The 71735-nt window shown below is 44.3% G+C and overlaps 1 protein-coding gene across 1 annotated transcript; it reads left to right on the forward strand.

Moving 5' to 3' along the window:
- Window positions 1-4021: 4021 nt before the first annotated feature.
- Window positions 4022-45342, forward strand: SYT16 (synaptotagmin 16). Its single transcript, XM_075712859.1, has 5 exons — window positions 4022-4577; window positions 26921-27177; window positions 31139-31582; window positions 32655-32844; window positions 45029-45342. Exons 1-5 carry the CDS (start codon window positions 4022-4024, stop codon window positions 45340-45342), a joined length of 1761 nt encoding a protein of 586 aa, XP_075568974.1.
- Window positions 45343-71735: the final 26393 nt, after the last annotated feature.

The raw sequence follows: 71735 nt of genomic DNA on the forward strand, positions 1-71735 counted from the left end.
TTCCCAGGCAGAGGTGAGGCTGCAGATTTCTTCCTCATCTAGTGTTTCAGAAATAAACAGAAATAAACTCACTTGAAAATTGTTCAGTTATTATACGTCGGGACACTGTTTTCAACCTGTGGTCTACAAGCCTGACTACAAGGGAGGAGTTTGGTAGAAAACTTTTGCAAGGGCCACACAAAAAATCACTGAAGAAAAGGAAGTTTGTGCCTACACTCTACAACAGCTTGAATAAGGGAAATCATTGTAAGAAGTGTGCATCTGATGGCAATTTTTTAGGAGCCTGCATATCAAGAGGATTGAAAGACACTGTGTTAATATTACAAACCTCTGCATTGTGGTAGTGTTTGAAATTCTGCTAATAGTCATCTTTTTTTAGCAATACAGTAATTGCACCTCTCAATGGGAACGCTGCTCAGGAATAATGGTCCTATCAAGACAAGGGAATATAGATTGTAGTAAAGGTTATGATGGTTTCTGTGAGAGACTTAACATTGATCCTTTCAGCTATCTGATTTTCCAAGAGGAAATAAAAACCCCCAACTTTAAGTTAAGCAGGCGATTCAGGGTGAAAATTCTTGTGGTTAGTTTTAGAAGATGGAACTTGAAGTGAATTTGCTAAACTGTTTTTTTCTCTCTCTTTTTTTGATGAATGCTTTTAAAAAGAAATGGATTTTTCTTTCCCACACATTTTAAATGCTCTTCTCAGTTTTTTTTTTTTTTTTTTCCTAATGCAAGTCAAAATTGCTAAAGAATTCAAAAGTAAAAATCCGTTATGTTGAAAAGGCCATATTGTGAAATATATCATAAACACCCTGTTAAAGCAGTGCCTGCTAATTAAGGGAGAGAGCTCCTGGGAAACAGCAAGCCTATAACAGAGCTCAGCCCCCTTTGATCCTCTCTTGAGTTTGTAAAAATGTTGCCCGCCTAAACTTGTCTGCAGCTTGTTACACGTTTTATCCATCTGCTGCAAGACCAAAAATAAGCGATTTATAATTCAGTTGAACTCCAGTTGTTCAGCATATCACTGACTGTGGAGTCTTCAGTAAGAGGGATATGACAGGAGGAAAAGCCAAAGGCTAAACGCAATCAAGCACCCTAGAAATTATGTTGCTTTTGCCTGTAGGGATTATGTAGGCACTGGATTGCAAGTTGTACACGTGTGTTGCAGGTGTTAATAAAGCGGTTTAGATTTTTTGGGTGAAATATACTTCAGTGTCTATCCATAGTCTATAAACTGAAATCAAATCATTTGTTGGGGTTCTCCAGCTTTAATCCAGACAAATTTCCAGGTCTTGTGTAGAATTGTGGGCGTATATATACACGTGTGTATGCGTTGTGTTTCCCCCCAGCCTACTTATAGCAAGATGATCGGGGCAACTACTTGGTATATGAAAGATGCAGGTTCAAGTCTTACCTGCCTCTTTGGGTGACTGGGTGACCACATCCAAGCCCTGCAGGTGACTGTAGATCACTGCTTTAATTCCATGACTAAGGTCAAATCTTGCTTTGAAAAACTCCCTCCATCTTTCTAGCTGTGACACCAGCCTCCCTAATGCCGAGTCTCTTGTGCAGCACCGCGATGTTTGCCTGAACCGTGGTGCAGTCAGCCACAGCATCCAGGAGAAGTGGGATGGCTCTGTTGGACCAATTGAGTGTTAGCTCTGAAATCTAATAACAAGAGGAGCTAATTATTCCCTATGCAAATATCACAAGTCTATGTTCTGTTGATTTTTAGAACAGATCAGCACTTCATTTTAGCACCCATATGTTTTATCTGCATTGGTTAGCTATCACTTTCAGATGCCTGCAGCCCTCCAAGGGCTACAGCTGTCATGTATCTTGCTGCTGAGATGGAGGCAGAGCATTATGAAGTCCTCCTTTCATCAGAAATCCAATTCATTTGCTGTTGCCTGTAAATAAATGATAGGTTAAAAATGTATCCAGTATCCAGTACTTACCCACCCAAATTTACCTCCTTCCACACCTGGGAGAATCTCACTGTTAGAAGTACCATCTCCTCCCAGTGACTTCTGTTGTGCTGTGACTTAGTAGTAGCAAATCAGCACTATGCTGAAAGGGTGTTTTTTGGAGCATGCCATCGGTTTAGGTCTGTGAGAAAATAAGTTGCACAAAGCATCTCAGCTTTGACAAGGGCAGAGTTGGAAAAAGGAGAGTCAATGAAGGGAACAGCTCACCTGGGAGGTTATGCCATGACATTGTCTGTTCTTTGCCAAAGATTTAATGCGTGGCAGGGAGCATTACCTGGGTCCCAGCGGCTGAGCCAGAGGCCAGCGGTTGACAGGTACTGGAACAGTGTGTGCCCTGAGCCTGGAGAGTTTGTAACAGCCATCAGCTTTTAAAATGGCTCTAGTAACCTACATTCATTTACTGCCCTTGTTGGACTGTAATTCTTAGTACGTACTGAAGCTGATAATAAACTTGTTGGAAGTGTCTGCACTGTAAGTCAACATCACTGAACAAGGTGTTTCAAAAGGTAAAGACCTCTTAAGTCACTGATCTCACATGTAAAGAAGCTGCTCCCCAAGCAAAGTGGGATCTCCTTGTCCATGCTCCATTTAAAAATCCAAAACATTGGGATTCCCCCTACATTTCTCTGGAGACCATTTCACAAGGTAATACACGTTGCTGCTGAGCTTATTTTCTTGCTGCTTATACTGTATTTACCCTTCTATAGTTTGATGGCTCCTAGACCTATAAATTCAGCAAAACAGTGGTATTAATTTTTGATGCTTCTTTTTCCTTTTTAGTTGTCTTTTAGTGTAAAATCTGGAACTATTTAATTCTTTCGTCCTAAACCCATCATCCTATTTGTATGTTTTCCCTTCTTCTCAGAGTTCCTAAAAGAATATCTGTCTTGTGATAATGTGGGAAGATGTATTTTGGGCAAAAAGGCACCTTAACTTTCTGCAAGTTGTGAAAGCAAAAAAGGCCTATGTTTTTATTTAGGGTTTAGGTGAGTTTTGAGAAAACAAGATAGGAATAGCCTGTCTCCATCCCTAACTTCAGAAAAGTCACATCTCTGAGTTTATCTTGATTCAAAAGGTCAATATTTACAATTCTACAAATACGTGGTTATTCCAGGTGTGGCAGTACTTAAATAACAGTTAAAATATGCCAACTTTTATAATTCTTTATCATGATCGCTCTGTACTGAAGAAGTGCTATAAAGATCTGGGCTGTGTCTACTTTCATAGTGAAGATGTGGCTGAAGCAGTACAACCAGTAGCTTATTCCAGCCACTATGGGCTATAATGGGAATATCTGTATGATACCAATGCTTTTGTTAACTCGCCCCTGTTCCCAGTAATTTCATACCTATAATATTCCACCTCCTGTGTTTTGCTCATTTCTGTGAAGGGCAAAACAACTCTGGGTTGTGTTACCCTGTGGGCAGAGGGGGCTTCTTCAGAGCCTTTCTGGAGCAAAGCATTTGAGATAGTTGTCTGCCATGGGCTGGTTCTGCTCACTTTAGGCCTGTCACTGTAATCAATCAAAACATAATTCTCCCCAGATTTTCCACCTGTCAATTTTCCTATCTGGACATGCTAACGATAAGGGTGTGGTGGAAGTCAGGGCCAGGAGATTATCTGAGATTTTTGACTGCAGGTTGTTTTGTACTTTTTTTTTTACGAGGTCTGTTGACAGCTGTAACCAGAATGTGTGCGCCTCAGAAAAGGTACTTCTGCTCTGATGTTCTATGTTTTTATTTTTATGTAAGGTTTAGCAATTGAATGAAAGCTTTCCAGATTTGTGCAGGAAGATGTGTAATTTGTCCATCATTCCTGGATTTCTAGTGCTATTCTCCATGGGTGGAAGTCCTTTTTCCATTTCTCCTCTCAGTTCTAGACATCTTACGTAGATAGTGTGTCGACAGGTGGTGATGGACAAGCAATTTACAGTAATCTCTTATGGTGCTTCTTCTGTAGCTCCCTGAATTATAAGTGACATGCTGGCAAAGCTGAACAACTGATCACCAGATACTGGCATAGTGTTAAACATGGCTTCTGAGGCTGCTCAGAATTTCCTTCAGCCACTGTCATCTTGGATGTCTCAAATATATGAAGCTATCCAACAAGCAGGAGACTCTATATCTGCTTCACTGCTGAATTTGAGTGGAGTGGGTCGTAAGTCAGAAGAAGAGAGGAACCGGGACTTGGAGAATAATGGAGGAATTCATGAGAATTATTCTGAGGGATCGGATGATGAGCGACACCTGGACCTCTGGGATGAGGAATACTTGTATCCTAAAGATGATGGTCACATTGGGGGTCCTGATCTAGCTTCACAAGCCCTTCCTCATGGCTCTGACATGGGTATGCAGGGGCAAAAATGGCTTAAAAATACCAGCAGCTTACCAGAGCAGTGTGTTGAAAGCACTAGATCTTTGACAGCCAATGGATCCTACTGGATGAATGAAGATCTCCAGCCACTTGACCGGCTTTCTACCATCACTGAGGAAGAAGGTGAGCCCTCTGTGACGATGGGAGGCCTTGAACACAACCTCAGCAGGAGCGGCTCCTTAAAAAGTAATAATGGCAACGCAAGTTTTGCAGGTAAGCAGCTAGCACACACCCTGACAGTATTGTCCAGACATCTCTTTTCTGGTATTGATTTGATTTAGTTGCTAATCTGCTCATTATGTTCTGTGTTGTCTTTGTTTCCCACAGCTAAAATAAAATTCCCCAAATCCCAAAGAAAAATCTAACCTTTCCTCTTCTGATTCTAACCTTCTGATTCTTCTCTTGTTCATGAAACTAATCTCATTGAAATAAATGGAAATCTCCAGGCTGAAATGCTGTGTATTAGAAGGCAATCAGGCCATATTGCTGTAGCAAGGAATATTTTGCTCCCCCCATGTTTTGTTTTTGGTAGCAGGACCCTTCAAAGGGAGTGTTTAGCCTTAAGCCTTTGCTTTGAGAACCATCTGCCTTTGCGTCATTGCTATTAAAGATATATATAATCTCAAACCTTGTTTCTTTGTGCCAGGAATCTCAAGATGTTACTGTGCCATGTGCTGTGAAATGCTGTACTAAAAAGCCAGCCATATCTCATGATTTTATGGATGAAAGGCTCCCAAATCGCTTTCCTCTCCTCCCACCACCCCCACAGGCTTTTCAAATAAGACTGAAGAGGACAGCAGGCAGGAGATTATAGAAAGGAGAACTGAATTTGATATTTTCAGTTTTAAATTGGCCTAACTATGACTTTGGATCATTAAATGACATGAACAGCTTTTCAGGCGATTGTGTTCAGGACTGAATTCAAGCCATGTGACTTGTGCTCACTAAATATCACCGTAACTGTGGCTGGAAGTTACCTGGTTCACAGAGGACTGATAGAGACGTATGTCCCAACCACAAGCAGCAAAGCTGCAGTCCTGCTGACACCATCCTTCGGTCTTGCTGGGTTCAAGCCCCTCTTTGCGAACATCCTAGGAAAGGGCATAAGGGAGGAAGGGTGGGCAGTGGGGGGGTCCACAATACTGAGCCGATGAAGAACTTGAGACTCACTGAGGGTCTTCAGAATTTGGCTTCAAATATCTAAATTTCTTTTTTTTCTAATCAGGCAGTAGATGCTCTTGAAAATGTTTGTTTTATAATGACCAAGAGCTTTTCATCACTCTTGGCTTCTAGGGAAGTCTTACATATTTAGCCATTTCTGTGCAGACTGCGGAAGATCAGCCTGTTTGTTTTCTTATTTAATAGGAATATCAGACTGAGAGGGTATAAACCTTGACGGTGTTCTTTAATGAATGTTAAAATTAGCTCTTTTCTTTATTACTATTCCTCACACTGTTATGGCCAGGGAGTAAATAATTAAAAAGAGCTTTTGGTCTAGCTGTTCTGTCTCCCAAACTGGGACTGCTTGTTTCATATTCCAAATGAACGAATGCCAATTCTCAGATTAAGCACCCCAGGGCTGTATCTCTTGGAGCCCAACCTCTAACCTGTACAGATACCCTACCTTCTGGTACCCCTATACAATGCCTGTGCGATATCCTGCCCACAGGATTTGTTCATAGGCTCCAAGTCAATGCTGCAGGGCTGGATTTGCTGTGTGTGCTTGGGTCATGTGTCCAGCCTGTGCACAGACGCCATGAGGCAGGGCATGTAGTGTCCTTCCAGGGAGTGCCAGGGCATGGATCCTCCTGGACAAGTGGTATCCAGGGCACAACATTGTCTCCTGCAGAGCCTGTACCCCCAAGAGGGGCTGTTAGAGCAATTCATGGCAAATCCTGGGGCTCCTCAGAGTAGGCTGGGGAGCAGCCATGTGCCAAATGCATTATTCCGATGGTGGCCTCCAGATCTTTGTCCTGTCTCTGGACTACACCCTTGCTCACAGTGGATGGGAGAACAGGTGGTGAGGTCTCAGAGAAATGGGGGCCAGGAATGGGCTGCTGTCACTGTCAGAGCAGTTTCTCACCTGCAGTCTTGTCTGCAGGGACATCTGAGAACGAGAGTCCTTAGGAACGTGTGATGGACCAGATGAATTTTCCTGGTGAGATATACAGTCAGAAGCCAGGGTAACCGATCTCTGCAGCTAAAGGGCGGGGGGAGGGGGTCACTCTGAATCTCTCTCCCAGCTGAGAACAGGTACTGATCAAGCTACTGTTGGACTTTTTCTTAATATTTATTGGCTTTCCTTCTCAGTAAGCTGTCTGGAGCCATTGTGGACTGGAAGGCTGGCCTTACAGAGCTGCCCAGCACCTACATTGCTGCTGCCTAGAGCTTTCTACTTCCACACGAAGCATTTTAGAGAGCATTACATAGCTTTTTACACCAGAGGGAATGTCACTGCAAATGCTCTCAAATACTCTTTTATCTTTTTATCTCTGCAATGCACTGTACAAAGGGCCATCCAATGGTCTTAAGACTTTATAGTCACGAATTCGGCTGTTGGAGAGTTGGAGGGCTGGGAGCTGACGCCTTTTTTCTCACAACTGTCTAAGTTGTGTAATAGGAGAGAAAGTGCTGAACTGTGATTTGAAAATGTCTTCCACAAGATCTTTGATGTGGAAGAACTCATTTTGCTCTTCAAAGTGACCCTTCACTTCCAAAACACATGCGTGCTCTTTGTATTTCATTTTTCAACTCTTTATTTCCTCTTTTTTCTTTAGATTCATTCTGTAACATCAAGAGTATGAACTCTTCTGATGGTAACCTAGACATGCAGAGAGGCTGTAATACCCTGGCAACTTAAAATTTCAGTCATGGATTAAAATGATCAAGAGAAGATGTTTGAGGTATCCTTATTTCTGTTAGCTTTGTTACCTAACCCTAAGTGACAATGTAAGTGAGCATATGGACTTGCTGACATTCAGCAAAGGCGTTCAGTAGCATCAATATTAGCTTTGAATATTTTTCTTTCCATTTGGCATTTTTTCCCCATTTCTGCAAAATACATGTTTCCTGTTTATCCTTATATTCTTTTCAGAACATTGCATCTTGACTTTATTTCACTTAATGTACCATATTTCTTTCCACAATAGAATATTTTAAAGCTAAATTGGCACAAAGCAGTAGCAATGCTGAATGCTTTTTGTTGCCATGGAAATATTTCTGGGCACTTACTGAAGACCTGGTTGCCAATAGTAATGTAACAGAGAAAATAGATATGCTTCATTTAGCAGCCACGGGCGATTAAAGAGCCACAGAAACCCGTTACAAGGTCATTCCAATATATAGTTTATTGGGTTTAGGGGGAGAAAAATCCACCAACCCTAGATGAGAATCATTTTGTTTTAAAAAAGATGCAGAACAAAATCCAGTAGTTGTTCCCCACTCTTAAACTTAGAGCACGCTTCTGAGATGAAATAAAATTGCAGTTAAGAACCATCATTACCCCTTCTCCTTTTTATCAAATATGTTTTTGATCACATTTTTGCCTCCTAGGAAATGTTTTCCTATCTCCCAGAGTAGCTTTTCTGAGGCCCCAAAGCAGCATACACATTATTGAAAACCATTTTTAGGCTTAGGGATCTAATAAAGTGTTTCAGCAATGAAATTCTTGGATTCTTAAGTCAAATGTCTGTTAGACACTGTGAGGCATGCTAATCAGCAGGGTGCTGGTTTGGCTGCCACTGAGTCCTGGTCTGTACTTAAATCATGCTAGTAATGTTGTGCCAAGATTTCAAACAAATGCAGGGAAAAGTTTTTCTCTTTGGATGCTTTTGATCCACAGTTTAAAAATGAGGAGATAGTTCAGCAGGAAATATTACAATGCCAGGTGTTTTGTTTAAGAGGTTAATGATGGGAAGGCAGACCCTTCCATGCACACAGGTCCCTGCCACCATTTGCAAATCATGTAGTTGTAAATTTTGCAAATAGAGATGAACTTGCTCTTGCAGCTTCCTTGAGACCCTCATTCATTGTCTAACCTCAGCGTTTCTGATAGAGAAACTGTCTCCCGTCTCAGAACAGCGAAAATGCAGCGTTTGCATCCCCCCGTGGCTAAGATACTGCGGCTCAGCTGACTGGGGGTGGCTGGCGAGAGTGTGGCTGCCAAATCCATCATTGCACATTTGGCTTAAGAATTGAAAAAAAGCAGTGGAGCAATAAGCCACTTCTAAAAGTAGTGCACTGCAAGCAGAGGGGTAGAGCTGGCCAGTCCGTCTGCTTCCCAGCCTGAATCTATAGAGAAAAAAAAAAGTGATAATGAAAAGGGTAAAGAGCAGCAATAATTGTGCAATGAATGCAATGGCTTTAGCCTACCTCTTCCTCAGGGCCCATGTCCTTTGCAAACAAAGTCAAAGTGACCATTAAGTTAGCAGTTTCAGCAGACACTGCTCTGAAGCGGCATGGGGACAGACACACCAGCAGAGTTGAGTCTTCTGAATCAGAGCTGAACTATTTTTGCACCACAAGTTCTGTGATTGAAGAGTCTCCTGAGCTGTCTGACACTGTGTTCATAACACTAGTGTAATTTATAGGTGAGCACTACACTTAAACTGCATGAAGTCTTCGGAGATTTTTTCCCATCAATTAGACAATCTCAGTGCTAGCTAAAGATTGCATTTCAGTTGCACTAAAATAAATTTTTTGACCTTGGAATACTAGGAAGTTTGACGTCCTAATAGGAATCTTGTCTAGATGGCTAGATAGTTATCTTCAATACATGTCTAAGGCAAGGCATGCCTCTGAGGCTCTGGGAGTTTTTAAAACTAGAAAGCAGTATTGCATTTACTTACCTTGGCCTCCAGCTTAACAGGGGTCATTGATTTTTGCCAGTAATTGCTGTAGTAGAGGAAATTATTCTTTCTGCTCTATATGAGCACTCCTGACCTCAGTAAATGACCCTTCATGGCCAGGAATTCCTAAGCAAGAAGAGAGTCCTATAAAACCATATAGCAAAATATACCCGTAACAAAAAGATGTTGCTTATGTGATAAATAAAACTTCTGCTTGAACCTGAGACTAAAATAGATAGATGGCCAATTTCCATGTAAAGATCCTAAGTGTTGATGAATTTTATCATCTGTCTGGCTATGGAGCCAGACAGTGCTCTAGCCAGAATGTAGCCCTATAAAAATCAGTGCCTGTACTCCAAGCAGGACACTTAAAGAGGCTACACTGAATCAATAGCACTAGTAGGACTGAGTGAAGGAAAGCAAAGACAGTGGACAAAAGCACTTCACAGAAAATACTCCTGGCTGCTCGAGTGGGAGAAAGTGCTACCGTGACGGGGGATATGCATCTGGTCTCTGAAGAATGCTGTACGAGTCCACAGCTTTCTGAAATGAAGTGCAGATGTGTTTGCATTGAATGCTTTCTCTCTGGGAAATTCAGAATCACTCAGAAAGTGTTTGTGCACAGACTTTTGTCCTTGTGAAGGTGGTGCCATGTTCCTTTTTAAAGTACTCCTTTGTAGTTCTGTCTTTTCAAAGTTTCAAATTATAAGGGACCTTCATCCATGGTGCTGAAAGTAAATGGTGATGAGCGTACACAATAGCCCTGAAAGGAGGGTGGATTGTGGTATGTCAGCTTTACAGCTGGGGGAATGAAGCCAAAGAGTGGTTCAAAACACAAATTTTCAATGATGCTACCATTGCGGGCTCTGTCTTCGGCCTGTCAACATTGCTGTTCATCCTCAGTTGGTGATTTTAGACATGGTATCTTTGTAAGCCCACAGTAGTTCAGTAGTTTGGGTTTTCACCAAGTTCCTTGTCTGGTGGGCAGAGCTTCCATGTGCCTAGCTCCCTAGGGCGCATGAGGAAGGATGCTCTGTTCAGGACTACTTGTCATCTGCTCTTGCATCTAGAACGTTGCGTAAGCTGCATGGAGAAGGATGTATTTGGGAGGCAGAAATGGATTTTGCCATTCAGTGCAGTTACAGGACAAATTGCGTGTGTGAGCGTGTGTGCTTGTGCGTGTATTTTCTGATCCACTTTTGCTAAGTGGCATCCTCTTCCCACTCCCCATATGGCAGTTGCAACTCTATCTTCCTCTGGGAAGGTTGTTTAGGACTCAAGAGGCTTCATTTACCAATAAACAGCATCTTGGCAGCATCTGGGAAGTGCTGCCATTCTCCTAGAAACCCTGCCTCCTCACCTTCCATCTCCTACTACAGGCGAGGCAGGTGTGAATGATCTCATTGCACGTAATCTTCACCACAACGCAGGCATACTAGCAGCACTCTGCAGAGCTGGAACATAGTATTTCTGTGTGTGATAAAAACCGTAGTACTTCTTGTCATTTTGGGTTTTTTGTTTGTTTGTTTAGCAGTTGCAGTTGTTGCTAGCTTGGCCTGCTTTGTAGATGGCTACTTATGCAAACCCATGATGGCAGGCAAATGCTTGCAGAAGGGAATGAGCATTAGGACTTTTGGAAGCATGGATAATCCATCTCTGTTTCCTCCTAGCCCCTTTGCATTCCTTAACAGCACAAAACCCACTAATGTAAGCTTATATGAGATGGGATCACTGCTAAAAGGTGAGCTGGTGTTGGTCCTCACCTCTTGCCAGATAGGGGTATGGATATGACTTCCTTGTTCCCAGTTCATTTTTGGCTGTTGTAATGGCCCGTTGGGAGCAGCTGTCATTTTGCGTGGCCTCATAGACTCCTGAAACAGTTTTAGTAACCAAGGCAAAAGACTGCAATGAAAGAAAAGAGGGAGATTACAGTCATGGAGGAAAAAATGTGTGTATTTATAGACAGTGAATAGTATTGTTGAGCTGCGTGGGTCTTCCAGGTAACGAGGAAAGTGTGGTTGGGATGTACCTCTGCAGATGCTGTTTGCATGATTCTCATGCAGTTTCCTCAGACTGAGTTAGGGAGGTGTTGTGGTTTATGTTTCCAGCCATCCAATTTTTGCTTCCACCATTGTAAGCACATGGCGCTTTCCTTGGCGGGTTTGTGGGAGTGTGATGTAATCAATCTGCCAGACCTCCCTGTATTTATATTTCAGCCATCATCCTCCATGCCAGAGAGGCTTTAACTGCTTGGCTTGCTTGATTGCAGCACATGTTTCACATTCATGGGTAACCTGTGCAATAGTATCCGTGGTCAAGTCCACCCCTTGATCACAAGCCCATCTATCCTTGTATCTCTTCCTTGGTGGCCTGAGGTGTCATGGGCCCACCGAGCTATAAATAATTCACCCCTATGTTGCCAGTCCAGATCCACCTGAGCCACTTCGGTCTCAGCAGCCTGATCCACCTGCTGGTTGTTTTGATGTTCTTCAGTGGCCCAACTCCTGGGTACATCAGCATCTACGTGACGTACTTTTACAACCAGATTCTCTACTGGGGCAGCAATATCTTGCCATAATGTGGCAGCCCAGATGGGTTTGCCTCTGTGCTGCCAGTTGCTCTGCTTCCACTGCTGTAACCACCCCCACAGGGCATTTGCCACCATCCATGGGAGAGTATAGAGGTAAAGTACTGGCCACTTTTCTCATTCAGCAATATCTAAAGCCAGCCAGATGGCTTTCACCTCTGCAAATTGAACTATCTCCCATTTAATTTGTTCAAAGGCTTGTTGTTGCTCAGGGCCCCACTTGAAATTGTTCTTCTTCCAGGTTGCTTGATAGACAGGACTGCAATTTGGAATACACGTTCTCCAAAAACCCACAATGCATAAGGCGGCTTGTGTTTCCTTTTTGCTAGTTGGTGGAGACATAGCTGTTATTTTGTTGATCCATCCGTTGGGATCTGATGACGTCCATCTTGCCACTTTACTCCTAAAAACTGGATCTCCTGTGCAGGTCCCTTGACCTTACTTTGTTTTATGGCAAAACCAGCTTTCAGCAGGATTTGGACTAATTTCTTCCCTTTCTCAAAAACTTCTTCTGCTGTATTGCCCCATGTTTGGTGCCAAAAAAGACTGTCGTGGTTTAACCGCAGTCAGCAACTAAGCACCACACAGCTGCTTGCTCATGCTCCGCCCCCGCTCCGGGGGGGGATGGGGGAAAGAATTGGGGGGTTGGGGGGGAAGTAAAACCCATGGGCTGAGATAAAGACAGTTTAATAGGACAGCAAAGGAAGAAAATAATAATGATAAAAGAATATACAAAACAATGCAATTGCTTACCACCTGCTGACTGATTCCCGTCCCCAAGCAGCGATTGCTGTCCCCTGGGCAACTCCCCCCAGCTTATATGCTGAGCATGACACCGTATGGTAGGGAATAGCCCTTTGGGCAGTTTGGGTCAGTTGTCCTGTGCCCCCTCCCCGCTTCTTGTGCACCTGGCAGAGCATGGGAAGCTAAAAAGTTCTTGACTAGCATAAGCAGTACTTAGCAACAACTGAACCATCAGTGTGTTATCAACATTATTCTCATACTAAATCCAAAACACAGCAGTATGCCAGCTACTAGGGAGAAAATTAACTCCATTCCAGCTGAAACCAGGACAGGAGGCTTCATCAGTACCTATTTGTAGACCAACGCGAATGACAAGCTGAATCTTAAACCAGTCCATAGCAAAATCTGTAGAAAAAAAAATCTGTAGAAAATCCCTTCTAATGACCATGAAAATAGCCGACATTCTCATGGCTTCATCACCCTACCTAAAAGTTCGCAGATGTTCAAGCAGGTGCTCCCCTGTCTAGGGAGCTCAGTATCCATGTGAGGTGAAGCATCCCTGGAGAGACTCATTGTTCTGGGCATGAGTGCTTGCCCATGCAAGCTGGGCACTTGGAGACATTTCTCTCCCCAGGCTGAGAGAGATTCAAGCCCATACAGTCTGTACATAGCAGCATAATCTGTGTGGGAGTATTTTCCAGCAAATAGTATAAGAGTTGTGGTGCTGGAGGGAAAGCCCTGAATATGGATTAATGAGAGCCCTGAGGTCTTCTGAAGCTCTGTGTCGCAGGGTCAGTTTTGGGGTCTAGACTTATTGCCATAAATAATGTAACTATAAGACCATTAGGCCTGAGGGTGCAGTTTTGCAATTGTCAGTAGCTGATGTAAAACTGCAGCTGAGATATATTGTCCTTCCCCGATCACAGAGCTGTGCTACTTTCCATGTCTGGCCTCACGAGCATGCCACTGTGTGGTGAACTGGACCAGCTCCTTGCTTCAGCTGAGAGTTACCAGCCCTCTACCCCTGTTACTTTTGAGTCAGTTGAGTTGGCCACATGATTGCTAAAACTGAATCAAGGGGAAGAGAGGAAGGGAAGGAGGACAGGATTGCCCTTTTTGGGTGACAGCTTTGGTCTTGAATGCATGTGAGTTGTTGCACCACATCCTCACCCACTGCTGCTACTGAAGTCTGTGATTTTCCCAGGAGTGCCATGGAAACGGTGGTGTTACAGTGGTGGTAAAGTGGGGCTGTGGTGAATCAACCCTCTGGTAGCAAACAGAAAGTTTCAATTAGAAAAATCAGTGGGAAAATAAATATCTGCCTTGTTGCAGTGCGGTTATTATCCGTAGCAATCCCAAACAAATATTTTTGCGAGGGAGTTGATTTCCACCCTGTTAATCAGCAAACAAAGACTTGTGGGTGTGAAGCTAATGGTTACAGTGTTGGGTGCTATGAATGGTATGTAATCAGCGTGCATATGCTGGGTCTAGCAGGTTGTGAGTGTGGTGTAGTGAAACTGCGCTTTAAGGAGGAGCAGGAGTCAATGTCCTGGGTTTCCTGGGCGTTTCCTTGGCCAGTTTGATTTCTGCTAGGTGGAAGGCCATGTTCTGGAAGACGCTAGTGCTAATGCAGAGAAACTTCCTTAAATGTAGTGGAGAGAGCTTGCAAAGTGACTCCCTTGCATTAGAAGGAGAAGTGCATATCCAAGCCAAGCAAACAAGTAGAAGATGAGGTGATTGATGGGGAATCTGAAGGAATTCAACCCATTGCAATATGAAAGCTACCAGGAAAACTGTCATAAAAATAATGCTTTTAAAGTGAAAGTTATTTTTTGTTGGAAGGAAAGGACAGTGTTTTCTAACTCATTGGCCATTGGGATCCAGCAGTTTGTTTAGTTTCTGAGTCCGTGAGCACTTACAGCCCGACACCCCAGAGCATACACAGCTACACCTGTGCCCTGCGGTATCGCCAGCGTAGACACAGCGTCTGCTGACAGAAGGTACTTTTCTGCCTCTGCAGCTGCATGTTTTCTTCAAGCAACCTAACCTGGGCTGGCAAAGGGGTGTAGGCTGACTCATGGATGTAACTGCATCCACACCAGGGGTTTTGCTGGCTTGGCAGTGTCTCCTACAGTGTGTAATCTCTTTTTTTTTTCCACTTCTCCTGGGCCTGTGCTAATAAAATCCAGTAGCCTGACTCATGCTTACTCCACATGTAAAACATAAAGTAGGTGATTGGGAAAATCAGGGATGATTGTGCTTCTGCTTCTTGGCTGCCATTTCCTTTAGCTATGGAAGAGCTTTAGGCAGCAAAGTGAGAGTCAGTTTGAAGCTGAATCCCATGTTCCTATTTTTAAAATCCAAATTTGGGAGTAGGAAAAAAGCGACAGGAAAAGATGTTGATTTTCATGCTGTTTTCTGTGGGCAGTTCTCTATTTCTTTGCACAGCAGTGTGCAGAATTGGAGGTTATTGCTCTGACTGCTCTATTGTTCGGCTATGGAGGTGCTTGATGGTCAGAGCCAAATAATGACTTGTTTCTGATTACTCTCTGACTTTCTTTGTTTGCTTTTTTTTCTTTTTGTTGGAAACGGCCCCTGGTATGAAAGCTGCCAAGTTGTGATTCTCTCGCCTGCATCACATGCAAACACCCAAGTGTGTTCGCCTCAAAGAGCTCCCAGTTGGTTTGGTTGTGGGGTGAGCACAGATGAAGAGATAGAGATTGACGTATTGCAAAAGCAGGACGCTGTCACTTGTCACTCAGCAAAGAGGGGTGGACCTTATGTTTACCACTGGGCACTAAATGGCTCTGTGGTTGGTATACCTACCAGAAAGGGACAAACCCACATGGGCCTGGGTGCAAGGAGAAAGCCCAGGTGAAGGCTGCCTTCTGTTCATTAGTGAATGACCAGGAGGTGTTAGTCAATGGTGCACGGTCACTGTGCAGTCTCTATGTCCATAATGGCATATGTAGAAACATGGGTTTACTGTATCACAGTACATTCTCCGTCAGTTTTAAGCACATTTGAGCTCTAGGTGGATGTTTTGGATTTTGTTTCTGTTTTATAAAAAGAAGGATTTTTGATGATCGGATTGTATCTCCAAATAGTTTGAGCATAAATGAAGGCATGGGGTACTCTTCTCCCTAGTCAAACCCATAAATCAGGTAGTTGCATTACTTTGTACTTTTGTTTGAACTCCCAGTTAAAATGGTTGACAGCAAGAGCAAGAAGATGACTCCAGACTGAAGACACTGCAAATCAGAGGTGTAGTTGCATGGGAACTGGTAGTTGCAACTCCACATGTGTTGCTAAATGTTCCCTTTACAAAATGTTCCTCTTTTTTTCTGAGAAGCTTTAACATATACATTGTTTGCAGCAGGCCTTTCCAGTTTTCCAAAAGAAAAGCCCTTTTCTTTCTGTGTGCAGTTCTGGGTTTTGCTGAGCTAGGAGCTGTGGAAGATCACTGTTTCTCTATGTCATCCTGATAATGAAAATTTTAAAGCCAAACCTATGTGACTGCTTCTGTAACAGCAAACAACAGGGCACAGAGCACTCCTGGGATCCTCCAAGTATATGCATTATGTATAGATGTACTGATATTGGCTTTGATATTGTCTTTGGTTATATGATCAAATACATTTTTTTGCATACTACTTCTTCTTCCTTCAGGGCTTGGTGATGCTCCCATTGAAACTCTCACTGACTTCCATAAAGGAGAATCAAAATCTTTAAGAAGAAAGTGGACACACAAGGGCAGCATTAAGTGTATAGGAAAGCAGAAATTTGGCATTTGTGAACTTTTCATTGTTCAGCCAAAATGACTGTTGTTTGCTGTTTTTTATTTTTTAACATGCAGGCAGACAGGATGCATGCAGTACATCTATATTTTACACCTACACTATGTATTTTATTCGGTAATTTTTTTTCTTGGATAAGCTTTGAGCAAATGATAAGTTATTCTTTATACTTGGTAACACTGCAGAGAATTCTTGAATTATTTATTTCATGCATTTTAGCTTAGCGTATTTGGATGCCTGTAAGCTAACTTTGTAACTGATTGTGTGTTTGAAATTTCTGAGTAAATAGTGGTAGTTTGAAATGCTTTGCCAGAAAAAGAGGTCACCCTCCTTCCTCCCCCACTGTCTCCTCTGGGGGAAAAAAAATAAATCCCACATGCCTCCCTGTGAGTGGTGGGAAGTTGATTTGTAAAACAGATGCTGCATAGAAGTAATTGAGTTGAAGTTGCTAGAAATACGTATATGCTACACAACATCTGCAGATCTCAAGATGTATTCATTATCTTTCCAGAATTTAGATTGTAATTATGGGTCCTTTATTTAAGTTTCCATGGTGATACAGAAAATGTTTCCCCCTTGTCCTTTCCTAATCTGGAATGGTGAACATTTTTCTCTCCCCTGGGTAAAGTTAGTTTTATTAATACAGAAATATTAAGTTGACACGGAGCTGTCTGCTGCTCAGGCAGATACTCAGCAGCAGACTTATCAAGCATTTGCTACAGATTCCCCAGTGCCACCATTTAATTAGCCTGTATGCTTCCAAATGCTAGTAAGAAATAGCATCCTGTGTCATAACAAATGATGCAGTCATGCTTTGGGGATTTGTAAAGCTGAAGTCAAAGTCAAGCAACCAATAATATATCAAAGCGGGCCAAACTCCTCCCCTCCATCCCTTCACCCTTCCCCTTCTGTCCTAGAAAAGGGACTCCGCTCTGTTTTGCAGGGAGTTGCATGCAGGTCACCCAGGGAGTGCCCTTACAGGAGCGGTCCAGGAGTGCTGGATCCACATGGCCTTTGCGAAACTTCTTGTAGTAATCAGAATTGTACACTATGCTAATGTTCATTTATTTAAGTATACAGCGTCGTGCCCAGGGACCCAGGATTTTAATGTTACAGTTGTTTTAGAGAATGGTGAAAGATGTGGCTTAATTGCTAAAGGTGATATTTTACTCAGGATTTTTGGCAAGCTGTTTGAGTGAAAAGCCGACTTTTTTTTAAACTGGAATAATTTTTATTTTTTATCGTAAATACCCAAAAGATACACACATATAAATAGAACCTACAGCATTTGCCGAGCATTTAAATTAATTTTGTAGAGGTCGCATGAGCTGCAGGTAGTGAATTGACAACACAGTTGGCTGAAAAGGAATGTTTAGTTTTATGTGTTTCGATCATTTAAATAGATTGTAGCACATTTAGGCCATAAGATTGTTACAGCTTGAAATGATTTTTATTTAAAAATAAGTTTCTTTGAAGTTTTTTTAATGGCTTACATAAAAAAAATCAATTTTTATGATAGCTGGTCACTGACCATTTGCAAACTAATGTCTAAAACTTTTTTTCATTTTTATCAAAATAGGAATACTTAGCTTTTTCCTCCAGCTGAGAGCAATTTTCTAGAAGGAACAGCAGGCTTATTGTCAAACTGTGGCAGATCAGACCAGAGGGTCAAATTTGCCAGCGTGGTGGCATGGAAGAAGCCAGCTTCTGCTGGGCTGGTGATGGGAGCAGTTTGCTCCAGTACTGCCAGCTTCCTTGCTCTGTCCTCTCTGCCTGAGGAGTCGAGTGCTGTCTTCTGTGCAGCAGCAGGTAAATTTATGGAGCAGTGACAGCAGTTGTTATTAAGTTTATACTGCAGATTTTTAATAGACCTAACGCCGTGTGTAAAAGCAGGATCCGGTTTCCCCACCTGTAGCCATGTGATTACTGTAAGTGAGGTTTGAGGTGAAAAAAGGTGCTTCCCCCCTGCAAACCAGGCAGTGTCACTGAGAAAGCTGCCCTCCACCTGTTTGTCTGCGATGCCCATTTGTTCAGCTGCTTGGGTTTGCCATGGCAATTATCAAAGCGAGTCTTGGCAACCGTATCATATACTTCATGCCAAAGAGCAAGCAGCGGACCAACCACACTTGGCAGCTGCCTTGTTCTCACATGTGTATGCAAACATGCACGCACACAGCGACTGCCTGTTGTCCCCACTGCTCCCTTCTCTGTGCACGTCGGTGGGTCAAAACGTCCTGCTGTTGTGCTTTCTTGATGCTGATGGCAGGGACATCAGCAAAATGCTTCTGCATTTTCATCCTGACAAAGCAAGGCCAAGTATATATAGTATGTATTGAACCCTCCTTCCCCCATCTGGTGGATATTCACGCACTAATGAGGGTGCAGTCATCTCATATTCAAAGCACGTGTTGGTAGCAGGAGGGGAAGGCACTCACAGGGACGTGCTCAAATGCGTATCTTCACTTTTAAAGGTTACAATTTACATTGGTCTCCCGAGTTCCTCTGCTGCTGGCAGATGGAGTCAGCAGTGCCTGTTAGCCATGTGCCGTATTTATGCGTTCATGGTATTACCCAGAGCAGGTTACGTCTGAGTTGCTTTTTCTGCACAAAAGTTTCCTCTCCACCATAGCAGGAGCTGAAGGGGAATGGAAGGATGACCAAGTTTTAAAGTCCTTTGCTTACTACTTTGTCTTTGCACACACTAATGATTTTACAAGTGGTTCTTTATGTGCGTTGTGTCTTACTTTGTGTTCTGCTCTGTTAAATATCTGATTTTTTCTTTTTCTTTAAATAGGGTAGCATGCAGAGTTGGGCAAGGTCTAATAATATGTAAATGTTGCTGATACAATATGACATTCACAGGCTTTCCAGAGGCTGATGAAGCAGGTGATTCTCAAGTTCATTCCCCAGTCCTCCCTAAACCCTTGATCCCCTTTTTCTCCCCAGAAGGTCCATCTGAGAGCTAGAAGTGTGCCATGTCATCTGGCTTCTTGGCCAAGGGCAGCAGACTGTCTAAAGCCCGAGTTGTGTTTTTCTCCCAGTAAACAGTTACGGGGAGGATGAAGAACAGACAGCATCTTCAGGCAGCAATGATGAGGTGATTAAGCAGTTTGAGATCTCTCTGTCATGCTCACAAAGTTTTCATTCAGAAGTATTTGAAAAAGCAACACCAGCAGGCATGGAGCGTAGACCCAAATTCAGCCATTTGCTCTCCAGCCACGAGGAGTACAGTACAGAGGTATCTGAATGCACTGTTTGCATGAAATAAGATTAAAGAAGTTGGAGTCTTCAAGATCTGTAGCCTCAACATGGAGAGGTTCTTTTGTTGTGGAGAACAAGTCCTGAATCTTGCTTTCTCTCTTACTAAACTTGGTTTCCCTATTAGTTACCTGCAGCTTATTTCTAAAAATACTTAGAGGGAAGAGTCTGGATCCAAGCCCTGCTGAAGTCCATGAAGATCTTTCCATTAACTGTATATGGCTTTTGAATTCTGGCTCCTAATCTGCAGGGATTTTCATGGATTTTATTGCCAATTTTGCCAGAGTAAAGATTACAGGACTTCATTCTAATTATTTTTGGTCTGTGCCACTTAAGCAATTTCTTTAGCAAGCCTTTTAGCAGAAGTTGAATGTCTCCTTTTGTAACAGCTTTGCAAACACAAGGTGAACAGTGAATGAATTATGCTGTATCATTTGCCAGCACATATGCCAAATGTCAGGCAATGACAGAAACTAAAAATTTATGGCACAGAAGGGAAGAATTTTATGATCTTCTATGGACTAATGTAATGACTCTTTTATACAAACAGAGATGAAATGCATTTAAAAATGTAGCTACTTAGAAAATTGGCCTGAACACATTCTAAAATCTGGAGAAGTTCATCAGAGGGAAGAGCTGTGAAAGTGCCCTCTGTTTTTTGTTCTGTAGAATGTTTTAATTTTGAAAAACAATTTCTTAATTTTGATGCACCCTCTGATTAGAGCGATCATTTCAAGATATGGCTCTCCATCGAACTCTTCTTCTGGCACAACACGGTGCAGAGTTGCTCTTACTTTTCTTTTCAGAAGTAATATTAATATTGTTTAAATAGCTGTTCAGAAACGAGATGAAACCAGATGTCAAAGCCTGCTGTCACTAAGACATTCGGTTCTGTGCCCCATTCCCCACTAAGCTCAAGATTAGACCCTTAGTTACAAACAAATGCCTATAAACTAATCCTTGGGAATGTCAGGTCTCCTTCAAACCCAGAGAGGCTTCTGAGGCATGTGGAGCTGCTGTTACTGGGTGTACAGCGATAGTTACACACACCCATGGCTCCCAATATGAGACATTTATTTGTGAGAAAAGCTGAGTGATTGGGGTAAATCCTAGATAACTTCACACCCTGCTATCCCCCAGTGAGTGGTCTGAGAACTTTGTGTGTGTGTGAGTCCACTTTGGCCCCTAGCTGGTGCCGTGATCACAAAACACAGAAAGGTTTGCGTGTGTCAAGCCATCATTGTGCCCCGCCGGCGTGTCAAACGCTGTTTCAGCTGAGCAGATCCTCTGGGCCTTTCTGGGTGGGAGGGATGAAGTGCTGAGTACAGATTGGGATCATGGCACTTTCAGAACTTCTTTAGACTCTGTCCAAGACTTCTCTTCTCCTTGTGTTTTCTTAGCAGATCTTTTACTCTATATAGCAGGTAGTTTTCTTTCCTTACAGAATCAGAAATCTGTAACAAACTTAGGCATGCAGTGAAGTTGAGCGTCTCGGAGAGCCCTGAATAGCTTCTCTCCCACTCAGCCTTGACATACGGCAAAGCCTTCTCACTTCATGTTCTTACATGAGATTTTCCTTGACCTTCTGTTTCTGTTATCAATGTCATGACAGTCTGCACTTTGGACTCATCTAGCTTTAACTTTTCACCTGTTAGAAATCTTTGTAGTAACCTGAATAGAGCTTGGAGAGAGGAGTGCACGCTGCAGGAAGGAAGTGTTTGGAGGATGCTCTGGGGAGCTGAACGGCTTGAATGCCAGCTCTGCCCACAGCCTCTCTGCAAATCACCCTGTTAATAAAGAGCCTATTTTAGTTCTGGAAACTTGGAGTCTCCTCAGGCTATTACCCAGCATGTGGTAAATTAAACAATCTTGGCCTGATTGCATAATGTCACTTGAAATTTAAGATCCTTTTTCTCTTTAACCCCTAAAATTTACAAGCCATTTTTGTTTAGATTTATTGTAATTAGATAATGATTCTGGTCCTTTGAGGCTCTTCTAGGAAGTTTTTTAGCACTTTTTGATGGCTAATCTCAAAATAACCAGGGGCAGAAGCACTGCTTGTTCTCCCTGCATCTGGTTTGGTTCAGTGTGAAGGAGCATGTGGTGCCGGGGTACTGCAGAGTGATTTGGAACTGGGGCTGTAGCAAGGGCCAGGCAAGAGGATTACTGCTGTATGAGGACAAATATGTCTCAGTCCCACTAACTTGTGTCTCTGCTGCTGCTGATGTCTTTCAGGAGGAGGGGTTTAAAAATCACTGCTAATAGCTAGGAGGATTTCACGTCCAGAAATTCCTAGATCATACTGAAATCCTTTCCTCCTCTGCACCATATTTAAACAGGTTCTTAACTTTCAGCATATGTTTATATGCAGTCTAGAAGAAGTGATCAAATTTCTTTCACTGTGGAAAATCACAAAGAAAAACCATGTTTTTTCTTGTAAAAGCACAGTGATTCGCTGCAGTCCACAGAGCAAACATTGCCTCAGTCAGCACAGGTAGCAGGCACACATTAAACTCTTCGTCTCAGTGTTTCTTGCTCGTCAATGAACCATGTAGTGTTAATTTAGCAAGATCTACTAGGCTTCATCTTTTAACTCTGGCAGTGTGTTTTAGGAACTGATGACGCCTCTCGGGACATTTCTTTAGCACATTGTAATGCTTCCTAGAACTGAGAGATTGTGTATTATTGAAGAAGAAGAAACAGACTGTGGGTTAACCAGGCCATTTACCTGCCAATGTGAGGAGGGACTTCACAGTATTTTTCAGCCTTATTTTCAGTGTTTGATGTGCTGAGTTTTCCCTGTACCTTTGGAGAGATGCTTCAATATCCCAGTACCTGTTAGAGTTCTATTTCGAGGTGATGCTCATCCTTTCATCTGACAAAAGTCACAGTTTCTTCATAGCCAATTCTCCAACCTTGAATACAGACTTTCCTGATTTGGTGGTGATTTCTGTTCCCCACTATTCCCCTTGCCTCCTTCTTGGCTTGTGGGCGCACGTGACACAACAGGGAAAGGTTGGGGATAGCACTGAAGAAAACAGCCCTCTTCTAGTGTACAGTGCTATCTGTCCTTAATTTTAGAATTGGCTGCTATTGCTGTGCAGGGACTCTTGGCTAATTAAAGTTCAGACAATTAGATAATGATGTCTCAACGTATATCCCTGATGCTGTGCTGTTTATTCATGTCAGGTATTCATAAGCCAGTTGACATTTTCTTCCTTAAAGATCTCTCAGATAAATTACAGGCATTTTACTGCTCTGACCTTTTCCTTTACATGAAGAACTTCTGTTTTGACCATTTTTTTGTGAATATCATCTTAGAATCATAGAATCATTTGGGTCAGAAAAGACCTTTAAGATCATCGAGTCCAACCGTTAATAATGTTGGACGGTTAACAATGTTAGAACGGATGTAATTGGAGAGGTGTAGTTGTTCTAGTCTGTATAGTTGGGCTATTACCTGTAATGATCCTCTAATAGTGGTATTTATAAGTGATTATCTCTTACCAAACCACTTTAAATTTAAAGAAAAAAACAGACTGTTTCACTAAATGGTTTTGGTGAATCACCTTTTCCCTTCTTTTCTCTGAATACTACATTTGCTTTCCTAACACATTCATTTTGTGCCTGAATCTTAGAGAGATGGCTTGCTCTATTAATATATTTCTGGAGTTCTCCTGTTATGAATAGCCTTTTATGGCTTTAATGTAGTTTTTGAAAATTCCTCTATTATTGATCTAGATATTATCCCAGCAGGAGTCAAAACCACAAGACAATTGTGTGAGGATAATTTCTTACTACAGTAGCGTTTTATTCTGAAAGCCTGCTGTGTAGTGTGTGCTTTGATGGATGACCCACTGTTTAAAATGTGTATTAGACATTGGCTTGCTAATTAAATGCCTTAAGGAGTGCCTGTACCCATTCAGTCTCAGTAAATTTGTGGAATTTCTGTTATTTTATTTCTTGCTTACATTTTATGTTTACTTCTTTCTGTTTTCTGACTTTATAGAGAAGAATGGGAGTAATGGCAAAAAATCAAATTACTTTCTACCCTCACTCAAGAGTTTCTGCTCAGGGCAGAGGCGAGACAATGAGGGCTCTTGGTTTCACGACTAGGTCTGCCAGATGGGAGGATGAGGAGGAGAAGAGGTGGGTTTTGCATTTCAGAAGGGAGTGAGAAGAGCACTCACCTAGAATTTGAGAGATCTGAATTTGGATCCCTCTTTCCTCCTGAAGGACCATCTCCCACATCTCAGAAGAGGACCATAATTACAAAGCTGTGGGGTGCTCTCAGACGTCTCTGTTGAAGTGCCCTTGCTTGAAGCATTTTAGTGGGAGGGAGAATGTGAGACCATTCATAGTTTAAGAAAGGGGATAAAGTTATTATCCTAATCTCTGAGCTGTTAAATTGAAAGAGCAGCCAAGGAGAGGGGCAAGTACTTCTGCACACCTCCAGGAAATGTTTCCTGAGTATAATCCCCACTCCCCTTTTTGTTTTGTTTTGGTTTTTTTTTTTGTTTTTTTTTTGTTGTTTTTTTTTTTTTTTTTTTTGTGGAGCAGGTATGAGTCAGAAACAGCATATTTGCTGCTAAGGCCAAACATAGAATTTCTTCTACTCGGAAAGATTTGGGCTTTTTGTTCTAGACAGAGGGTTGTGTAGAGAATCATAGAATGGCTTGGGTTGGAAGGGAAAGATCACCTAGTCCAACCCCCCTGCCATGATCAGTTTACTCAAAGCGCCATCCAACCTGACTTTGAACACTTCCAATGATGGAGCATCCACAACTTCTATAGGCAACCTGTTCCAGTGTCTCACCACCTCATAGTAAAGAATTTCTTCCTTATATCCAATCTAGATCTACTCTCAGTTTATAAACCATTACCCCTTGCCCTATCACTACAGGCCCTGGTAAAAAGTCTCTCTCCATCTTTCTTATAAGCCCCCCTTAAGTATTGAAAAGCAGCAATAAGGTCTTCCTGACACCTTCTCTTCTCCAGGCTGAATAATCCCAACTCTCTCAGCCTTTCTTCATTGAAAAGGTGTTCCAGTCCTCTGACCATTTTCATGGCCCTCCTTTGGACCTGCTCTAACAGGTCCATGTTTTTCTTGTGATGGACCCCTGAGGGACACCACTTGTTACTGATCTCCATTTGGGCATTGAGCCATTGACTGCAACTCTTCATATAAGGCCTTGCAGCCAACTCCTTATCTATCAGATAGTCCATCCATCAAATCCATATGTGTCTGATTTAGAGACAAGGATGTTGTGTGAGGCCATGTCAAAGGCCTTACAGGAGTCAAGTTAGATGACATCTGTTGCTCTTCCCTTGTCCACCAATGCAGTCACTCCATTGTAGGTGGCCACCAGATTAGTAAGGCAGGGTTTGCCATTTGTGAAGCCATATTGACTGTGTCTAATTACCTTCCTGTCATCCATATGCCTTGACATATCTTCCGTTAGATTTGTTCCATGATCTTACTGGGCACAGAGATGAGGCTGACTGACTGGTAGTTCCCAGGGTCCTCCTTTTTACCCTTTTAAAGAATGGGTGTGAAGTTCCCCTTTTTCCAGTCACTGGGGGCATCACCTGACTGCCATGACTTTTCAAGTATGATGGAGAGCAGTGTAGCAACTACATCAGCCAGTTCCCTCAGGACCCTGGTATGCATCTCATCAGATCCTATGGACTTGTGTACGTTCAGATCACTCAGAGGGTCTCAGACCTGGTCTTCTCCTACGATGGGTGGGACTTCATTCCTTCAGTCCCTGCCTTGAGATTCAGGGACTCCGAGAGATGTGGGATAGGCACTTGCCAGTGAAAATTGCCAGTGAAAACTGAGGCAAAAAAGTTGTTGGGTACCTCAGCCTTCTCCCAGTCAGTTGTCACCAGGTTCCCTGTCTCATTTATCAGGTGGGGAATGAAAACATTGATTCATCTAAACCAAAGCAAACTAATGTTTTTCTATTAAACGCAGTAATTAATACTATTTTTTTAAAGATTTGAGTTGGAGACCAAACTTGAAAAAATGATTGTTCTATAGTAATGACCTTGTTGAGAACAAACCTGCAGGTTTTGAGAACAAACAAGCAGGTGGCCCTGCTTGGGCGGGGGCATGGACAAGATGACCTCCAGAGGTCCCTTCCAATGTGAACCATTCTGTGAAACCTTTAAACCCCAAATAGCTGTGTTTGCGAAGGAAGTCACTCTGTTTTCATTACTGTCATCAGCTGTCTGGAAGCACAACTTGTTTTCTTTCACTGTAGCTGCTCGTTGCTTATTTGAAAGAGATGGAGGCAGAATCTAGCTCTTTGTGTTCCTAAAGCAAGGCCTGACATCAGATGCATTAAGAGAGGAAGGTCCATGGTTTTCTTCTAAAAGTGCTTGCAGAACACATTCAAGGCCAAACCATAATGTTATTTTCATCTGTGTCCCTGCACATGTAATTATCTGTGTCGTTCCACCCAGAGAGCTCTCACTGATGCCTTCAAGTAGAGAAAAGTACCCTGTGTTCAAAATAGAGACTTCAGTGATGCAGAGAGGAATCTGTGGTCTGAACCAGAGAGAATTATTTTATTCTCATTAATGAACCTTACTTTAGCTTGTGGGGTAAGTGTGTAGGATTAGATGAATTAAAACTAATAAAAGCAGGCAGGAAATTAGGGAACACACCTCCTTTCACTTGCCCTTGGGATAATTTAGCCCAAACATGGGATTTGGAAATTCCTAGTTGGCTTGTGGGGCTGGTCATGTGCACCCAAGCTCTCAGGTGAGCAGGGTTGCGGTGGCACTCGGTTATCTTCATGAAACTCCTTTCCTCACCACCACTATCCCCAATGCTAACTCCTGTCTTTTCCTCTTCCTCCTCCTGCATAGAAGGAAATTGGTGATACCTATTCATCAGGCCTATTCTGTGCTTTTCTGTAATTTGTCTGACCATGTTTTCATGGAAGCGATTGCTTTGGGGTCACAAAGCAACCCCAAGACCCTTGAATATCCCAGACACTCTATTGATAATTGCATTAGGTGGTTAACTTTTAGAAGTAAAGGCAACCAGTTTCTCAGTTCAGGATAGGGTGAGAAACCGTATCCACTCCATCAAATGCTGATTTATACAGGATTTGTTACTTTTTTTGTTATTTGTTCCTTTGCAAACAAAGTTCAGCACTGCAGTACTCAGAAGTAGAAACTGTCTCTTGCATACACTGGAGATGAGGGAAAAAAAAAAAGAAAAGAAAGGAGAGAAGTGCACATTTTGGGAGGTAGAGGGGGAGGAATTTATTCTAATCCCTCTGAAATTACTTTCTTGCTGAAAATTGTTAGATCTGGATGGACTAAGCCAACTGAGTTACCAAGACAACCTATCCTATCGTGAAGATGACCATGTATCTGTTGATTCAAGAACAACAATTGAGAGTAGGGGCACTGGGCAGCATAAAGGGCCTAGGATGGAGTCCAGCATTGCTGGTGGCGTTAGCTGGCAAGCCACAGAACGACGTCTGGAAATGGAGACAGCATTTACCAACCAGGAATTTGAAGTAAATGATGCTACTGACAGCTCATCGGCTTGGAGCCCTGAGGTATGGTGAATTGTCATTTATTACGCACGGTGTAAGCTTTTGAAGGATATTGGGGGCCAAAAAATGTTAGGGAAGAAATGAAGGGAAAAATTGATCAGCACAGCAGAAGATAATGGTAATCCTGTGTGCATGTGTGCACGAATATACACCCCTCTCTATGTGTTTCCCCTTTTTCTTGTATTTTACCTCTTGCTACTAACATTCAGAGAAGCTGTTTTATTGCTTGATTTCTGACTGCACTCTTTGAACTGAAATTGGAGCCATTAGCTGCCTGACACCATGTACTATCATTTAGCAATGGCCCAGGGCTTTGTTACTGGCTGTATGTGCAGGGTGTGTGTCTAGGGACATGGTGTGTGGTCACTGGGTCAGATCTGTGCCTCTTTTTCTGGGTGGTTTCTATGGCTTAGACAATGGGAAGCATCTGGAAAGCTGGAAGCAACTGGTGGGGGCGGCCCATGACTTGGCCAAGTGACCATCACTCTGGTCCCCATTGATAGCAGGCATCCTTCCAGGGAGGGAGACAGCCTAAGAGCTCCTCTGCTTTGCCTTAGTTCTGTACCTTTATTTTGAAGCCTCAAGGAAACGTTACAGATTTTAGGGCATTGTAAACACCTGATGACTTGGCACCCCCCTTTTCTCTTACGATCTTTCCGCGTGATGTGTTGGTTTTCATTATTATTTTATCACAAGATTAAATTTCTGAAAAAATACCAGCCTGCATCAGGCATATTAAAAGAACAGCACAAAGGTCACATCTTCTGCCTGAGTTAAAAGAGACTGTTTTTCAGCTGTGGAAATTAATACCTCCCTCACACTCTGATCAACAAGGCTTTGAGGGAAAGGTTCCTTTCCTCAGAGCATGATGCCTGCAGCCAGTTAGAGAGATGGAAAGCAGCTCCTCGGTGCATATGCTCTAGCCCTAAGGGGTGTTATGAACAGCATTTTGGTTTGCTGCAGAAACCAGTCCCACAAAATACTATACAACACATGGGAACTCCGTGTGGTGGCAGCCCTGCCCTCTCTTTGCTGCCTGCCTCTGACATGTGCTGTTTGTCTGCCCATCTGAGGCTCATTTCTCCTTTTCCACATTTGATATACATTGCCATGGTTCACATGTGCTGCAATGTCTCCAGTGTCCTCTTATATTTCTTTGGAATACATCTCTTGTTTTTCTCCTGGTATCTACATTTTAAAAATGCAAAGAACGGTTATAGCATCGGGGGGCAGATATGCCCAAGTCCCAGTTTATTTACTACAAGCAGCTTCTCATCCAAAGGTATTGTGTGGATTAATGAAAGACTTTTTATTGCAGGAACTAAATGTTCTGACATGCCAGAAATGTCCAAGCGCTATTATGCTGCACTCAAAGGACCACTCTTTAGAGACAAAAATGATAATTTTATGCCCCTGCAGTGGAACCACAAGTACCATTTCAAGCCTTGTCCATAATTAGCTGCTCTTTCAGGTTTCTCTGGCAGAAATGGACTTATTTTACCTAGTGAAGTGGATATTGGCTGTCCTGAATGACTGGGTTAGACATAGAGTATCAGTCAGTATACTTGGCTTGACATCTCAACAACTGTGCTGGGAAGAGGGAAAGAAAGAAATTCAGATGAAGTATCTAAAACCCACACTTTCCTTGGATTCCATTTTAAGTGTCTGTATAACCAATACGTTCACAAAGGGCTCATAGCCCCAGCTGAGCTCCAAAAGCCAAGGGCATTTCTGTCAATGACTTCCACAGAAAGAAGACTGAGCATCCATAAGCTTTGTGTGCTGAAAACCTGTACAGGGGTGAGTGCCAGATAGCACAGTGCTCCCTGAAAGGGCAAGCCCATGAGGTCTCTAAAGCTTGGCTGCCCATGGAAAGGTCACTGCCACAGAGTTTGGCATTTCTCTTTCCTTCTCTGCCTCAGTTCATGCAGTTTTCTCTGCAGTGGATGTGGCCTCAGCTATAGTAGCACAATTTGAGATTTCCTGAAATCCAGATCCTTTCTAGCTGTTCTGTCAAAAACCAGATAGCTGACCTCCAGTCTGCCCTACACACTGCCAGAAGATGAGATTCTCAGCCCTGTTGGGGCAGGAAAGTGCCTCTTGGATCTTCGTACCTGTGGGTTTATGATGACGCACAGGAGTTCGTATTCTCCAGCTCAGGCATGTAGATGAAAGCAAAGTTATGCCGCAAGCACAGGTGTCTCCACACCTTAGCAGCAGTTCTGAAATGTGCCTTGATTCCATCTCCTCAATAGCAAGTGCACAGATGAAAGTGAGGAGGGATGAGCGTGTGGAGGGAAACATGAACCAAGCCCAGTCCCATTACGTTTCCTTGTTAAATATTATTTCATCAACCAGACAGAAATAACTTGACAGCTACACAGCAGCACTTACATTTGCATAATGTCACGTTCTCTCCAGGCAACTTGGCCTGCCTTGCATTTTTGTCTTTGCAGCCTGCTGTTTGTACAGAAAGGCATTTTTATGGGCAACCAAGTCATTTCATATGCTGTCCAAGCGGTGATTTTTCTCTCTTTGACATTACTTCTGCAAGACGTATGACAGCAGGTCTCCATCACTAACGTGCACACATGGACTTTTGTATTCGTGTGCATGAATCCCTTAAACACCTATGAAAACATGAAAAGCCGGAGCTTTGCATGTCATGGCAGATGAATCTGAGCACTTGAAAAGTAGATTGACAGGAAGTAGATATCAATTTTGAGGTTTGTCTGAGGTCTTGTTTGAGACACATACCACCTAGACACTTCTGAAGGGAATTACATTAGAAGTCCTATGGCCCATCATCTGTACTCTAAACAATAGGATTCCTATGTTGAAAAGAAACGTTACTTGAAATGCGAAAGAAGATAAATGTTTGAGGAGGAGGGTGACTCAGACTGCTAGTGACAGGCCTTAATTCACCTTCTGGCTATTAACTGAAAATCTTTCTCTAATACAGTGTATACTCATGTTTAAATACAAATCATTGATCACTATAGCAACCCCTTTATCACACGAAGCACATTCTAGCTCTACGATAAAAAAGCACTTTTGAACAGAAATGCACACACCCACTCATCAAAAGGTAAGATGAGCATCCATGTTTTTTGTCTTGTTTTATCAAGATGATTTTTGTTTTGAAAGTAGGTAAAAGATTGTGTGTGAATTGGTCTGCACATGTTTTGATTGTTTATTTTGAATTTCTATTCTGAATGTATTAGTATCCAAACTGAACAGAAGGAACAGATGCTTCTCTTGGGACATTTAAAAAGGGAATAAAGAATCAATATGTATTTAATCAGACTGTTTTTCTTGATTATCATTGCTTTTGCTGTAGGAAAAGTATTGAATTATAGGGTGGCATCTAGAAATGGAATTTCCATTCTGCAAGAAATTCTGACATGGTGATTTCCCCTCCCATCAAATTGAACACAGTGCTTATTTCTTTTTTTAATTTCCAACGGAACAAAATATCCAAAAAGTCAGCAGGTTTGATTGAATTGTTTGATTTCAGTAATGTAAAAAAATCTATTTTGAAAAAATTCCAGTGTATGTCCGAAGTAATAGCTTAGGTTGGTTTTCTTAATCAAATTAAACCAAGAAGTTTTATTAATGTTTCAAAATCGACATGAATGAAATTTAAAACCCCCCTTTGTTTAGTTTTTCCTTATGTAGGATTTTTGCAAATTAACAGTCTCCTGCAAAACACTTAAATACTGAAACTTTTTGTTGGAAATGTTTCAACAAGTGCTGTTGCTTACTAGATTGTATGGGGAATATTACACAAAATCAGGCAATTAACTAGCACTGGCTTTTCAAGAAACAGTGGGATCCTTATTTTGCAGAGCAACTGCCTACAGGTGCAAGCACAAGTGAGGAGAATAATTTTTTTTAAATAGAGTTGGGATCACAGAGGAAGTTGAACTCCAATGGAGGTTTTACTTCGTCCTTCTCTTTGCAGGAACATGATAAAGTGAACAGTGTACCAGCTCATCATGGTGCTCATGAGCCCATCTGTAAATGTGGTGATCTAGATGTCATCTTCAACTACAAAGCCTCAAGTCAAAAGCTAGTAGTTACTATCTTGGAGGCCAGGGATATCCCAGACAAAGACCGCAGTGGTGTGAACACCTGGCAAGTGCACACAGTCCTGATGCCTAGCAAGAAACAGAGGGGTAAGACAAGTGTTCAGAGAGGACCCATCCCCATGTTCAAGGATAAAATTACCTTCAGTAAGCTGGAGCCAGAGGAGTTAAGCAGCCATGCCATTCGTTTCCGCCTCTATGCGGTGCACAAGATGATTGGAGAGAAGATGATGGGAGAGCAGTTGTTCTACCTGAGCAACATCAACCAGGAAGGGGAAGCAAAGGTGACGTTGGTCTTGGAGCCAAGGAGTAATTTGACCGTAAGTTTGATGAAAGAAATATGGAGTCCATGAAATTGTTCATCTGGTGAATGGGGACCAGCTGTACCTGATATTTTGCATTCAGGGCTGTTAGGATGCAACTGGTGGATCTGTCCTACTGTCACTTAAAAAGCTATCAGTAAGGGGAAGCACAGGGTGTGTCTTCCCTACAAAAAGCTGTGCCTTATTAACAACGGCTCAGCTAGCAAGCTTACACAAAATCATGTGGCTATACTACATCTACACAAGTCACCAAATGCTGTGCCACGCAGAAATAGTAGGTTGGTCCTGGAACCACCAAGGCTAATTACATCTTAATTTCAACAAGGACAGTAGTCCTTGTGCACCATTATGCTGGTGGACCTGTACTACTGCCAGTGGAAGAGCTACCTCATTTGGCACTAACTGCTAGCTTGTGGATCTCTGCATTGTGCAGTTTGCATGTTACCAGGAATGCTTAGTAATGTTCCTTTTCATGACAGATGGAAGTGGAGAGGGTGGGTCATATGAGGAGGAACTGGCTGTGCTGCTTCATAGTCTTCCATGCACATCACAGTTGTATCCAGCTCTGGCTATGCCAATCAATTTGTGTAGATGAGCTCTGTCATGATTCATTGTCTACAAAAAGCTCAGTGAGAGATTGTGCACACAAAATGAATAAAACATTTCTGTGTGAAGAGGGGGTAGAGAGAACATCATGGTAGCAAGGAAAGGAAGTAAGAAAATACACAGTACATGACAAAAAAACCCCAAACTGCAAAATGCATTCCATCCAAAAGTCATTGTCAAGGAGATTTACTGTGCATTTGATGTAGTAGGATGTATGCTTATCTCAGAGACTTTGATTTACACTAGTGATAACACATTACACAGAGTTCCTCATCTTTAAAGAGAAAGTTCAGAGATGTGTTTTTGTAAAAGTGATGCTCTGATTCTTCCGGTGCCCCATAGTAATTCATTCTTAGTCATTGTCATTTCTTGAGAGATCTTACTAAACAAGTCTACAAGGTATAAATTAAGGGAGGGTGGTGGTGAACGTCCTGATGAGACTTTCAGTGCTCTTTCCCTGCAGAGTGCAGACTCTCAGCTTAGTCTGTCAGCAATCTCTCACAGTGATAGCGCTTCTTCAACACAGTCCCTGTCGCATGGAGGGGTGCCAGAGCTGCTCGTGGGATTGTCGTACAATGCCACTACGGGGCGGCTGTCAGTGGAGATGATCAAAGGCAGTCATTTCCGAAACCTCGCAATTAATAGGCCACCTGGTAAGTACTTTCACTGCTATTAAATAACACCATCGAGTCAAAATTTGCTTTTTATTTTCTTCCTCAAGATACTCAATTATGCCATTTCTAAGCTGGGTTTCCTTGCAGAGTATCTGATTGAAAATTAAAATCATTATTTCAAATAGATGTGCTGCTAAATTTTACAGTGTAATTGGAGGCAATCATACGAAGACACAGCTGATGGGACAGTAATACCTGAATGTCTCTTTTATTGCATATACCTTTACAATGTCTGATTATGGCAAAAGTGCTATTATACCCAAAGCACAGAGTAATTCTCAGCAGATCCATAAAAAGAAAGAAGTGCTTTTCGAGTGATTGTATGCTAACATGTGACCTACAGAGGTCCTGCCTGGTGCCATTAAGTGTTTCCCAGGGCTATACTTTGTTTAGTCCCCTTGCTGTGCTGCTGAGCGCTAGGTGACCTGGTGCTTTGGGCCCTTTGGGGATCCTGCTGCTGTGAATTCTCCACTGCCGCACAAAAAAAATCTTCTGCAATAAGTAGATGTGAAAGTTTTCTTCTGGGTCACAACAGTTGAGTTCGCTTCCTCCGATACCTAAAGGAAAAAACGGAAATTGCCTTACAGTAGGCTTAGTTAGTCCCTGAGCTGTAGTTAGTCCTTGAGATGGATAGTAGATGGACAGTGCTAATGCCCACAATATAGATGGGGTCATGCAGCCATCGTGCATGGTGTTATCTACTTTGCTGCTGGTGTGCCTCATTCAGGGGTTGAATGGCAGTGCTGTTTTCATCTCATGTTGTCCTTTTGCCTCCTGTCTGAAAACAGCAGCTAATGGCAATATGAAATAACATTTTTTGTTTGTTTTGTTGGTGTGTTTGCTTTTTGTGATGTGGTTGCCTGCCTGTCAAAGGTAATAACCTTTGACAGTTCCTTGCATTCACTGGATTTGACATAGTATCTCCAGCTTGCAAAATGCTAAGGTTGCTTTTGCAAGATGCTGTGCTCTTTGGCCTGGAGCTAGCAAAATATTTATGTTATATTTCAGTATATGGATGTGACAACTTAAGTTTCCACTAAACTATACTTCAATATATCACAGAAATAATTTGTGTCATCAGTCAGTCCCTCAAGAATTAAGGGTAAGCCTATGCAACAGTGAAACACATGACCCCAGTCTGTGTAGCCCTAGATGGTCTTGTATCAGCTGTGGTAACATAGGTCTCCATGTGAGTTACTTAAAGACATGTTCTTGTTCGTGTGTACATGTTTTATTAAAAGGTTTCAAGCTAGGACCTTTTTAGTAATTTAAAGCAAAGGCAGACTAAGACAAGAGTCTTACCACATGCTCTAGCAAGCAAGCTCACCTGTTGTCAGCAGCGTATATGCTGCAGTGTAGATACATCCTAGAGTTCTGTTCCCAGAAATTAAATTAAAGTAGTCCCAATATAGGTCCAAGTTAACTTGCTGCAGTTTTTTCTGGCATGTTTTCATGTATCTACCTATGGTATTGGAATTTTGTCTCTTAGCCTGAAGATGAGTATTAAATCAGGCCCTGCACAAGTCACACCTGAAATCAGACCCAAGCACCTATGTGGCTGGGTCAGGCATCTGTAATGCCCCATGCTTTTCCCATAAATGAAATGTCTTTACTGCAGAGAACTTAAATAATTCCCTTCCAGCTTACTATCTGCAATATCATGAACAAATTACTGACGTTTTTTGGTATTCTTCCAACGAATGTCTTCCTGGGTGCATGTTGTATAGCTCTGGGTGTTGCAGTAAGCTGAGCAACCCTGTAACTCATTGTCTGTGAGTGCTGGGGAGTTGTGTCTGTCCTGGGCCTCTGGTAGGATGGTGTTTGGCAGATTAGCCATGTGTGCACAGCTCAGCTTTCAGCACAGGAAAGTTTAGCTGCCTTGATTAGACGTCCCATTCAGCTTTTTAGCTGGTGGGCACACATGAGTCCAGTAGCTTGGTTGGCAGCATCTTTAAACCTGAGAAGCTTTTTGTGTTTGTTGATGAGATGAGAACAGGAGCAGGATATGAGCAAAAAAGGCATTCCTTGAGGGAGCTTTCATTTTAAATTCTGCCTGAATTTTCCATTTCTGTGTTTGTAGGGCTTCCGATGAACCTAGTTAAATCAGTTCAATCAGCTAGCCAAAGTCTTCTGTCAGCCACCTAAACTAACAGTCCTGACATTGTTTCATAACAGTTCTTCCATCTTTGCTGTTAAGGCTGTCTTGAGTTGTTTCTTCACATCCTTTCTGTATCCAGATCAACTGTAGCATTGTCAGACTGGTATCTCTCAGTGTTATATCAGTTATTCGGTGAAACATGGAAATTCATAAATGATTACAGGCAAATTCTGAATCTATCACAATCTGCTTCTTTTATTTCAAGTCACGTTGTTTCTTCTATATTCTGCATTGTTCTTCTGCGCCTATAAAGTTCCCAGTAGTACGGTGAGAAAAGGAAAACCCAGTGAAGCAGAAATTGAAAGAAGTTAAAAAAGAAGGAAGAAAACCAGCACTTGTTTCAGATGCTGGAGTAGCAATTCACTGATAACTCCTGCAGGCACTGCAGAGGAGTGCTGTGAGGTCTGATCGTTACTGTCTGAAACATGCTGGTGGCTGAATGAGATGCTCGATAAGTCCTTCACTAGGTGAAAACTAAAACTGCTATGTCCCTTTCTGCAGGGTGAGCAAATAGCCCTTGTGTTTTCTCAAATACATCCTATCTGTGGTTCTGTTGTTTGAAGCTCAGAGGGAGTGATTTATTTCATTAAAGTATCATGGGGATTTCAGACATAATAGCACTTTGGGACACTTAAATACCAAGCCCAAACTGCTATTCAGGGCAGCCATTTATGGTAAGAGTGAGAGAAGTCTATGGGCAGAATCCATCTGCATTCCCAGCCCTGCATGCATGGAGCCTATACAGTACCCATATGTGGTCCTGTTGCAGCCCAGTGGCTTCAGTATTGGCTGCTGCTGATAGCTGCAGCTATGGGGAATGACAAGAGAGTCTTGCACGACAGCAAATTCTCCAGCTGTGTTTTTTGCCCACCTTGACCCTCTTCTCTGCCACCTGGGGTCCTGCACAGGTGAGCTCAGCATCTCCTGCACTGTGCGTGCTCCCTCCTTGGCATCCTTGCACAGAGATTTCACTGTGTGCAGAAGAAGGAACTGGACTGGGGCATTGGTGATTTTAGGTGTTAAAGACTGCAGAGGCTAAACCAGATGGTTTTCTGGAGAAGGAAAGGAAGATTGTGCACATCTTGGTTTTTCCTTGGCATATCTGCTCATTCACTTAAACCTTTAAATGGGATGCAGAGAGTTAAACTGAGTCAGGTAAATATCAGTGTCGTGGGTGCTTATATGGGTAATAACTGGGTTAGGAAACAGCTGGACAGCTTACAGAGACTTAAATCTTGCAGGCAGTGTCTTCTCTTCAGGTCACATATGTGGGATTTAAGGATAATTTGGTCAAGGATAAGTGTCCAGGTATTGTTCTGGGGAACATGCTGAGTTATAGGCCTGAGCCTACAGTCCCTGATCACGCAAACAGATCCATTATCACTCAGAGCACTTAAGAGCACTCAAGAGTATGGCTGCAGCATTGGACCGTAAATTATCAGCGTGTGCCAAAAAGCCTGGTGCAGAAAAACATCTGCGGTTTTGTCAGATGTGGACACCCTAGTTATTTTAGTGCTAACGGTTTGTGTGCTGTGCACCTCATTCTCTTTGCTTCTTGTAATAATCATTAACCTGTGCTAGCATTTTGTAGGGGTTCATATGTTGGTCTGTGGTATTGTATCTTCTTAGAACAAAACCCAATGTGTTCGTTTAAAGGATGTTTACTATAAAAAGAGTAACAAGAGAAGCCTACAGTACTGGCAGACACATCTTTAAAAATTGATAACCAGTTACATACTATGTGCGTGGTAGTAGTACCTTGGGACTGTAGTGATGGACCAAGGATCATTTGTGCTAGTCAGTGTATAAACATGCAACAGAGAGATGGTCTCTGCCCGCATGGTGTTTAACCTTCATCAGCTGCTCTGCTGGGTGCAGCGCTCTCTGCTCTAATCCAGCCTTCGTTCTTTCCCCTTCTGTGTTTCTTTTGGGGTTTACGTCTGTGTGTAATGCAATTCAAGAAGGACTATTGTAAAGATATTCCCTTGCCTAAGAAAAGTCCTCCAAGCTTTTCAGCAGCTGCAGAATTAATCACACATAATAATTACATCCGTACATGATCATTATTACACCAGCAGCATATTAACCCCATTAAACAAATACAATAGCATTAACACTGGAAAAGACAGGAGGGAGAGAACAAGCTATCGGGATTTCTATTTGGAACAGGAGAAATTCTTGAAGTAAAGACTTGTCTGAAAACAAACATCTACTGGAGCCACAGCCAACAATGCCAAGCAGTACGGAAGATGCTCCCATAGAAAAATTAGGATCCTTACGCAGTATTTGTTACTCTGGTATCAGAGTGCTTGAAAGCCATTAGTGGATTTTATTTTGTCAACTTGTTTGTGAGGGAAGGAAAGTTATTATCCCTGTTTCATTCCTGGAGAACTAAGGCACAGATTAATTTCTTTAATTGCTCCCACTAAGACTGGGAAGCTGAATAAAAAAATTAACTTCTAACCTGCATATCTGGCAGTGAAAAGAGAGCTTGCTTGAGCTCCTAGAGCTTTGTAATTCATGCTCCCATCTCATCAGTAATAAAAGGGGGATCTGTACCAGGGTGAGCTGGGGCAGATTCAGTCTGGAGAGCTTGGTTGACAGACCAGTAGAGGTGCTGGGCAGCTGCTCACTTCTGAGTACTTGCCAGTCGGTCACAGTAAGCTTGTACAAGACCACCTCTCCTTCCCTGTCTTTTCATTGCCCATCCATGAATATAGCTTGAATAAACTTACAATAAAATCAGCTGAGAAAGTTTTGTTCAGGGTAGTAAAGATGAGGCCAGCTGTGAGGAGCCCCAGAAGGATGTCCAGTAATGAGCAGCTGGGCAGTGAGGTGGAAGATGAAGTGTGGATGAATGTAAGGTATAGCATGGGGGCAGGGGTGGAATTCAAAATTGATCTGGACGGACTCAGAGCCACTTGGGAGTGAAATATTAGGCTTATAGTAAATAGCTCCAGGAAAATGTCCACTCAAAGATCAACAGCAGTTGTGAAAAACCACATCAAAAGTTAGGAATATACAGGGGACAAAATTAAAAATTAGTATTTGACTGTAAATACACAGTCAGCAGTCTAATGAATACCATGTACAGTTCTGGCTGCCTCCATTCAAATAGAATATGCAGAACTGGAAAGATGCAGTGAGGAGTGACGGAGACAATCAGGGGTATGGGAACAGCTTCCAGCGAGCTGCAGTTGAATAGACTGTGCCTCCTATGATGCTACGACAAAGGGAGACAGGGGAAGAATGCACGGAGGTCTACAAAATTGTAAGTGTCATTGAGAAAGTGAATTGGCAATGGTTATTCGTTGTCTCTCCTGATAAAAGTCCCAAGGATCATAAAATGAAGCGAGGAGGTAGCAGGTCCTGAAGAGAAGACAGCTCTTCACTTACACGATTGAGTTCCTCACTGCAGAATGTCATGGATGCTAGAAGTCTACTTGAGTTTGGTACAGCACAGGACAAGTTCATGAAGAAAGATCCACTGAGGACCATTAAATATGAAGACACTGCCTCTGACTGAGGAAGTTCTTGAGTCACACATCACTGGAGGCTGGGAGAATATTTGGGAGACAGTCAGCATATGCCATATTTGCCATATTTTTATAGGCTTACTAAGGCATGTGATATTGGGTACTGTTGGGTGGATGCACTGGCTTGGTACAGCTCTTCCCACCACATGTGAGAGCTGGGACTGATAAGGCTCAGAAAAGCAAGTCACAAAATAATGGACTTTTAAGGACCAATTGTGAGATTTTTGTGGGGGATGTTCCATGATAATTAGACATCCAGTGATCGCATGCTGTTATCCAGTAATTTTTTCAACAGTTTCATATTTCCAAAAGATCTGTGAAAAGTGTGATCCATGTTGCATTTCAAATGAAGGTATTTCTGAATCAAAGGAATGCATTTGAAGTGGAATGAATGGTGATGCCTCTCCCACTCCCATAGCTGCGAGCAAAAAAAAAAATCGTTGTTCCCCACCTCCCTACCCCCCACCCCAAAACAAGCAGAAGACAAAGCCATTTCTTCCAGGGTAGAACTCTTCTAATTCCAAATTTTAGTTGGAGCTGAATGTTTAGTGCAAATCTGCAGTGACTCTACAGAGCAGTGTTTGCAGGAGATCTGATGACAGGCTGTATAATAAAGCCATATCTGTGGGCACCGCTGCTGGAAGTGAGAAAAGCCAGGCTTAAGCATCCTTATATCATGCCACTACACTTGCCATTGCTGAGAAGCTGTGCATTCATGCTTTCTGATATGCTCTTGGTTAAAGTTCCCATGCCCTCTGTGAGGCAGCAGCAATGCATAAAGCCCACTATATGTTGTGGGAAGTGTTGCAATGCCCTTATTAGAGGAGAGTCACCTTTTGCATCTGGAGAGGTGTCTGTGTTATGCTTTCCTGCGTAAGCCTGGATTAAAGCTGCACCTCCTCAGGCTGGAGAGTGCAGGGAGCTAGAAAGCTGCTCCACGGCCCAACATGTGTCCCAGGTGAAGGATGGCACTGTAAAATGGAGTGGACATGGGGTGTTGTGGCAGCAGAGGAGGATCACCAAGGAACTGAGCTTGGAGGCTTTCTGGAAGCAGCCTTCCTTCCCAAGAGACCAAGGCATTGCTTCTAGGGAGCCCTCATCTCCTGCCCCTCCGAAGCCTGTCTCCTTGCACAAAAAAAGTCATTGATGCTGGCAACTCCCTCCCCTCAGGCCAAATAGTGCTTCCAGGGAGCAGTGCACTCCTTTCTACTGCATTTTAAATTAAAAGCGCTGCTGCTCTGTTCTCCCGTGACTCACACATCATGAAGGTTGCCAGATTCCAGCCTCTCCCTTGCATGAGAGCTGCCAGCTGAAGGAGAGGGGACCTGAGCAGCAGAGACTTGGTGGAATAGGGGAAGGAAAGTTGGCTCCTCAGCGATGTAGTAAGCAGCTCTCAGCTCTTGTATGGTATACAGAGTAGACCACAAGCTGCTTCTGGCCTAATCCAGACTTTCACGATGTGGGTTTGGGAACAAAAGCTTGGGTCTAATTCTCCTCCCTGCTCTTTTCCCAGTCCAGCTGCAGTGAGCCAGGGTCGCAGTCTACCTGCTCCACTGCTGGTTTAATGGGGAAGTAAAGCCATGCACTAATGCAGCGATGGTCTTCTGGGTCTCAAACCTAGACCTTGCATTGAGCCGTGCTGTGCAGAGTAGCACAGACTTGAGCTTTGGGGCTGTTTTGCCATGCAATGCTGCCATTCATTATGTAGGCTAGGAGTGTGGGCATGCCAGCTGGGTGAAATTAAGCTCTAGGCCCAAGGCTTTATTTTACTGCGGGTGTTATTAGTCTGGAGTGCAGCATGCTGACATGGTTATACTGCTTTTGGAAATAAGCTAGCTTGCCTGGAACATGGGTGGGAAAGTCCGTACAGCACTGTATTGTACCCTGCAGTCCACAGACCTGAGGGGTCGGGAGTCTTTGGTTGTTTATTTCCTTTCTGAATATAAATTCAAGCAGGGGAGTGGATGCTTTTGTATTGCGGTGTTTTTGTTCATGGGTCAGCTTTATTAATAATGGTAGAGCTTAGGGTAAATGAAAGCAGAATGCACACTATGGTCCCTGCTCCAAAAATGGGAATGTATAAATTATAGTTGATTATCCCCTGAGCTGTCATTATCAGTTAGTTCCCTTAGAAGGATGATGACAGAAATGGGTCATTAGAAGAATCACAGATAAACTGATCGCCTTTGCAGATGAGCTCTCAGGAGGTGTTTTATGGTTGGGCAGTGTTGATGGTGACAGAGCAGTCTGCATGAGGAGAGGTTTGGCCAAACCCCTGGAGTAAGATTATGCAGCACCAGTCCAAAATGTGTCTGGCTTCTTGCAGTATTCCTTGATTTAGTGCTTTTCACTATGGTATTAAATGCAGAGGTGTTGATATTTTATGTATATGTGAACATTGTTCAGTCCACTCACACTGGAGATGAAAGATGAGTTTAGCGTAAAAATGATCTGTAGGAAGAACTTCTGTTCTAAAGCCTATAGGGAAAGGAGAGTCTGGTATATGCAGTGCTAAAATTGGTCTTGGCAAAATTAGACTTTGCTTCTGCTTCTTCACAGACTTTTGTGTAACTGTGGGCAAGCTGCAGTCTCAGACACTCCCAGATATTAAGAGGTCTTGCTCTTCTTCATGTTGGTGAGATAGGTGCCTAAATAGAAGGTGAGCACTTAGGCATTTTAAAGAATGTAAGCCTTAATCTCTCTTCTTCTTTTGTGCTTGACAGGGGTGGCATGAAAGTAAATACACTGAAGAGCGTAAAGTGCTGAGATACCACAGTAATGAGGCCATTACTGAATCTGAGCATGTAATTAGATGGAAAATGTTTGCCTTCATAATGAATAGATGCTCTCACACATACATTCCTCAGTAAATTTTCATCCTTGCTGTAGTTCCACTAATTTCACCCTGTACCAGGGGATGGATTTTCTTTGGCAAAGCCAACTGAAAGGGAGAGCTTTCCATCTCAGAGGATGAGAGTGGTCCACAAGGAGAACTGGGAAGTGTTTCCTGACGGAACACCTAAAAAGATGCTTGCAAGGAGCACAATGCAGTAAGAGCAAACCACAATCTTAAAGTGTAGTTAGTGAAGCAGAATAACAGCTCAGCCTCATATGTACCAGCTCTGCAAAGCAAATTTCAGATGCTAAATATATACACCTACTCTTTTATTTCTGTTCAGGCAAGCTTGATTCTTTTGGCTGGTAAAATACACCCAGTGGAATAAATTTGAGAAGAATGAGCTGCCTGATCTAGTTGTCACTTGCGCTTATTTTGTGCCTGTGTTTACATGGGGATAAATAGGGCTCCTGGTATTAGCTCTGCCCTGAGCGTAGTCTCCTTCCAGCCTGCGTGTTCTTGCCCGGTCCCGATGATACCTGCAGAATCCCTACTGACCTTGGTACTGTGTAGACAGGGCCTTGGTCCAGAATTATCTAGTAGATCTGATGTGTATTAAAGAAAAAGCCTAATTTTCTGACGTTAATCTCTGTTGGGTTTAAGTCATTGGTCGTATGATGCTTGGTTTTCTTTAAAGCCAGCTCTATTACTCCCACTTGCAAAAGTTGAGGCTTCAGTCAGGGATGTGACATCCTAGAGTTTATGACTGCAACCCTTGACTGGTTTAGTGTGGACTTGGTAGTGTAGGTTAATGGTTGGACTGGATGATCTTAAAGGTCTTTTCCAACCTAAATTAAAAACCAAAACCAAAAACAAAAACAAACTCATCCATTCATTGCCTGGAAAATTAACTGGGGTGTCCTGAAACAGCATCCTGTGAAGTGTTTTAGCTGTGGCACTTGTTTTAATGTTGAAACCTAAATCATCTGTAATGGTACTGTTGTCTACTAGATCTTTGCTGAATTATGTTATATGCTGCTTTGATGGTATTGACTATAACTTGGTTGTCTCTGTAGGGGACTGCTTAAACATATGTACCTGTGGTAAGATGTGATGAATCCCACTTGAGTTGCCAATACTGGCAGCAGTCAGAAGGAAGGAGGATAGCAAGGTTTACTGAGAGGAAAATCTAGACCTCGGTCCTCTCCCCATCTTCTCAGAAAACCAGCTATAGGCACATGTGGGTGACCTTTCCCTGAGATAGCATGGGAAGATAAGCTAAAAAAGTACTTCATTTGCTGTTAGTTATGTTGCACATTGCCATGCTCAGGTGGGATAGCAGTGAGGGTGTTTGTAGCAGTCCTTGGCTGCGTACTGCTTCTCTGCTCAGCCCATCCCCTGCCTCAGCACAGCTGGGGAAACCCTCACAGGAGCTGCCAGCGGGGTCCAGGGGCAGGACCTTTCCAGTGCTGCTCCATGCCCCGGCTCTGCCCTTGCTGACCGCTCCCGGCCATTACCGTGATCCCAATCAAGTGCCCTCACCCTCAGAAAAGCAGTTCTCAGAGGGTAGTGGGAAAAGCGATATGACACCAGAGACACATCTAGAGAAAAATGGAAGTACTGGGGCCAGGAGCAAATAGAGAGGTCTCATCTCCATGAATTCCTGGGTCTCAGCACTCACCTCTCTTGCGTGTCAGCAGAAACGAGCCCCTTTAGCTTTCTGCCTGTACATGGGATTGGTTTGGAAAATGCACTGAAATTATGTAGAAAATGTAAGCTTTCAAGCTGAAGGAAAGAACAATTTTAAAATTTGAACAGGAAATGGTACTGATTAGCTGCTTGTTTGTATTTAAAAATCAGCCTGGCGGAGATTTGTCACTATTTTGAAATCCCCTCCTCACAAAAAAAGGGTGAATACATTAAAAAAAAAAATCCATAAAACCCCTACTCCCCACTTATTTTTGTTTCCAGGGAGTTCCCTGCAGCCTCAGACCAAGAACCAGGACTTACACATGAGGAATGCTTCAGTGCATGTTACAGTTTGTCGGTGCAAAACAAAGTGACATCTCTATGAGTACTACTGCAAGAGATGGTGTCTGGTTATCTTGCATGGTTTCACATTGAGCCGAGCTAGAAGAGAGAGTCTTCTTTTGGGCTTTGTGTTTCTGATGGGTCTGAAGTTGTTACAGATTTCAGTCCCTCAGTACCACCAACATTGAATATTACTCTGGGAACTAGTCCACCTCTTGATAAAGCAGTTCTTTCCTTCTCAGATACAATCAGGAAAGTATTTTATGTCAGAGCTCTGCTTTCCTGTCAAACAAGTAGTCTTTGTTGGCGAGATCAACTTCATCGCCAGTGTTAACGCTGGGAGCCAAGCTGGCACCCCCAGCTAATGACTGGGCTGAACCTTCCCCACAGTAACTCGATAGCTGTACAGCTGTGCAGGCTCACAATTTGCTCCTTGATTGTCAGTCTCCTGACAGCTTTTTCAGTGGAACAGTTTGAGAGGAGCGGAGAGCCCTGCTTTGGAGACACAGAAGTGTTTTCACACCTGAAGTGTAATTTCACACCTTGTGTTGCTCAGTAGATAAGTGCGTAAAATAGCACATCAAACGGGAACAGAAGAGGGTAGACATGCTGTAGACAAGAGAAGGAGGCTTGTTATTTATTTCCTATCTTCAGCACACTCTGAAATAATACTCACTTGCAGAAACCCAGGCACGGATTACGAAGGTGTTAGGAGGGGACTTTTCTGGCCAAGTGATCTGTTACCATCATGTGCAGAGTGAGGTGAAAACTTAAGCTGAGCTGGGTCTGTGGAGCATTGGGACCACAGAGCTCTGCCTGAGACCACGGTATTTGCGACCACATAACAGAGATGAACTAATTAATACAGGAGACAGCAAGAGTTTTAAGGGTGGATTTATGGGAACATTGACTTGGACCATCCCTTCCCTGTATCTACTAAGCATTTTTACTCCTTGTATTGACTTAAATAGTGAATAAAATTGACATTGAGCCCACCAAAAAAGTAAGATGAGAATCTGGAACAGGCCTTGATCTCATCATGTGAGATCGAATCATTTCACTGTGTATGCAGGTTTCCTCTCCCTCTTTTTCAGGGCCCTTTTTGTTTGCTATCTCAAATAATAGGTCATAGAGGCATTCTTCCAAAGGAGAGTGGTGGAGAGGCAAGTGCAGCCAAGGGAAGCCCTGGTAAGACAGCCCCAACGAAGCTTGATTGTGAGGGAGAAGAAGGGAAGGTGGAGACACACCATTTGATGTGGAGAATCCATAAAGTTGTTCATAGTTTTGTATAGTCTTAGACAGGTTTGCTAGGCTTGGGAACCAGATTCCCTGATCTTTCCGAGAGAGTAGGGCTGAAACATGCATCAGTTTCCTTCCATTTTCTCCCCAGCTGAATATAAGGAAATCCAAGAGGTGCTTTCACCTGCTTCTCCTCATTCCATGGATTTTACTAAGGAAAGCAGTCCAGCCTGTATCTGTTATTCACTGCAGACAAAGCTGCTCTACTTGGAGTTTTTTGGGGTGGTTTTTTTGACTTCATTTAATTAGCTTTCATTTAATCTGTCACCCATGCCAAACATTATTTCCTCTTCTTTGTCCTAGACACCTATGGAAAGCTCTGCCTGCTCAACTCTGTGGGCCAGGAGATGTCTTGCTGCAAGACCTCCGTCCGTCGAGGACAGCCCAACCCCATCTACAAGGAAACTTTCATCTTCCAGATTGCCCTCTTCCAGCTGTCTGATGTCACACTAATGATCTCCATATACAACAGACGCAGCATGAAGCGCAAAGAGATGATCGGCTGGATTTCTATGGGTCAGAACAGCAGTGGACAGGAAGAGCAAAGTCATTGGCAGGAAATGAAGGAGTCACAGGGGACACAGGTCTGCAGGTGGCACATGCTACTGGAGTCCTAGTGGTTACTAGGGCAGCCTCCTGGTCCTGGGACTATGTGCTGTCTTCCCTTGTTCTCAGTCAGCAGAAAACAGCTATCCCATGGCAAGCACTGTGCTCTGACAGGTCATGTACGCTTTAACCTGACTTTTCAGTGTCAGCAGTCATAAGTATTAAAGGTGGCAAGGCCTGGGAAGGAAGTTTAGTTCTTGCCTTTCCAGGTTGTCCTGCATTTTCTACATCCAGATAACTAACCCTAGGGAAAAGCAATGGGAAAACCTACAAAATTGTCTCCTTGGTCATTATCTCATTCATTTTGTCACAGCTTAATTGTCAGACTGACTTTGACGCTCTTTTCTCCTGGGGAAACTGTCTCTTCCCTCCCTCCCTCCCTTTATTTATATTAATGAAGTTTGCAAATATTCTTGACGCACACGTAGCTCACAGAAAGGCTAACCTGCATGCAGATCACATTCTCTCCCTTTTATTATCGTGTTTCTAAGTCCTAGAAATAAGCATTTGATACCACTGTAGTACTGGATGATATATTTTTCAGGCAGCATGGGAAAGCACTCTTGAATTCTCTGTCAACTTTTAAGTGCCTAGACATTACTACTGTTCTCCTGTACTAGCAATTGATATTAGGACTAAACACTACCAGTATTTTTAGTTAGGCATCCTGTGCACTTGTTAGCCTGCATTGCCATAGGTTTACACAAGAGATAACTAGCATCAGTTTTATATTGCAATTATACAATGCATGTTTAGATGCTTATTTGAAGTTCACGGCTTCTGTCATCACAAATACCAAAAAAGACCAGAACAAGCTGCACATCCACCTTTGTGCCTGAATCACTCTTTTCTGCATCATTGTTTTGCCAATGTGTTACTTCGTTTTTTAAAAATGAGGTTCATTCAGAAAAGCGTTTCTGTCAGCATTACGCAGGAAGGCTTTAGGTCTGTGGTTTCTCTGCGATTCAGTTAAGCACAAATCAGTTTGCTGAGGGCTCTTCTTTAAATATGCTATCCTGTAATATCTTCTCGGGATCTGAAAGGGGACTGGTTTTGACATGCTGAGCAGTAGAGGGTGCCAGACCTTGTCACCTCATCTTCAGGGCGAGCTCTCCTGCAGGCAAGGAATTGGATCCAGGGGACCCCCCTAGAGGGGCTGGTGGCTCTGCTGAACTAACACCAGAGAAAAGTGTTACGCTTCCTGCCTCTAACTGAAAACAACGCAGGGAGCAGGCTTGCTGGATGAGGTGATGACACTTCTATGTAGGTACTTTTCAGACTGTGTTGTCATTTTCCATTTTAATCTTTTTTCCTGTCTCTGCAAATTGAAGTCGTGGAGACAATGGATAGGGGACAGGTCTTAGTCTGCTACTTGACTATTGAAAGTTTAGCAGTTGTTAGCTGTTGTGATGCTGTGAGCGACACAGCAGAGGATGTGAATTGTCCAGTGTAGTGACGGTACCTAGGCAGTAGGGTGCTGAGATCTTCAAATACTATCAGCTGCTCAGTCTCCTGTTCCCCATGCTCTTCAAGAGAGGACTGGCATTTCCCCATTCCTGCTGATGATAGCAAGACACGGGAAATATTTTGCTGAAATGGTTTGTCTGTACTGAATCACTTCGTGTTTTGTTTTTGTCATTTACTGAGACCTGGCACCAAATTCTGCCTCCTACTGCACCACAGTTGTCTCCTTTTCTTCAACGGTGCTGTGCAAATGTAGTGGACATTTTGGCACTGGCTGTTTGACCAAAATTGAGCCTCAGTGCTGGTTTGAATCACATCCAGGCTAGCCAGACCCTGTGGGGCAGTGGTGTGATACACACAGGCTTTGTCTGTCCTCACAAGGCAGACAGAATAATCTGCATGTAGAAGGACTTCTGGTATAAGTGATACAAATTATTCTACAGGCCATCATTTTATATATTCTTATCACTTACCTGTCTGAGCATCATTTTTCTGGTGAGACTGGTGGGTTTTCTATGCAGGAGGGTTGTCCTCCACTGCCTAGATAAGCTGTCACAATATCTGCTTTGCACTACTGGGGCTTTGTATCACAAAGCAGGATCTAACCCAAATACAGCTCAGAAAACAAATACATTTTTGTCTGCACTGTTAATGCTGCTGTATTACCAATGAGAGAAAAAATGAGCATTTGAGTGGTAACCAGCAGAATATAAATGTTTTTTTATCATATACTTTTCTTCTGGAAAAAATGTGGAGGAAACAGCCCGATTCAAAAGGTGCATTTGCTGATTTCAGTTGTTTTCCAATCTCTGCATCTTTTTTCCTGAACTGCGTAAAATGTATATACAAGTGTTTATAAGTAATTTTATTATCTGGGATGTGTATCTATAATAAACTTATTGAGATTCTCTTCATAACTTCTTGAACCTGCAAAGTGTTGCTTGTGCTTAATGATTAGCTAAGGGAAAAGTATAAGTCAATATGTTTCAGCAGTGAACCGGAGATAACCCAGATTTATAATAGTGTGATTAAAAATAAATTCTTGGAAAAGATCATTTTAAAAAGCAATGAAGTAAACTGGTTTTGGACTTCCATGCTGTTCCCACATCAAGATCTTTTCTGAAAATACAGCATTAAGGGAATTGAATTTGAATATGTAATTTCAGTGTAGAGTATTGGGAGTAAGAGGAAAGCAAGTGAAAATAGCTTAGAGTAAGTTAATATCTGAGCACATGTTAAAACTTTGCTCTCAGATGGAAGCAGGTTGCTGCATCCTTGCAGCAACATTTTGGCCTCGTGTTTTACCAGAAAAATTTGGAGGGAAAGGAAAAAGGGATGAGGCAAGGGGAGCACTGGGGTTTTGGAGCTGCTGCTAAACCTGTTGGCACATCCGTGCCTTGAGCAGTGCATTTGTGGGGTTCATTAAGTTCCTAGTGAAGCAATGGAGGAATTTAGGAGTCTTGAGATGAACGCAGTGCTGGGGGTGCTCATACTTGCTAGCTGTACTTTGGGATTTTTGTTGCTTTTGTGGTTTATTTTTCTTTTCAGTATCAACTGCCTGTGAAATGAAGGCTTTGCAGCAGCTCTCCCGTGTTCCAGAGCTCCCATAATTCTTCCCATTGACAGATTGAATTAGTCATTGCTAATATTGATAGGGGCTGGACTTATGCTCATGGTCTTTCTTATGTAAATACCCCTGCCCTTTCAGCCACTGCTTTAACTCCTTGTTTCCTTTGGAAGTGGCTGACAAGACTAAATTTCCAGAAAGTTTTCCATTCCTTGGGAATCTTGACTGGCACTTGGCTCTCAGTTGGTGGTGGTCAGTAGACTTGGGGCCCTGTGCTCTGCTGGCCTCCATCCACATGGATGCTGATGCTGATGCCCAATCTCTGCTTCTATGGGGCTCCAGGAGGGGAGAAGAGCTGTGGGATGTTCAGCGAGTGGGAAAGCAATGGCTGACCTGATTCTGGAGGTGCTTGGGTGCTTGCAAGTCCTAATGCGTAGAGGTTTCCTAATGCACTCATGTTTTCTAAGATAATTCATCCCCTTTTGACACCACTGTCTGGAATTCCCTTGTAGCTTATTTGAATTTTCTTCTCTTGGGGAAAAAAAAAAGCCTGAAAACCCACAAAACCATTGTGTGGGAAGGAACTAACTGCACTGGCATAAACCCAGAATATTGTGGGCAAGTGCTCTGGATGCATCTCTTTGTCGTACAGCATCGTTCAGCTAGCTGCAGTCTGTTCCTTCCTTGGTCTCTCTCCAGCCAGCAGGCCCCTGTCCTGCTAGGCTCTGTTCTGTTGTTTTATTTTTTTTTAATGTGTATCGACAACAGAACAGAATGATCTCACCACGTTTATATTCCCTGTAATAATGCTGACTTTCAACTGATGCCCACAGAAATGAGTACCTCTTCTAGCCCACTGAGCTACAGCTATAGCTTACTGACGTGTCCATTTGTAAAGGCTTTATCTGGATGATCTGCTACTTCATTTGATTTGTTTGGGTTTCCTTTTTACCAGGGTCTTTAATTACCTGGACCCTGCTGTGGCCTGCTCGCTTCTGTCGCTGTGGCTTGTCTGTGTTTCCCTTGCAGGGTAATATGGGGTGTGTAGCTCCTGGGGCATACAGACAATACTTGGATATATTTTTAGCGGCTGCAGATCCAGAGAAGTTATTTGGTGCTTTACATAGTCGACTGATCTTCAGTCATGAATGTCTTTACATGTTCTTGGACGCACAGAACCAAAGGCTGCCAGCTGCTATTGCTCATTTCTCCAGCATAAAGCCTAAGGTGGCAGCTTGGCAGTGGAGCAGGCATTTCCTCTGGTGGCAGTTCATTTTCTCCTTCAGTTGAAGCTGGCAATGACCTTGGAGCTAGCGTGCCTGCAGAGCTTTCTTTCCACTCCCATATTTATCATCGTCTTTAATCTGTATGATCACTGCACTTCATCTCTCTGTCTCTCAGCTGCCTTCTGCCCTTCAGCACAAAAGGTGGACAGAAAGGCTGAGCAAAGAATATGGCCTTCTCTATCGCATTATCCCTGGGCTCAAGGGGAGCCGACTCCTGGAGGGGTCATCTTAAAGTTATGATGCTCATTATCAAGACCTTGCCTACCTGCTCTCTAGTCTGCTTGTGGAGTTTGCAGCTTGTTGGTTGGGCTGTCATACTTTAATAATTACAAAGTAGTGACACCAGTTCACCTCAGTGTGGTGTATTTGCTTTCTTCTTTTTTTTCGCATTGTGTTCTGTAGAAGGACAACAGACCCTGAAGGAATTAGTATGCAGGAGCATCTGCTTTCCATTTAAAATGTACTAAGTGTGATGTTTGTAACTATGGTTTGAGGGAAAAGAAAAAGCAGCCAGGGTTTGTAGAAGAGCTCACACTTTGAATGAGGCAGGTTTTTCCCTTCAGTGTGCGCTACCCCAGCAAACACATTCTCATACCCCAGGCAGTGATGCTGGCTCCCGGCTGATCTGCTTCTGTGATGAAAGCAGCCAGAAGCTGACAGATCCTAAAGCTTGGAAAGACATACAGGATAATTCAACATAGCTGGTTTGGGTGTTTATTTGGAATCTGGTGTAGATTTAACAAGCTGTTGTGCAAGAAATGAAAACCCCAAGCAGTGGCTGGGAAGGTGGTGGGAGGGAAGGCTCTGGGCGTGCTTGTGCTGCTGTAGAGCTGGGAGTTTGCTCACTCTGTACTCCAGAAAGCAGCACAGCCGGGCTGCAGTGGCATCAAGCTGGAGCTGAAACCCAGTTTCTCTGCATGATTCTTTAGCTCCAAATCTGCTGAAGGCATAGAGGGTTTTTTTTCCTTTTTTTTATCCCAGTGCAGAGTGAGCTTGTGTCTTCCTGCAGCCTACACTGTAGGCCTTAAGAAATGAACGTGTAAATATTTTGTCTCTCACAGCAGCCCAAGGTCATCTTTCTGGAACAGCAAGCAGGCGCAGAATCCAAAGAAGATCAGTCTGTCATGTGAGTAAGGTTAGCATCTGCACTTACAAATGACAAAGGCTATTAATCCTCATGCTGTAATCCCCAAGCTGTTTGCCAGCTGGCAGCAGGAAGATGTTCCCGCTCAACCCACACAGCTATCCATGTTTTTTCACCTTTATGAAGCAGATCTAGGTCAATACTGTAGCTTGGATAAAGAACTTGGTAGATACCATTCATCTCTTCTAGCATTACAATCTCTCTCTTCTCCCCATAAGCCATCTGTACAAATGAGGGTGTAAGAGGAGAGCTGCGGGTGGGGCTGTCCCTGTGCTGCTCCCCCAAATAGAAGGCTGAAGGTGAGATTTTTCCCCTCGTCCGCTCCTGAGTTTCTCATGGGAGGATAAATTTTGAGATCTCACTGCAGAGGTGAACAGCCTGAGCAAAGCTCTGTCACTAGAGAGGCCTTTACACCCAGAGCAGGGAAAACCCAATGCTTGTATAAGGCGGATAGAAGTCCAGTGTTGAGACATTTTTGATCCTAATTTGGGAACCTGCATGGGATTTGGGTATTGCCCATCACAGGGACATAAAACCTGAATCCTGCGAGGTACCACTGATGAAGGAAGTCTGCGCTGCTTGACAGCGGTGCAGGTGGGCTGTGGTAGTCTGCATGATCTTGCACAACTGTTGCATCCTGTGAGCATTAGGCAGCTGAGGCTGGAAAAAGTTGAAGAAGAAACCCAAAAGCCAGATGGGAGCTATGAAGCTCCATTCAGACCTGTTAGTTACTCATCTCTTTAGAAAATGGGAAAGCAGATTGTTGGGTTTTACTTAACTAAAGTGGTTTAACAGAAATCACAGCTCCCGGGGCAGCTGCAGGTGTGAGGAAGTGAGGACATCACCTCCTGGCTCTTGAGTTTCCTCCTGGCTGTAATGGGTGACCATCAAATAGATACCAAATACTCTGGAGGTGTCTATCCCCTGTAACATCATACCCAGCGTGGGCTGAACTTGTTGAGTAACAAGAGACGAAAAGCTGCTCTTGGCCATGGGCGAAGAACAAGAAGGATTCAGGATTCAGACAAAAGCTGAATTCTTTCCTGAGTCCCACGACCATTAATTAGCCTTGACCTCCAGGGAAGGCATTTTATTGTGCCAAATACTTCCCTCTCCCTTAATTTCTCAGACCTAGGAGAACATTGCAAATTTCTCTCCTCATTAGCAGCTGGGAAAAATCATATAATTTTGCCAGCTTTCCTCATCCCTATTGTGTCTTGTTAACGCTTTCCAGGTGCTTTTCCTTCATGCTGTCTCCATCATCGCATCTCCTATCCTCTCATTAATATCTGTAGAGATCTGCTCCAAGTCAGATCCGTGCCTGGTAGCAATATTTTGTGTTCATGGTGCTCAGGATAAAACCTGTCCTCCAATCTCTTGCTGTCACTATGTGGCACCTCAAGCACAAGTTTTCCAATTAAACCAGTACCACATCTCTCCCGTAGTCCTCTGCTGGCACTGCTGTGGTTTTTGTCTTGCTGGGCTGCATTCTCAGCTGTAACTTCATTGACTTTTTCCCAGCAGAGAGTTTTGTTTGTCAAGAAGAGTAAATGAAGTAATCATTTGGTAGACCTAGCATTTAAATACTGTGTGGCATTTATATGTGTATATATAAAAATGTTTTTTGTGGTGGAGTGCCCCCAGGCATTTGCCTGAAGCACATCTCAATGTATATTTGACTGTTGATTTAAATATACTGTATGTAATAAGTTATTTTTAGTGTGTGTTGGCTTCTTTCTATATTGGAACGGTATACCATTTCTGGCAGGTACGGGTTTTTGTTGTCTCACTGCTGCGCTCGCAGCTGGACACCGGCAATGCAGTGGCTGCGGGGTGTGTGTGCATCTCCTCTTCCCTCTGCGCGCCCTGTGACGTGGTAGCCCTTCCCCTCCACCAGCTTTGCAGGTGGACAGCTGTTGCTGCCAGAGTGCATTGCCACAGGACAGCACTTGTAAGTCCACTCACTGCATCTCCCTCCTGGTGTGTAGTAGAATAATCTGCCTTTAAGGTAGTTTTACTATCGTTGCTGTCACATACTCAGCACAGACCATGGGCAGGTAGCGAGCCGGTTGGTATTCAGAGTAATTCAGTCCTGTGGCTGAGGGTGCATCAAAAGTAATAGAGAACTCAGCTCTCCTTTCCCAACCTGAGATGGACAAGCACAAAATTTATCTATAAATCGATCACTTTAAGTAATAACAATACAGACAAATTAATAAAAATGCCAAGTCCCTAACTTCTGTGAGTGCAAAAGCAAGTCTTCTAGAGCTTGAATTTATTGCTGTATTATTTTTACAATAAATAAATCTATTAAAGGAGAATTGTTCACACTGTGAAGGTTATAAGAAACAAATTCATATACTCTTTTCACTTTTGTAAAGTTCAAAGATTTGCACTGAAAATTGTACCTTCAATCTACCTAATAAATGGCTGGTATTGACTGGAGAGGCTACCAGAATGGTATGAGCATCATTTCACTTGCTATGTGTGTGGTTGAAAAAGATATCTGAAGTGCAAAACTGTGATAAAAAAGATGAAAAATATGATGAAAAGATGTTTGGATATTCAACAGGAAGACTGGTACGGGTTTATTCTTAGCTTTTCATGTACTTGACAATGAAACATTTTTATTCTACTTAAGTGCTAACGTGCATGATCATACAATATATTGCCTCTCGCTAATTATATGCTGTGTTAGGAATACTAATGTCTAGATGATATCTGACTGAAAAAAAAAAAGCATTAAACCCAGCTTCCGCAGAATTCTGGGCTGAAATTATCCACACACACATACAACCATCCACACCTTAGAAACAGTCTTATTTTGCTATGGTGAATGCTGTTGTTACAGGTTTTTATCAATAAAATAGAAGCAGATGGCTCATGTAGACATGCAAAACTGGCGTATCTTCCTTTCTGTTTGTATTGGGGCAGAACCGAGTGAATATGCATCCAGGAGAGGTGGATGGGTTTTGTTCAGAACAAGGATGCAGGTGTCCGGTGCATAATGCATAACTGGGATGAATGGGAAATATCCTCCCCTTTGGTCCCCCTGTCCATCTGCCCTGAGAGGTGGAGGCTGCTGGGGGGCTTTGGGGGGACTGAAGTGCCTGCCAAGTCTCTGCCTCCTCCTTTAGTGTACTTCAGCGTCCTGCCTTTCGGCCTGCTCCACGTGGGGAAGGAAAAGTGCTGGCTATGTGTGTGATGTCTGGTGTTCCCCCATCTCTCATCCAGCCCCCAGCAGGAGCTGGGGGAGCAGCCCCTCACAGCCAACTCTGTGGTGGTCCCTCAGCTATCATTTCTCCTATATACCCATGGATGTGTTGGTACCTGCACGAGGGCACGTGGGGGTCAACGTCACCAGTGTGTCCCCTGTGTGTAGATACCAGCTTTATTGACATCCTGGCCATGCGTATGGGACACTGAGGGATGCCTCTGTAGCGGTTGGGGTGGCCACAGGGCGGATGTGTCTTGCTTTGGAAACAGAGGTAAGAGCTCAAGCATTGGGCTGGAGAGCTGAAATTGGGCTGATAGGACACCAGGCGCATCCCTGCAGCAGTGAGGGGTATGCCTTTATCTGGTGGCCATTTATGCTTGCACATACCTTTGGTAGTGAGGTACTGGAACAGGCTTCCTAGAGAGGTGGTCGATGCCCCAAGCCTGTCAGTGTTTAAGAGGCATTTGGACAACGCCCTTAACAACAGGCTTTAACTTGGTCAGCCCTGAATTGGTCAGGCAGTTGGACTAGATCATCGTTCCAGGTCCCTTCCAACTGAAATAGTTCTGTTCTGTTCTGTTCTGTTCTGTTCTATTCTATTCTATTCTATTCTATTCTATTCTATTCTATTCTATTCTATTCTATTCCATTCCATTCCATTCCATTCCATTCCATTCCATTCCATTCCAGTTTGTGTGTGTGGTATACTTCTGCCAGGTCATGGTTGTGATCTGTGCCTATGTTAACACAGAGAAGGACAGAAGCTAAAAAAATTTCCAAATTGGTGATTTTGAACTGGGGGTAGTTTGTTCCTCTCAGAATAGCAGTGCTGTCTTTGAGGGAGACATGAGAAACCACGATTCCTGAATCCCTGCTGGCATCCGCAGGGCTGGCTTTCCAGGACCAGCCCAGAAATAGAGTTTCTTTTTCTGGCGACGGTTGGTGGCTTCAGTCCCTGGAAGCCTCAGCAACGGCAGCCGGTACGAGCCACGTCTGGGTACATGGAAAACCCAGCCCAGAGCCCTTCATCTGAAAGATGGTGGGGAAATAAGGTACACTGGGAGACTCAGAGAGACACAACAGAGTTCAGAAAAACTTACCCTACTTGGTGCAAATTGGTGATGAAAAATGTGTTTTCCTAAGGACTAACGGTGGTGGAATGACCAGGCTCAGCTGAGAGAGCAGGGGGTGGGAAAGTACTGGTGAAATTTTGCATTTTTGGAGACCTTGGCAGCAGGGCTGGCTGCGGAAGAGGGGCTGGGGGTTTGCTCTGGGTTGCAGCCAGCCCCCCAGCAGCTCCTCTGGGCACAGACAGGGATCTGCAGAACCGGGCACCGTCTGCAAGTTGCTCTGCAGTTTGGGAGCTCGGGTGGATGCTGCTGCTGAGGCAGTAGCATGGCCTGAGTCGGTACCAGGGCAGTGCTTTCATGGCCTGATCATTCATAACACTGTTGCACCCCATGCATTTTTCTGAAAACCACTTAAAATTCACCCTGCCCATCTCCTGGCCTCAGTTCTCCCACCCACTCCACACTGTTTCTCCCGTGTAAATAAAATCCTGAGGGGTACTGGCAATTACCCTAAAGGACTTGGACACCACTGGGGACACCACACTTGCTTCACTGTTCCCGCAGCCTCATGATGTCCGTGTGGGGGTGTCCTCAAATGCTGTGTGGTAGCAGAGGAGCTGGTGGTATTGTCACAGTGGGTGGGTTTTCTCAGACTGATCACCAGCATGAGGCGAACCAAAGTGGGGTTTGTTTTATTCCTCCGGGCAGACTTGCCTGTGTCCCCGTGCAAGCTCGGCACATGCTCCGGTGAAGCTGCTGGCATTGAACTTGGGGAATGGGCCATATGTATTGGTGCCAAGATTTGGGCAGCTTGGCCTAAATGACTGGTCTGAGGCCACCCGTAAAATTGGTAGTAAAATACTCGGGCTTTCTGTGTGCTTGGTGTACACCACCACCATGCAAATGCAACGGTGGGCTTAGCAATCCACTTGCTGCTCTTGCTGGGATGCCCACTGTCCAGCACAAGCACATGTAGGTCTTGCCAGGCTCCCCAGGGGCTCTTGGCTGTGTTTTGTTTTATTGTTCTGATTATCCTGTTCTTCTTCTAGCTGCATTTTAATTCCTTGCTCAAAGCAGCTTCATTCCTTGGCGAAGCACCAAGTATTGTTTTGCCAAGACATCCCTGATGTCATCCTAATTTTGACCGGTTGGAAAAGTCACATTTTTAATGTCAGGAAACTAAGTTTTGAATTTCAATGAAAGAGTGATATCATTTTTCATGAGAGGGTGAAAACATTCCCACTTCTCAATCAGCTCAGTTGGGGCTAAAGAAGCTAAGCTGTCTGCCATCTGTCTCCTCGCCAGTCTCTCCCCCACGATCATAATTTTTGAACAGGTTGGCCAATTTCAATTAGATTTGAAAGAAGGGTAACTGTCTCAAAGACAATTATGCTTCTATAAATTTTGTCACCTGGTAGCGGATCATTTACAGAGCAGCAGAAAGAAGTAGGTTTGAGGCCAAAGGTCGGTCAGCTGGTCCATCATGATGTTGTGCAGCTCCGGACCAGCTACAGCGTGTGCTGCTTCTGTGCCGCCTCTGGTTGAGCTAGAGGTGTCCAAGAGGACACGGTGCAATTTGGTTGTTGGTGGTGGGGAGGATGTAGGGGATAAAGAGCACAAATATGTAGGAAAGCGGGCTTCATTAGTTCTGCTCTTCCCCAGCTTGTTTCTGATGGGTTTTTTAAGTTTTTTTAAATTGTAAAAAGGTAAAAAAAAATTAACAAATTGTAAAATACCAACAAATTATATTGTACAATGAATTGGAATAGAGCAGAAACATAAGAGTTCTAGTACAGGAAAAACAGAACGAGAAAGAACTGGTCTTTTAGGATGAAATGCAAAGGCTGCATTTTAGATGCAGGCAGGATTAGCCTCCCAAGTCTTCCGGTCCCTCCGAGGTTGGCCAACCACTGGGCATCATGAACGGGGTCCAGACGTTGGAGCTACTCATCTCCATTTGCTGTGACAAGCCAACAGCTGAGAAAGCCTTTGAGGGTCTTTGTCTGTCAGGGGCAGCTGAGTGGGCCAGGCCAGAGATAAAAATTGGTCCAGGATGCAGCTCCTCGCATCTGAAACTGCTTAGCATTTCAGGTACAAATGCTAAACATTTCAAGTATGTTTTATCTTTTGAAAATACCTTCTGCATGCTGTGTTTAGAAATACAGCATGTGTATAGCTATATGCTGCCTGGTAGGGCTGGTGCTTTTATACACACGTCTTCTGAATGTTTGGTGCTTAAATTCAAAAGGGCACATTAATTTAATTCATTTTTCTTTAACAGTTGGCTTGAGGAGATGTAACTGCTTTGAAATTAAGGAACTGATTTTTTCTAATTCTGTGAGGCAGTTAAAGTAAAGTAAATGCTAATGTTCTGGGGTTTTATATTCCCAATTGCTCTAAACCATTTTAAAACATGTATTTATTATAGCACTGACTATGCTAGGCAATCTTGCTTTCAGAAGACTTAAAAAAAAAAAAGAAAAAAAGCAACTCTTCTGTTGTCTGCCTGTCCAGGTTTTATCTTGTGCAGTACACATTTAAAGTCTTATCTTTTCAAATAATATCACTGTCAATAGAGACTTTGGTCCCAGTTCACGGTTCTGTTTAATTTTCATTGCATTAAAACATCGTGCACTTCAGCTGGGCAGCGATTCCCGACCAGGCATCCCTGGCAGAGGGGAAAGCTCCTCTCCAGGCAGGGAGGGGAGGTGATCTCTCATGCTCCCATGGCAAGAGGAAGGGGTTGGGATGGGATGGGGTGAGGTGGGGTGGGGTGGGATGGGACATCTGCTGTTCATCTTGACGGAGGTCCCGTTCAGCCAGTGGAGCGATGATGGTTTGTACTGGCAGGGGATCTGATTCCCTGCACTCTCTACCCCCTTAGAAAGGGGACAAACAAAAGCAGCTACACTTGGATTGCAGAAGAATTTGCTCCGGGCTGATCAGGGGATAGAAATGCTTCTTGGAGCCAGCTGGGGAAAGATTAGCTGACCTTTTTTGCTGTAAATTATTGCCAGCTAATAACTCCTGCTTGTGTGCTGACAGGCAGAAATTGCAGCAGAAATTGTGTTGAATGTTAAAAAAATACACAATCAATTTCAGGAGGACTGGAGTAACTACGCCTGTCATTCATTCAGCTCTTAGATGCAGAGTAGGTGCTTCTGTGTCTTCCTTTTCTATCTCCGCTTACAGAAGTGATATTACTGAATTAATTATGACATCTTTGTGAAGAGCTGAAGAATCGCTCAAGTCCTCTATTCAGCAGCAGAGAAATGTCAGATTCATCTCACAGTAAATTTAAAATTACACCAACCTGAACTATCGCTACTGGCAGCATAATAATAAGGCAGGTAATCAAAATCAATTAAATTCCAGTGCCTTCCTATTGTCCTAGAAAATTCAAATTTGAAATTAGTTTGAGTTCATTTGACTTCTCAATAAAAGAAGCAGAGCTTCAGAGATAATTTGAAATAAGTATATGGCCGTGACTGGTCTTTTCTCAGACTGCAAAGACCAGAGGAGCTGTGTGCGTGCACGTGCGTGTCAGCGCATACCGAGTGCCAGATACAACCAGACACTCAAAGTCCATGGAGCGACTGGTTTGAGGCTGCTGTGTTGAAGTATGTTAGCTGGGACTTGGGCCTGCCAAGACTCAGTTTGTTAAAATTTGGATGAGCCATTGATCAGGTGAATGCCAAATGAAGTGTGCCTCCACTCCCACTGTGTAAGAGGGAGCAGGACTCAGCATGGCGAGTGCTGCTCTGCAGGACCTGCACAGAGACCCTGAGCAGCCAGCGGGAGAGGAGCGCTGTGTGTCCTACCAGCAGTGACATGCCCAGATATGACACGTATGGGGCACCCATCTTCCGAATCACAGGAGAACGGCATTGCCCAGGAGCTTCAGATGCTGCCAAAATGAATGTGTTCCCATAGCACCTTGCCTTGTTTCTGGCACTGTCTGAGCCTTTGAGTCACCTTCAGTAGCAGGATGGGGCACGGGCTGGAGTGAATGACCACTCAGACAGCAGTGGCTATGGCATGAGCATGAGGCTCTCAGGAGCAGTGGTGGCATCCGTGGTAGTTGTGTTGCATGAACATAGACACAGCTGGGAGGCACAGAAGAAAATATATTGTTTAAGGAAGTTTTCTCTTGGAGAAATGTGCTAAGCAAAGCCCAGGGTGGGTGCTGGGGCTGATCTAAGCCAGTGTTGTGCTGGCAACTTCAGTGCAGCCACTGGCACTGAGCTGGCTTTCCAGAAAAGCTCATCTTGTACAGCCCCTTTTCCCAAGTCTGGGAGTGGCACACTTCTTCCAGGGAAGACCCCTGCACAGAGCTGGCTGGAGAAACTGTTTTTTAAAAAAACTCTTTTTTTTTTAATACTCTCCTATCTGCCAGTATCTGCCTATAGAGTTAGGATTTTGGGGAGAGGGATTTCCCCTCTTTGTGCACACTGCCTTACACAGGTAAGATTTTACTTACTCCTTTTAAACTTTTTCTGAGCCTTGCTGCCTGGACCCTTGGTAGGCTGAGTCTGATATCCCACCTATTGCCATAAGGAGGGTGTTCAGTAGCAGGATCTCCTGAGATGCAGGAGTTGCCCCACACCACAGTGACCTGCTGTTTTGCTTGGGAGAAGAGGAGGTTTGGGTTGTTTTGCTGTGAGGCTTCTATTCCTGCAGCAATCCCTGTTTCCACCCATGGGATTTCGGAGTGCTGTGGTGCCTCTTTGGGGTCACGCGTGTATGTGCCACAGCCGGAGTGACCCAGGGCCCCGTGGTGGGGCATCCCAAAGGCTCAGGGAAAAAACTGTGCCAAAATCTGGCGGTGGGCATGGGGGAAGGAGGGAGCAACGTACAGTGGGAGGGAAGAAGAGCGTGACCCAGGGAGAGCGCAGAAGAGCTCGGCTCTTAGCTCTTACTGCCGGCAGTCCCAAACTGGACTCACCACTCCCTCCAGTCCTTCCAGGCACCGGCTTATGCTTCTCCCAGTCTCGCCCTGAAGCGGGCACCCGGTACCCCTCGGCTTTTCCCCCTGCGGCTGCCGATCCGCTCCGCGCATCCTTGAGCCTGCTCTGCCGGGAGGTTTTACGCTCCCCTCCGCGCAGGCTGGGAGCAGGGCTGCCCTCTCTAGCTCTGCCGTTCCACATCCCCATCCCCTGCCGCGGCGCCGCAGGCAGCTCCTCTCCGCCTCTCCCGCTCCCAGCCGCGGCACCTCCTCCGTCCCCGGCTCGCCCTGCAGCCCTGCACCCTGCAGCCCTCCGGCCCGGCCCGGCCCATCCCGCCGTGGAGCATCCCGGGGGCGGGCCCTCCCCCTCCCTCCGCGCGTCCCCGCGTCGCGCCAGTGATGGGGAGAGCGTCACCGTCTCCTAGCAACGCTCCTAGCAACGCTCCTAGCAACCGGGCAACATCTGCTCCCGCTGGACCAATCCGCGCCGGGAACATCTGGGCACCCACCTCCGCGGGCTGCGGCCGGAGGTGATGCGCTCCTCAGTGGCTGCAGGGACCCGCAGGAGCTGCCACCGCCGCCGCCGCCACCGCCGCCGCCACCTCCTCCAGGAGCAGCAGGCGGCTCCGGGCCGCCGGGGAAGGTCGGGGAGCAGCCCTCCCTCCGGAGCCGGGGCTCGCCGGGTGAGTGCCGCCGAGCTGGCGGGGGCCGGGGCCGGGGCCGAGCAAGCCGTGGGGTTGTGTCGGCGGCAGCGAGCCGGCGTGGGGCTCTTGCCGGCGGGATCTGCCCAAATGGCTTTAGCAGGTGGCTGTTGGCGTGGAGGAAGTTTTGCGTTTGTTCGTGAGCTCTCCCCGGCTTTGCTGCGTCGTGGAAGAGGGCGAAGGGCTGAGAGGGAGGCTCGTCCCGCGGTGCTATGGGCTGTGGGCAGAGGTGCCTGCTGCTCTGCCGGACGCTAGCACGCTCTGGGAAAGGTCATTTGAATCCGAGTCATCTTTTTACAGTCAGAACTGAACTCTGAAAAGTACCCATAGCTACTCTTTCACTGCCTGTTAGTGAAGTATCATCCTCTGGGATGAGACAACTATCTAAATATAGATGTCTTACAGCTGCGGGGCGTGAATACACACACACGCTCTCTGTTTCTTTCTCTCTTGCAGGATTTAGACCTGTTTATTTTCATTCACCTACCTAAAATGTGCGAGTGTCTCTGCACACACATGTAAAAGTAGAGAGTTTGGGTGTGCACACACATATCTGTGATCATTTTTCCCCTGGAGCGGGAAATATTCTTACTACAGCGCGCTAAATACTCCCCGCAGAAGGCAAGGCATCAGCTGGAGACTGCTGCATCTGCTTGCAGCCTAGAAACTGAACCGTATGCAAGGCAAACACTGAAACACGCACGCTGCAATAACTCTGTTAAATACAAATGGTAATCTGACTTTCCCCAGACCTGTCTTACTCTGCAGGCAGTGTGGGTGTGTATGTGTATGTGTGATAGGAAATTAATGCTACTACTCAAAGTGATGGTGTGGTTTCAATAGTACCCCTTTAGCTTTCCTCCAAGGCTGACAAGAATTAATGGAGAGAATAATGTGCCGTTTTTAAAAGGTGGTGTTCAGGATAGTAATCATGTTCTAGCTCAGGAAACTTCCGGATATTTAGAGGAGCAAGCTGTATTTTTGCAGCATTTGCTCTGAGAGGATCACAGCTATACCACTGAGAGACTGAAATGATTTTTCTTAATGTTTTATTTTACTCTTCTGATGTTTGAAAGGGAGTCCAGGAAGCAAGGTCAAAGTTAGACAATTGGATGTGACATCAGAACTCTTATTTTTCCTGTTATTAAGCCCCGTGGGGCTGTTGAAATTGCACTTTCCTCTCTCGCAGTCCGGCTACTTGCCGTATGTGTCCTGACTTTGCCACCTGAACCATGTGTGTTTCTCCTTGATCCACTACGGCAGGTAACCGTTCAGCAGTGCTGTGCTGCCAGAAATGCTTGCTGAGCCCGTGCGAGGAGGAAAGCTTACCAGAACTGCTGAGATTATCCCAGAAAGACCCTTTGCAGATTGACTCCGCATCCTCAGGTAACTAACAAGTTTGCAGACTTCAGCTGGTTGGGCTTGCCTTCAGAGTGAGGGAAATGACTTGGGTTAGTGTTGAAAGGGGGTGAAGCTGGAAATACGATTTTATTCTATTGATAAAAGCAGCGGGACTACAAGGAGACTACTAAGGAATAGCCACTCAGTCCTTAAGTCTCGGGTCTTTATGCACTCATGAGAGCTATTCAGATGCTTGTGCCTTGCACACAGGTGTGCCCAGGGAGAATTCACAATTAGGGAGATCTGCAAAGCAATTAGCAACTGAAAAGAAATGCAGTTTTAAAGTGCAAAGCCAGCAGCTCCAGCCAGCAGACACCAGCACGGCCGTGGGTCCCCACCTTTCCGCGGGTCAATTAAAAGGGGGTCTCTCTGCCTGAGCGAGGAATAAGACCCAATACTCTGGAAGGACTGCAATCGATTGGCAGTCCGTTTTTAAATCCTGGGGCTGGCATGTGTTTTCGATCTGCATGTTCATCTGCCTGTGGTCTGGTAGCTTTGCATTATCAACTGGGAATCCCACAGTGGGACCAGCTGCTTTTCCTGCCCCTGGAAGAGGGGAAATGCAGCAGCATAGCATGTGAAATCAGAGCAGGGTTTCAGCTGAGCGCTCCCTAATTGCGAGTGCTGCTAAGGTTAGAGACGGGGGAATTTATCACTGCGGTTTGACAGCAGTTGCAAGGACATGATGATATTTCCTGCCATGTCAAAGTCACATCTCCTGCTGACAATAAATGCCAATTTCTGTGTGCTCAGAAGCCTCAGGTTTTCTATTTGTGCATGCAAGAGGTGCTCAGAAATGGTTTCCGTCTCAGCCAGCTTTAGCTTGCATATTGATTATCCTCCCTTACGCTGCGAGAGGAAACCCTGCAGGGCACCGGCACATTTGACTCACCCCACTCCGTGCGCAGCGTCGGCAGGTCTGGCTTGACCAGCGAGCCTCTGTGCTTACCCCCTGCAGATGTCTGCATCAACAAGCCAATAGCACCTGCTCGTACAACCCCTTTCACTGCAGCACCGAGCAGGCAGGGATGAATTTTCTTCCCAAGGAAAGGTAGGAGAGGTGGAGGCACAGGCAGGTGTGGGAACGCTCCCAAGGTCTCACGTACGAGCTCTGGGGCAGAGCTGCTGTGCAGCCCTGGGGCTTGCAGATCCCTCTCTATTGCATGAGATGGAAAAGCACAAGCTTTTTTTTTTTTTTTTTTCCTGGCTGTTCAATCATTTGTTAGACTCTGTCTTGCCTCCTGTCTGGGCTAGCTTGCAGCCCTGTGGAAACCGCCCGGCTCTAATTTGTGCCGAAGAGGGGCTCCTGTCACTGGGGTGATGCAGGAGCGCAGGGGCCGGATGAAGTGAATTTCTTGCCATTTGCAGTTCAACTGTGAAGTTGCCGTGTTATAAATCTGTTTCCAATCCAATTTAGATAAGACAACCCTCTGTCCAAACACGCCTAATAACTCTGTGGGTACCGCGCCACAGAGCGCTGTAATTATTCCTGGAGAAATAAATAGGAACAGGCACATTTTGCTCTTTTGAAAGTACAATTAAAGCCCTCGCAAAGCTGCATTTGAGAGATCCAGGCTTGAGACAGAGGCGTCTATTCCCTCACTGCTGCGTGTGGGATTTATGCTTCAAACTTCCATTAGTGTTAATGGCAGCTACAGCCGCCATGCTCCGATGCGCCGTGCATTCAGAGCAGGCACGCACCGGTGGGGTGTAAACACTGGCCAGCGTGAGCTGGCAGCCCCTGCACTGTGGCTCCCGAGCCCTGGCAGCGCTACCTGTGTTGCAAATTTTACCGAGTCCTTGGTGACTAGCAGAGGGCTTGCAGCTGAACCCTGGCGGGATGCTGAATGTGCTTTTCCGAGGTTCGTCCAGGCTGGAAGGACAAACCTCACACTCAGGACTCAGCGCTACGCTGGTTAGCCCCCGTGGGGAGATTTGGCCCTGTGCCTTGACTTGTGGTGTAGCGCTGAAAAAAATGTAATGTGATTAAGATGTATCTGTCTCTGAGCTTGACTGAGGCAGAGGCAGTGACTCATACCACCTTGCTGTAACTGTCAAAACACTTGGCTCACGGGAATAGCCTTCTACACAAAAAGCACTGATTCAATATGTTTATATTTAAACAAAACACTAAGGGTCTGATTCACTGCGGCATTACTACAGCCTTGTATGCCTGTAACCCTGGCCAAGCAGCCCTTAGGCACGCACACAGCCAGTCCGCTCTGACTTTCAAGCTAAGTATTAGAGAAGGGCTTGGTCTTTGCAAGCCTCCTGCAGGCAGAGGTGCCCCTCGTAGGCTTTAGCGTTGGTGCCGGTGTTGAGGGCACAGTGCAAGGGCACAGTTCATGCTCTCGTTCCCCTGCACCTGCAGACAGATGTGTGGACATCAGCAGCAGCAGCAAAAGGTGACAGTGACAACAAGATGGATGATGGTGGGATGGCAGCACAAGAGCAGACCTTGAGCTTCTGTGGAGCAGCCCTGTGATGGGGCTCACTTGCCTTCGGTTCACTTTCTCGCCCTCTTGCTGCAGGTGTGCAGGCAGCACCCCTTCCCTCCTGGAGAGACGACGTAGAAGTTGAGCCACCTGTGACAACCCGTGGGAGCTGCTAGGCTGGGGAAGTGGGTGCCCCAAGCCCTGCAGATTTGGAATTGTTGGAATTTGCCAACAGCTAGCGTGGTGTCGAGCAGTTTGTGGCTACTTTGCTCTTAGAGGGTAGCCTTTCACTTACAAGCGGGAACATACTTAAAACAAACCTTACAGCCCAGAGGTGCTCTTGGTGTTCATCTCTTCCTGGCTACTAAACCAAGTTGAGGGGGTTGTTAAAACTTTGCTGCTTTGTCTGATGTAAGGACTTTAGGAATTTAAATACAGCTGACCACTTCACACCCAAGGGGTATGTCCGAGGCTAGTGCTGAGCATAACCCCAGAAAGGGGGTGCCAGTTGGATGCTTGATGAACCCACTGCCAGGATGGTCATGTGTGTCACTCTGCAAAATACAATTCTTTCCATCTGCTTCTGCCAGCGAACATCAGCCCCCAGCCCACGGCATGTGCTAAAACACAGCCCTCCCTCCTCCCAGGGCCAGGGTGCCAGTGCACCAGCGGCTCCTTGCCTTGCCCTGGCTCCCTGCTGTTTGCTGGTGTCTCCAGGGCCACCTGTGCTCAGGGGACGCTGCATGTCCCACTGTCACCCTCCATCTCTGTGGCAGGGAGAGGAGTTCCTGTGGCCAGGAGCAGCAAAGGAGAGGTTTGCATGGAGCCGATGGAGCTGAAGGATTGAGCTGTGATGCTCTGCACGCTGCGTTTGTCTGTCGTGCCACTGCACTTGGGCTGATTTTCTGCTTGCACTGCACACAGGTAGTGCTAGATCTGTGCTTCTAGCTTTTTCACTGAAAACCAGTAGGGAGCAAGTTTTAGCATTTAGAGGCTTGGTTTGTAGGGGAAGGATGGGCCCATGGTTGGCTCATCAACCTGTACGCTGGGTTTGGCTCCTTTGCCAGCCCTGACAGCCTGGGTGGCCACAGGTATGTCACTTCATCTTTCTGTACCTTTGTCTTCCTCAGAGTAGTGTGAGGAAAACTGTAACATTCTCCCATCCCACAGCACTGGGAAGATAAATGCATTTGTGATTGTGCTCAGATAACACAGCAGTAGGGTTTTCACCTAGGAGAACCTAACATCAGAGTAATTAAATGTCCAGGATGTCCAGGCTCTGGTATCATTCAAATACTAGAATAAAACCTGCAAGCAGTGAAGGTTGCTGCATATGAATTTAAACCAGTGTTTGCAGCTACTCAGTGCTAACAGAGCCATGAAGACCGCAGCCGTACCCTTGCCCTTGAGAGCTGAGGTCAGTGCAGGGAGCGTCTCTGGTGTGTGTGGTGGTCCAGGTTGACTAAAACGTAACGTCGTCCCACTGCAAGAGCGATGGTCCCTCTCCTGGGGAAATGCTGCTGTTTTATGCAATCCATGTTGGGCCAGGTCCCATAGTAGGGCGTGGGGTCTTGGCTCCAAATGAGGTGTTAATCCACCAGTCAAGAGTTTTCTGCCCAGATCTGTAATATCCTTTATGAGAAACCTCCAGCCTCACAGATTTGAAATTCAGGGAGAAAACACAAGAAGACTCTCTTATAAGGGGATTTCTTCTTCAGCCCCTTCTTGTGGGTTTTTGTTGTAGAGGAAGGAAGGGCGAGCACATTAGTGCAATACCTTTTGGCTTTTCTACTGTGGCAGAGAAGCAGTCCAGAACCAAGTCCTTTATTTCCTCAGAAAACCTAAGTTTCAAATGCCCCATAAGGAGATCTCAATTTGGGGAAGAAAACATATCCCATAGGACCTGACTTTGAGTTATTCTAAAAAGTGGCTCTGGATACTTTCTTTCCCTGGACTGCCTTTAAATGCCAGCATAATTTTTTTTTTTTTTTTTTTTAAATAGCGCATTTAAAAGCAAACAATGGAAATTTCTTACAAAAGAGGGGGATTTCAGAGGTGATGGTGCCACCTGCAAATGCACATGCTTCCTTGTATTGTCTAGTGAATAGAGAAGCAAAACCCAGTCCTGGCTCTCATGGGGACCCAGTGTTCAGCAGACTGAATACCGCCAAAGTTATGATGACATTAAGATGCTGAATTAGCACCGTGTCACCTTTCTATAGAGATGAGCGAGCTCGGAACAGCCAGCCAGGCCCGGCTGCGGGTGTGCAGCGAGCCCTGGTCCTCTGCAGGGCTTTGCTCTGGGGGAGCAGAGCTCCACTGGGCTCCCATCACCAGACAAAAACCCAATAGTCCCTTCTCTTAGCCCCACGGCTGAGCCCCTGTCCTCTGTGCCCTGAAAAACTGAAACAACCCAGAGACCAAACCAGCTTCACCACCTTCCCACTGAACTGGGGCTCTCCTGCTTCTCTGGGACGACACTACCATCTAGTGAATACGCTCTGTATTGGTTTTCCAGGGAAGCCACGGAGCTCTGTGCATGGTGTGTGGAAATTAAAACCCATCCCTTGTCCCACACACACTCCAGTGTGGCGCAGGAACCCCTGTTCTGCAGACGGGTGGCTCCATCCCTGTCCCTCCTGCAGTGCACGGAGACCTTCCCGGCTTGGGCATCTCTCTGGTCCTGCTCTGCCAGGGGCACCCCGTGCAGTTGTAGGACCTGGAGACACTGCCTGGCAGTGGCAGCGTGTGTCCAGTGCTGTGGTTGTCACTCCGGAGCAGGGCTTGCTGTGCCTTCGTATTTGCCAGCCTCTCAAGTATGTTTCCAGTGGGTTGAGGGCTGCGGGGTGAGGCTGAGTGTCATCCTGGCTGCAATCCACCTCTGGACCCCTCCTTCCCCTACACACCCTGGACCATGGCGTTACAGCCACCATGGCAGCAAGCGTTACTGAGCTGCTTTTTCTTCTTGTTTTGTGCAGAGCTGATCTGATCGGGGCCTACCAAAGACATTAACGACGTCGAAAGTAGCCTACTTTAAGAGAAAATATGCAGAAGAAGAACATTTACATCAAGATTACCATGAGTATTGTCCAAAAGTGAGTAGTTCTCTCATTCCAGACCCCATCCTGCCCCAGTTTCATTCCTCGATGCTAAAGACCCATTTGCTTGCTCTTTACTTCGCAGCACCTGATACTACCTGAGGACCGGACTTGTATTCTAAAACTTTCTCTCCAGAAGCTCCGATTCCTGGATGACCCTGAAGCCTATCTCCGTAGGTCTGTATTAATTAACAATCTGTTGAGGAAGATTCACCTAGAGACAGAGAGGGAGAGCTATGAATACTTTAAGGAGGCTCCGTGTTATAGGACTGCTTACTCTGATGCACGAAAACGGCTGAAGTTTATGGTACAGGAGTGCTGTTCCCAGTCGCTCTATTATGAAGAGCTGCATTCGTATCGCATCGTGCCTTACTCTGCAGAGAACGCCGTTTACGGAATGGGCTACGCGAGCAGCCACTTGGAGCAAAATTCTCAATTGCTTATTTATAAAATGAATTAAAGTAGCTGTTAGACCCACTGATGTTTGTTTCTGAATGCTTGAACTGCTTATTGAGATGTTAAGATGAGGCACTAATTGCAGATATACTTGTGATGAAAGGCGGATGCGTTCAGAGCTGAGTGGAAGGTACTTTGAATAATGCTCTGCAGTCCCCGCTGTTAAACCCCCTGGTTATGAAGTACCTTGACATACACACAGAGCTGGTGCAATACGGAGGTCCTTATCCGCAGAGACTGCGTGCAATGTGTTTTGTAGAAACAGCTGCATTTAAGTTATCTGTGTGTAGATACAGACGTTCGAAATCACTTTGCAGTTAAATTATGCCATCCCTGGTGGAAGGGGACCCCAAAGCAGTGGAGTAGTCTAACAGTGAGGAGTAAAATGCAAGTTATTTACTGTAAAGGTATAGATAGAAAGTTTCTTTGAGAAGTGCTTTGACCACGAAGGAGTCAGTGCCAAAGGAAACAGCCTTTTGCTTAGGATTTTCAGAGACTTAACTCGCTTGCTACTTACAAGACACTCTGTACTGAGATTTGCAAGGGTTTTTTTTTTTTTTTTTTTAAATAATTGCATTCACCTTTTGCTTATATTATCTCTTAGCTGGTATCTGCTTTGCTGTTTTAATACAAACCAGAATGACTCACAGGAAAGATTGTTTCCTCAGCCCTTCATCAGTGTTTCCTTATCTTCATTTGATTCTTTTCCTAGCTGTTTCCCTGATGCTTTTTTGCATGCTAATTTGCTGTTTGACCAGAGGTTCACATTGGTGCTAGGGAATAGACAGTAATTTCTTTTTATGTGGAATATAGAAGGCAGAAAAACAATGATAACTCTCATAGATAGAGAATGAATGTATCTGACAGATGCTAGTAAAACCTCAGAGGTTCTCCTGATGAAACTACTCAGCATTAGTAATAGTGTTTCAGGTTAAGTGAAATGTCTAATTTCAATCTGGGAATTAACCTTAGAATATGTAAATATATATTTCACAAACTATGACAGGAGAGATGTTCAGCAAATTGATGACTACAAGTGGAAAGTTTTATAGCTGCCAAAGCTATATCATGAAAATACCAAAGAGTAATATAAGGGAAAAGATGATGCTCCAGCAATGGGGTCAAAAGCAAAGATTGCACTATAACCTGGGGAAATGTGATTAACGAGCCTGTAAACTATCTGTTACTGGTACACCTGCAGTTCACCTGCGGGTGACTCGCATCCCAGAATTGCTGAACAAATACACAAGATGATCCAAAGCCTGTCAAAGTCCTGCAGGTCTGTTGGCTTACAGCAAAGAAACGGGCTTTGCCTCGCTGGCTATCACCACTTTAAAGCTTTAAAGCAAAGTAAATAACAGCGCACACTCAGCTGGAGGCAGATATGTATCTAAGAATCTCATTTTTTATTTTGAAAGGCTTTGCTCATGCAGATGTGGCTGATGCTATTTCCAAAACATTATACAGTACGAACAAATACCATTGCTTGCCAGGGACGTGCTTCATGTATGATTCCTCCTGTAACCCTGCTTAGAGGATCCTAGTTGTGTGTGTTGCACGTATCATTGCAGCTCTCAGGCACGTGTTAATAGTGCGGGAGAAAAGACAGAAAGGCAAGAGCAGGAGGTGTGAAAAGCAAAGTTATCTCTGATATCAGTAGTTACAAGCCAGTACAGGTTTAGGAGATAGAAACAGTGAAAACCAGATTTTTTTTTTTTTAATGAAAAAAAAAGGGCAACAGTCTAATTCAAAACAAGGATAACCTGCAAGCTGGAGAACATAAACAGCACAGATATTGTGGGAAGGCTGGAAAAACAGGGCAGTCCTGTTTGGGAGGTGCTATTAATCATGATGAAGGTTCAGGTTTTTATTTTTATTTTGAGACAAGGCATATTCACTTGTCCCTTATAAAAGGGTGTCTTTAAACCCTTGGTCAGTGTAATTCGGTGTCAGAGCTGCTTGGCTCTGTGTGGTTATATTCCTGCCGCCCCTGGGCTTGCACCAGCCCAAAATTGTTTAACGATTAAGCTCCCATTTGGCATAGTTTGAGCAATCTCCAGCTAAAAGTGGCCGTGCCCATCTCCACAGGGGCTGGCTGAGAAAGGCCAGGCTAATTATCAGGTGTGTGGAACAGCCCTAATACTGCCAGTAAAAGCTGGCAGCGAAACCCATCTGCTGCGTGGGATGTGGGCTGATGATATGATGGCCGTTGTGAGAGGTGCCATTATCCCCCAAAGAGCTCTTTGGCCTCTGCTGGCACCTCGCACGCCTCACACGGGCTTAGGGGCTGGGGTAGGGACATTAGGAGACTGATAGGTGGTAAAGGAAAATTACTTCTGTCTTCTGATTTTTCAAACTATGTAATTTTCTGCTCTGAAGTGATCTGATTTATGCATTTTTTTCCCTTCATGGCCATTTTCGCCTGAATTCATAATGATCTAGCAGCTACATGAAATGCTAAAATGTTTTGGGGTTTTTTTCCTCTCACTGACCTACTTTGTATAGCCAGATGATGGTTCTGGCTTGAATAAACAAAACTTTTTACGTAAAATTAATAATGTTTCAATGGAATGAAAAAGCTCAGTAGGATTAAAGCCTTTAACTTCACCCGAAAAAACCCATTGCCCCTGTCAGATTCATCTTTGAAGAGTAACTCTTCCTGCTGGAAGAGGCAGATACTTTCTTGCCCATTGAAAGCTCCTCTGATAAGGTGTTACAACAACTGAACAGACATAAGAGACAAAAATCTGGATTGGACAACAAACCTCCTTGGGCTACCTGTGAAAGAGGGTGATATTTTACTCATGTTTTTCTCATGTGTTGTTTTCTTGAACAAAAAACATTGTCTGATTTTTTTATTTCTACTTGCTCTAGGAGCTGTTAAAATTGATTATTTCTTTCTAGAAAACAAATTTGGTTTTGATGGTTGACTTTTTGATATGAAATTGAATCAAAGGTCCACAATTTGAAGTGCGCTCAAGTTTTTAATGCCTTCCGCTTTGCGGAGTGATTTGTGCTGTTGAAAAGTGGGTCTGAAATGTTCTACTTCAGTGCTTAAAAACCATAATTTGTGGAGTGGTAAAGAAGTACAAAGCTGTGATAACATTGCAAGTTACTCCCGAAATATTTAATTTGACACTTTTTGAATTATATGCTGGTTTTAACATTTAGTTACCAAGCTACCGGGTACCAGCATTTTAATACAGCTACATACAGTGATTTTTCTTTTTTTGGGTTTGTAGCTATAATTCAGCTCTTCTGGCTTCTGATGTGTGAATCTGTCTGTAGGTGGTCAACTTGCAGTGATAGAGAGAGAGAGAGAGATATTCTATTATGACTGCAGTAGGAACTCCCACATATGGGCTATGTTTGCACTGGATGTAAAGAAAGTCCTTCCTTCCCTTTGACTCAGTTGCCTTGGAGATAGTATATTCATCAGAGAGAATATAGACGAGCTGGGTGACAAGGATAGACTTGGTGATGATAGCTGATCATCTTGAAAATGACTGGCTTAGGACAATTCATTTTCGTCTCGGAATAGCAGCACACTTGACTGTAATTAGTGTTTAAATGAGTTAAGTTTTCTTTGTGCTGCTTTTCCCTAACTGGGTCTAAGTGCT

Source organism: Pelecanus crispus, chromosome 6 (genome assembly GCF_030463565.1).
Source record: "Pelecanus crispus isolate bPelCri1 chromosome 6, bPelCri1.pri, whole genome shotgun sequence".
Taxonomy (NCBI): domain Eukaryota; kingdom Metazoa; phylum Chordata; class Aves; order Pelecaniformes; family Pelecanidae; genus Pelecanus; species Pelecanus crispus.

What these genes read in the sequence shown, in the direction of transcription:
- SYT16 (XM_075712859.1), top strand. Translation starts at nt 4,022, where the DNA reads ATGGCTTCTGAGGCTGCTCAGAATTTCCTTCAGCCACTGTCATCTTGG. An exon ending in AGCCAAGGAGTAATTTGACC is followed by an intron (nt 31,583 to 32,654) that starts GTAAGTTTGATG and finishes CTTTCCCTGCAG; the next exon opens with AGTGCAGACTCTCAGCTTAG. An exon ending in CGCAATTAATAGGCCACCTG is followed by an intron (nt 32,845 to 45,028) that starts GTAAGTACTTTC and finishes TCTTTGTCCTAG; the next exon opens with ACACCTATGGAAAGCTCTGC.